This window comes from Panicum virgatum, chromosome 4K (genome assembly GCF_016808335.1).
Source record: "Panicum virgatum strain AP13 chromosome 4K, P.virgatum_v5, whole genome shotgun sequence".
NCBI classification, from domain to species: Eukaryota; Viridiplantae; Streptophyta; class Magnoliopsida; order Poales; family Poaceae; genus Panicum; species Panicum virgatum.
In genome coordinates, this window is record NC_053139.1 from 33,602,377 (window position 1) to 33,664,095 (window position 61,719).

Below are 61,719 nucleotides of genomic sequence, written 5' to 3' on the forward strand. Positions count from 1 at the left end.
ACACACCACACTTGAATCCATTCCTCTCCTTCTTCATTTGGAGCTTGAGAGCTCTCTTTTTAGGTGCTTTAGGCAGCCTAGGGGTGTAGGAAAATTGAGAGAGAGTGAGGAGGAGTCGGGGAAGTGCCGGGTTTGTCGGCACTCTTCTCCCGCTTGTACATCGATGGATACTTATCAATCAGAGTAAGTGTTCATGACTTCTTTTATGTTTTATAATTTAATTTAAGCTTAGTTCTAGTTCCTAGCTGTTATTGGATTGAGTGTTCATTAGTTTTAGTGGATGACCATAGCCTAAGACTCCTGATAGAGATGAATGTTCTTGGCCAAGGCTAGAGTTAGTGAAGTACAACGTAGATGTGGTGTCTAGGGTAGACCTTACCCTCATCCCACGGTTTGTAGAAGTAGCTTGCAGGTGGTGACAACCCTGTTTTGTGCTATCGAAATCCTTCACGTTTGGGTATATAGTAGTAGCCTTATTATTAGAGCTTGCTGGTTTATCCAGAGGGAAGCTCATAGCACGAAGTAAATACTTAAGCTAGATCTTTTTTAATCTTAAAGTCTAAACCTTAGGAAATCCTCTCTACCCCTTTAATCCTACCAGTGTGTGTCCTTGGATGAACCTGAACTGTAGCTAGTGTACTCACATTCCTCAGTAGATACGATACCCTGGAATACTCTTGGGTGAAAGCTACAGCGGTATCCGTGTGCTTGCTGATTTATTCATGACATTACAAAATACCAACAAGCTTTCTGGCGCCGTTGCCGATGAACGGAAGCTACATTATCTTCGGACTCATCTCGTCCTCGTATCTTTTTCATCCTCTTTGATTTTATCTTTATCCCCGCTATCCATGGAGCAGTTGTCCCTTCATTAGCTCTCTACACCTAAGAGCAAGTTTTATGAGCCACCATCACCCTCTGACCCAATTCTTTCAACTAGCTATGAACTCAGCTCTAGCTTTATTACTTTAGTTCAGGAAAATTCCTTTCGAGGAAGGGATTGTGAAAATCCCTAGCACCATCTACGCGAATTTGAGCAAGTGTGTTCGTGCCTGAAAATTTTGGGCATGACACATGAGGCTCTCAAATGGAAGTTGCTTCCTTTCTCTCTTACGAAGGAAGCAAAAACGATGGTACTCTCGCATTGCAGGATGCACGAATGGAAGTTGGATTGAACTTCAGGACAGATTTTGTTCTGCATTCTTCCCACTTTCTCATATTTGCGTTTTGTAAGGTAAGGTGACATGTCATCAATCCAAGATAATACTCTTGACAAATCAGGCATGAGCACGAGGATCTATGGCCCACTAGAGCAAAAAACCTACATAAGCAAGGGCCTATTCGTCCAGAACCAACATGTGAACCCACATGACAACCTTCTGGACAAAATTGGGGCCGGTTGGCCACCAAAACCTGTCGGCTGACCACCCAGGTCGCCCGATCGGGTTTTTGCGCCATCGTCTTACCTTTTCCACGTGTCATCTCCTAATTTGTTGCCAATGGCAGTTCTAGGTGATTGGAGGCTGAACTCGCAGCAGAAGGCCTCTGGTTCCCATCTATAAATAGTACAAGGAGGGATCCAAATGAGACACACATCTCACTAAGGATGGCAGCGGGTCGGGTTCGGGGCGGATACCCGCGGATTTCAGTTTTACAGGTTTTGGATTCGAATTCTGATTTTCGCTCGCGGATTTGCGGGTTCGGATATCCGAAATATTTTGGGTTTGGGGCAGATTCGCAATTGTACCGGTGGGGCTCCATCGGGGCTCGAAACAAATCATCCCAACAGAAGCCCACTAACAACCCTAGGTATATAACCCATCCCTCCTCTCCCTTAGACCCTCACCCTCATGCCTCACCCCTGACCCCTCACACCCTTCCCTCCCGGTGGCCATCCAGTCACACACCTGGCCACCCGCCCGCCCCGCCCCCGCACCCAGGCCCCAACGAGCGCTGGCACCGAGCACATGCCGCATGGAGGCTGCCCGTGCCCCACCTGCTGCCCGCCGGCCGCAGCACGAAGGCCGCATGGAGGAAGCCCGCCGGCCACCGCACGAAGGCCGCATGGAGGCTGCCCGCGCCCCACAGGCCGTGGGCTGCACGGAGGCCGCGCCTCGCATGCCGCACGCCGAACTGAGGTTGTGCTGCTGCTGCCCGCACCCAGCGCAACGGCCTCCGACGAGCTACCTCACCGACCGCGCCGGCCACGCTAGTCCACGAATCAAGCAGGCCAGGAGGTACGATGGCATCTCCCTTTCCTGGATCTCAAATTTCATGCATCATCCCCCAAACCCATGTATGTGTTTGCCTTTTTGCATTTGATAGAAAGTGAGCAATGTCAGCTGCTAGTGCTTCAAGCGGATCTCAACCTGCTGGAACATCTCAATATGTGGGTTGAACTTGGAGTTCTCCCTGTGTGGTGTTGTTCTATATGTAAAAATCTCAACCGTTTGTAATAATCTCAACTATACTCTGTCCTTAACTTCTTTGGTTGCTGGAATGTTCTCCTTTGGTTGCTGGAATGTTGTTGCTGTCCTTGGTTACTGGAATGTTAACTATTGTTGCTGCTCGCTGGATTGTAAAATAATTCGGCTTTCGGATTAACCGTTGGGTTTCGAGTATCCGCGGGTTTCGGTTTTGGGCATGAATTCTCACCTGAATCGGAGTTCGGATCGGGTTCGGGTTTCGCTTTTGGGTGCCCAGACACTAACCCGACCTGTTGCCATCCATACATCTCACACTTCTCCTCTTGAAACTTCACTTTCACATTTCAGCTCAAGGCTTGCCTTAGAGGCTTTAGTGCTTGCTAGGTAGTGCTAGAGAAATAGGGAGAGAGTGAGGAGGAGTCGGGGAGGTGCCAAGTTTGCGCTACTGGCACGCTTCTCCAACTTGTACCTCAATAGATGCTTATCAATCATAGCAAGTGTTTGTGATATTCTTTGTGATTTAGTTTCTTAGTTAAGTAGTGCTACTTCCCTAGTTGTTTACCTGATCAATAGTTCACTAGTTTAGTGGATGTTTTAGTTCCTTAGAATAGGAAAGAGATGGTTAAAACTCTCCGACCATAAGTGAGGATCATACACCTTGAGTGACTCGAGAGTACCATTGGGGAACCTACACCACTTTTTGAAAAACTTGCGAATTCCGAGTTAGGAACCTGAATAGGTAGCAGGAAACATTCCGGCAAAGGTTGTTCAGTCTCTCAATCGTTCAAGATGAGGGATGAAATGCAAACAAGCCCCATCTTCCAGCACCATAGGTATGAGCCAACTTATTCACAATACATAAAGGAAGAGTATATGTTGTGCACAAGGTACCTACAGATTGTGAGCATTGGTACAACTCCTGATCCACCGATCCTCAGCTTTAGCTTTTCTCAAGGATGAACAAAACTTTAAGTGTGTGTGTGTGGGGGGGGGAGGGGGTTATTGACAGCCATTATTTCACATTTTGACCATCAACTTCTCGGGAATAAAATTAGCTTTACACTATTTCCATATATACTTTTTCTTAATTCTAATGAGTTCCACAACCTTTGGATAAATTTTTATTTCAGGAGCAAGTGTACCAAAAATGGACAAAATATCCAGACCACCCGACCTCTACTAGGCCAGCCGGCCTGGTGCCTCCAAAGACCCCACCACGTCTTCGATCCAGGAGCAAAGTAACACACTTGCAATGCTCCTGAGCCTTGGATTGCACGTCGGTTCAATCAAATGACCTGAAAGGCTTGGCCATGGATCAAAGGACCCACAAGTCTGTGAAGGTTCAAGCAAATCTCAGTGATCCACCACCCTGGATAAATCTCGAAGCTTCTATTTGCTACGTCGGTGAGATGAACGGCAAAACAACACTAAAATCAGGCCAACAGGCCTTGACTAGGCCGACCGGCCTATCAATCACGTGTTTCAGACCCAAGCAACAGTCAACAGTCTCCAGAAGCCAATCCAAGACGACCACAAGAAGGGCGGTGACAAGTGGCTAGTTTTATCAGGATCTTTCCTTGTGGGTTTTCTTGCCCAGACTAGGGAGCTCATGTTAGTTCTGTTGGTTGAGGGGGATTTCTCTAGAAGGCTTCAAGAGAAATCCTAACACCGAGTACGGATGTGGTGTCTGAGCTCAGTGTTAGCTAGAAAGTGTGTTCCACCCTCATGGTACCGCAGTGGTAGGCGGCAGGTGGTGACAGCCTTGTCCATTCTTTGAAGTCCACCACATTCGAGTTCTTTCATAGCAGCAGTTGCCGACTACCATTGGACTCCCATCTCACCCCTTTCCGAGTCCTTACCTGAGGCTGCTGAAGCAAGTTCTGAGTTCCCGGTATCTAGTTAGAAGCTAAGTCTGATCTAGAGAGGCTACCTTCGTAGTTCAGAAGTGTTTCAAGTTTCTTTTCTCACTCGTTGTCCTCCTAGATACTACCTCTCTAAGGCATAGACTCTCCTATGTGTCTGTCAGTTATTGCTTGGCAGTTATTTTATCTATCTGTCTTACCCCCGTTAAGTTAGTCGGTTGATTTAACCAGTAAAGATTGTCATTAGATTCACGATACTCTTTGACCATAGTGCTTCCCTGAGGAAAATTATGATACTTTGGAATACTCCAAGGTGAAGTCCTACAATGGTGATTTTGTGCGCTTGCGAAATTCATATTCTTTTGGGCATAAGAAACGCCAACACCTGTCTAGGGTCGGGTGACCCTCGGGGTCAGTCCACCCCCATGTGGGCCCTCCAACCATCGTCTTTGTTCTCAAGGCTGACAAGTGGGTCCTAGTCTTATCCCTTGGGCATTGCCACCTTGAAATGTCGGTTTGGCCTGCCATGTGGGCCCTCCTTGTAAGTGTATTGCAGGGGTATTGATCATCTGCACATTCTTTAGCATTTTGGGGTTCTTTCTCACAGTGGCCTGCATGACATGGTTCTCCAAAACTATTGGAAATAGTTAGAGTTAATGATCCTATCTCTATATTTTGGTTTTTGATTCAGTGTTAGGTGATGCAGACCATGGCGGTTGAATTTGGACTTAAGGACTGCCAACAATTCCCCCACACTTGGCCCTTTGCTCATCCTCACTGATTTTTTTTTTGCAGAAATCACTGGATTGCTCTCCTACTATAGGCAAAGCGTGGAAGAGTCCTCATATTGGATTCCTTGGATTGGAGAAAGAGTGGATACAAAGAATTCACATTCATCCTAGTATTGTGAGCGAATTTCTTATCTTCGATATGTACATCATGCTAATTTCTCCCAAAAAGTATACATATATAAACTAATTTCCCAGTACTATATTTCCATAGGAGTATCTCATCCCACCGACACACCAAAAGAAATGACTATGCACACAAATTTCTCAAGCCACGAGCAACCTTCAGGTTCCCTACCGTGGGTACTTACACGTGCGAGCATATGAGGGTGCAAGAGAGATATACTACTGATCTCGAATGTGTAGGGGGCTAGTCTTTATTAGGAATAGATGCAAATGTGTATATTGTTTTTTACTCTACTAATACATACTTAATTTTCTATGAATTCATTAATTACAGATTCAGACGGAAAAACACCAAATGAAACTCCATGAGCAACAACTTTTAAATGTAGTCGCCGATTTGTGCCATTTCATTATGCATGAAGTGGCCAATGTAAGGAGCAAATATTTTCACAATGCACAGGAATTAGCAATGGACCTTAAATATATTGGTCATCGTGAGTGGGAGAAGAAAGAGCACCGTACTATCTAGAGTTAGGGAATAGAGAAAAACAAGTATTCAAGTGCACTTTAATGATGTACTCTAATGATGCTCTATAATGATACATATATATATATATATATTATTTTCATATAATTTAATTTTGTATGGTAAGTATTTGTATTTATCAAACATATTCCATTTTGATATTCAATCGCAAACTAGCTTTGATAGATGAAAATTGGCGGGAATCAATTTTTTAAAAATAGCGGGAAACAGAATTTAAAATTTAAATTTAAATAGGTGAATTTTTTTGGTGGGCTAGGAACCCATTTCTAGGGGTAGGTCACTTCCTCACCTGCTCTTGAAAATGAATTTTTAGGGACGGGTGAGGTGGTGACTTGCCCTTGTAAATGAATTTCCAGGGGTGGATGAGAGACGTGGAGCTAGAGGAATGGCTCAACTTTCTTCCAACTGCTTGGACTATCCAATAGGCACAAAAAACTACTTAATGTTATAGGTAATGTACAGCTGCAGTTGATCAAAAAAAAAAATGTACAGCTGCAGTTTCAGATCTAGCCTGCACTGGCGTCATTAGTTTATCTAGTCAAAATCATACGGACTACGCGATAAATAAAGAGATTTATATGGAGTACGTGATGAAGGGTTTTTTTTGTAATAGGACGAAGATATTGATATCTTTGACCGTTATCTCTCCATATTATATGTTTTAGACTATTCCAACCCATTTAGTAGAATGGTGTCCATAGCCTAATGAGATTGCCACGTAAATAATTTGATGACATGACAAAAGAGTTAATGAAAGAGAAAATAGACATAGTTTTTCATGCAAGACACCATGTCTACACAAGAACCAAGAAAGGGGGAATAGTGATAGGGTGAGGAAATGAGCGAGTAGAGAGAGGATTGGATGAGATTTATTTTCTTCATTCATCATAGAAACTATGCATTGTGGAGGTAGTGTCTATAAATAGTTTCTTACTCTCTTTTTTCTTTAGACATCCACTATGGGTTGGGGATGGCCTACAGGAAATTTATTGCAGTTTCCGTGCATTATATCAGCCATTCATTGCTCCCTCCATCCAGTTTTGATAGATATATTTCAAAAACTCAAATATTATAAAATGATAGATATATTTGCTATTGGCATGTGATGTGGTAATAAATAGCACTAGTAACGAGGAGTTTCCAGTTAAAACATTGGAGGACCAACAAAAAGCCTGTGTTGCATTTATTAGATTGATAAGCACACTTGATGTCATTGGTCATTGTGCTATATGGAAATATATCTATCAAAATTGGATGGAGCAAGTCTATCGTCCAGTTTCCGGCTGTTTGAATTGTGCTCTCAAAGAGCGAGGCCAAAAATAAATAAGCTTATATATTTAAACTCTAACTCTAGATGACAACCATCTATGCTTAGGCCAATCTCAATGAGAGTGTCATGAGCATTAAATTTGTTGACACAAAAGAAGAGAGAGAAAGGGGAATGTCATAGGATGTGAGAGGAGTGTGATTGTTGACACCGTTTTTTGACACGTGTCAAGGAAGGTAATTTCGGTGAAGGAAAGGTGGCTGATTAGGAAGAAACCAAAAGATGCACAGTGTTGGAATCGGCCGATCGAGTCTGTCCGATGGACCAGAGGAGTATGCCGCGAAGATGCTGATTTGTCCGTTCTGGTGCTTGGCCGATGGAGAGTTGCCGACGAAGTCAAGGAAGGAGAAGAGGATCCGGACTCTACGAAAATCTTGATGATTCGGTTGTAATATTTTAAGTAGTTTATCTTTTAGATAGTCCTTTCTTTAGGGTCAAGTAATGTTTGCCATAATCGGCTAGGACTTGATAGCGCTAGGCTATATATATCAGTTGTAAGGGACTGGAAAAACTGGATACACATCCAATACAACAAAAATTTACAATTCCTTTCCACTTTTTAGGCGACTTCGTCTTTTCTTTTCTTTTTTTGACGAGTTCTTTCAAGTTGATCAAGGACGCCTCACATTCGAGCGACTTGATTTGCTGGTGAGTTTCCGTTTTACCGAGTATATTTGAGCTTTAGCTACCGGGCGCATCGCTGTGGCTTCGTTTAAATCTATTCAAAAGTTATCGAGTTTATCTAGGCTTTGACTTCCGAGCACATCGCTGTCGTCTTGTCTAGATTTATTCACCAATTATCGATATCGGCTAGATTTGTAGGTTTTCCTATGCTTTTTGGCCATTATCACATCTAAAAATATACTAGATCGGCTTTAGGTTTTGGAGTAACACTTTTGTTATCTCAAGAGCTGGTTTAGATTTGTTTTTAGCTTCACATCATCTGAGTTACACATTCGTAACCTAGATCTTGTCATACATACACGATCGGCTGTTCAAAACCGGTTTTGTCGTTTAGTGTATCGGCTGATCCTGCCGATACGCTCGTTTACTACGCGCTTGCATTTAATATCTTTTTATCGTCCATAGTATCGGCAAAGCTTGCCGATACGCTCACCTGAGAGATATTCGAAATCCCAGCCGATACGCTCTCGAATTTGACTTTGTTTTCTCCCTTGTCAATTTTAGGTCAAATTGACTGGCACGCTTGGTTGACTTTTCTGTGCTTGGCGAACACTTGCCCTCGGATTCCAGTGTGTTGATTTTTGCGTAAACACATCTTTTGGCACGCCTGGTGGGACACGAAAAGCTTCAACATGATGGAACTCACAGATAAATCTGCAGTTAGTGAAAAAACCAGATTCCTGTTCCTGAAGACAAGCTCAAAGAAGAACAAAAGAAGGAATATGAAGAGCTGGTGGAGAAATTCAAGCGTGAATGCCTCAAATCGTACAGCGTCAACAGATCTAGTGAGGTGATCAAGAAGTTTAATCTTCCATCTTTCCATCCATTGAAAGAGGCTCAACGTGAAAGCAAGATGATAGACGCAGTTGGCCAAGCTGTGGCGCAAGCTTGCATCAAAAGTGCAACAATCATGGGCAACACGGTGCACAATGCAGTAGTCAAGACTTTTGCTGAAGGCATGTTACCAGGGTGCATGGGTCCTTGCTATATACAACCAGATCAAATGCAATATATTCCCTTGGAGGTGTCTATGGCAGCAGCCCTGTCGGCTCAAGATAGCCAGGCAGGAACAAGCAACAGTAAAACTCCATCCCAGATGACTACTGCGGCATCGGCGGATACATCAGATCCTATCTACTCAACCATGCCGCCGATTGTTACAACTGTGCAAGATGGATCTGCGTCTGTATTTCCTAAAGGGTGGAATCCTACTACTGGGTATGGTATGCATCCGGATTTCTTTTCTACGCCACCCAAGATGCAGTTTAATGCATCGGCTTCTCAGCCGATAGCCTCTCAGCCTGATCCATCGGTCGTTCAGTCGATGGGTACATAGCAGGATGCATCGGCAATACAGCTGAGTGCACAAGGCACATGGAGTCCACAACAGATGGCACAAGCTAATGTATCGGCGCCACCGCCGATGACCCCACAGCAGCGTCTTACTATTCTGCTCCAATCCCAGTCTCCTTCAGAAGTATTGTTATCGTAATCTCCGCATCAGAAGGGAATCAACTGGGTATTCCACAATCAAGCAACTGGACAAATACGGTATGTCAATGTGCCGTACACGGATATTACTGGTCAACAATCGGCTCCACAGCCGACGATGATTCAGCAGACACCCAATCGAATAGCACGGCAGACACATCAGATGCAATCGGCTGGACAACTGACAGACCATGTAGCTTAGCAACTCGCAATGATGACCAACGCGGCGAGTGCGGTTTCCCCTCAGCAAATGCCAATAGTTGAGCCGCAACTTGATTGGAGCACAAAGATAGCTAAAGTGATGAGGGAGCAGTTTGGCTTAAGGCCAAAGCAACAATCTGTTATGTACAAGGCTCCCTATCCTCCGGCTTACAATCAGATTCCTCTCCCACACAAGTACAAGATGCCTGACTTCACAAAGTTCTCAGGGCAGGGAGAAGTCTCTACGATGGAACATGTTAATAGGTTTCTTCTACAGTTGGGAGAAGCGGGCAACAATGATGCACTCAGAGTCCGTTTGTTCTCCTTGTCTTTGTCTGGATCGGCCTTTGCTTGGTTCACTACTGTGCCAGCAAATTTCATATTACATTGGGCTGATCTAGAAAGACAATTTCATCAATTCTTCTACTCTGGGGTTACTGAATTGAAGTTGACCGATTTGACTGGTTTAAGACAAAGAAACGATGAATCAGTTGCATCTTTTATCCAAAGGTTTAGAGATGTCAAGAATCGATGTTACAGTTTGGTTCTGTCCGATCAGTAGTTGGCCGATGCAGCATTTAATGGGCTCTTGCCGCATATTAAAGATAAATATGCATCACAGGAGTTTGAAAGCATTAGCCAGATCGCCAGTTGGATGACAGGAGAGACTCAATCCTACGAGTCTAAGAAGCCTTTTCAGAAGAAGATCAACTATGTGGAGTATTCTACCAATGATGAGTCTGAAGAGGAGCAAGAAATAGTTGCATCGGCTAAGTGGATATAGAACAGTAAAAAGTCGGTGACGTGTCCGTTTGGGAAGAAAGAGCCTGAGTCATATGGGTTTGACATCACCAAAGCCGACAAAATCTTTGACTTGTTATTGTCGGAAGGGTTGATTAAGTTGAAGCCATATCACAAGATTCCATCGGAGGACGAGCTCAAAAATATAAAGTACTGCAAGTGGCACAATGCCACGTCGCATGACACAAATGAGTGCAAGGTCTTCCGACAGCAGATTCAGATGGCTTTTGAACAAGGGAGGTTGAAATTTGAGGCTCCCAAGAAGACGATGAATATTGACGGACATCCTTTCGCCACAAACATGGTTGATGTGGCCAGAGATGAAGGTTCTCCTCGAGCCAAGATTCTGACGTCATCATCGGTCAAGAAATCTAGAACTGTTGATCCTAAAGCACAGATAGCGGCTGATGATGTCAAAGGAAAGGGTCTGATGAAGGATGCTGAACGTTCATCGGCACCATGTAGACGTGTAACATCTCAAATGCTGTTGAACAAGTTTCAGTGTGATCGTGAAAGGCGGCAGCGTAGAGAAGAAGAGGAACGACACGAGCAAGATCATTGGAGGTGTCCTTTCTTTGTCTACTGCTGGGAAGAAGGGTTGACGTTGCCATCGGCATATGATTGTCTAGAATGCAAAGGTCAAGGCAGCCGATCATAGGAAAGGTCACGTCATGAGCCCTATCAGCGTGAGTGCACTCCTGTGCATGATCGGCTAGGAAAAAGGGCATCCGTGCATGATCAACTGGGGGGCAGGACAATGCTACGTGATCCTGCTGGGAGAAGAGTGCCTGTACATGTTCGGCTAGAATAGGTGGCCGATGACAGAGTGCAAGATGACCAGCCGATGCGAAGAGATCCAGAGCGTGAACCTGATCGCACGGATCAATCTCAATGGTGTCCAGGGGGTTTGACCAGGTCTCAGAAGCGACGTGTTCAGAGGTTACGCCAGCTGGAGATCTTTGAAGAAGAGCGAGAATAGACTCTGAACAAGAAAGGAGTCAAATCACAGGTCTGGCGTGTCAAGGCTAAGGCCGGTGGTGAATCGGCCAGTAACAGTTCCACACCGATCCAAGCAGTCGGTTCTTCAGAAAGTTCCTAATGGATGTGTTCCTAGAAGAAGAAGAAGAAGGGAAATTGGGACAGGGATTTACGTCGGCCGATTTGTTAGAAGAAATTGATATTGGGGATGGTGACAGACCAAGGCCGACGTTTATTAGTGCCAATTTGGATCCCAAATAAAAACAGGAATTGAAGAGTTTATTAAAAGAATACAAATATTGCTTTGCTTGGGAATACTATGAGATGTCTGGCTTGGATAGGTCTATTGTGGAACATCGTTTGCCTATAAAACCAGGATATCGGCCACACCAACAAGGAGCAAGACGGTGCAATCCTAAGATTTTGCCAGATTTAAAGGCTGAGATCACACGATTAATTAAGGCTAATTTTATTTGGCAGTGTCGTTATGCCGAATGGATTTCTAATGTGGTTCCTGTTTATAAGAAGAATGGCAAACTATGAGTGTGCATTGATTTCAGGGATCTCAACAAAGCTACGCCGATGGATGGTTACCCTATGCCGATAGCTGATATATTGGTAGATGCTGCTGCTGGGCATAAAGTGATCAGTTTTATGGATGGTAATGCTGGATACAATCAGATCTTTATGGCAGAGGAAGACATCCACAAGACTACGTTCAGATGTCCAGGGCATCTCGGTTTATTCTAGTGGGTAGTTATGACCTTCGGATTAAAAAATGCCAGTGCCACGTACCAAAGGGCCATGAATTATATCTTTCATGAACTCACCGGCAAAATTGTGGAGATATACATTGATGACGTGGTTGTGAAGTCAAAGGGGCACCAAGAACATTTGGCCGATCTGCGTAAAGCTTTGGAATGTACCAGAAGACATGGTTTAAAGATGAATCCAAACAAATGCGCTTTTGGTGTATCAGCTGGCCAATTTTTGGGTTTTATGGTACATGAACGAGGCATTGAAATTAGTCAGAAGACTATATCAGCTATCGACAAAGTTGAAGCCCCTACGACGAAGGTTGAACTTCAATCATTGATCGGTAAGATTAATTTTATTTGAAGATTTATATCTAATCTGTCGGGAAAAATTCAGCCGTTCAGTTCTTTACTGAAGTTGAAGGCCGATCAGGAATTTGTATGGAGAGAGGAATATCAGAAGGCATTGGATGAAATCAAACATTATCTGGTAAAGCCTCCGGTATTGGTTCCTCCCCAAAAGCACAAACTGTTTAAATTGTATTTATCGGCTAATGAGCGTGCTATCGGATCGGCCCTTATTTAAGAATTTGAAGAAAAAAAAGAGCTATTTATTTTGTGAGTAGAAGGTTGCTGGATGCTGAAACCAGGTATTCTCCTGTCGAGAGATTATGTCTTTGCTTATACTTCTCCTGTACCAAGCTTAGACATTATTTATTATCGGCTGAATGTGTTGTTGTGAGCAAAGATGATGTTATTAGATATATGCTCTCATTGCCGATTTTAAAAGGGAGAATAGGGAAATGGATTTTGGCATTATCAGAATTTGATTTGAGATATGAATCGGCTAAAGCAGTTAAGGGTCAAGCCATAGCCGATTTTGTTGTGCAACACTATGGACCAGAGCTAAGCATGGTAGATCTTGTTCCTTGGACTTTATTCTTTGATGGATCTTCGTGTGGGAACGGATCTGGAATTGGTGTGGTGCTGATTTCCCCTCGTGCTATTCTCAAGGGAATTCAATTACTTCGAGAGATCAAAGCCGATGCTGTTGAGATTTTTGGAGATCATAGTTTATCTTGGTGGCCACTGATTATTTCACCAAGTGGGTTGAAGCAATTCCTCTGAAAAATGTTACATCAAAAGAGATGATTGAATTCGTCAAAGAATATATTATCTATCGGTTTGGTATTCCTCAGACCATTACGACCGATCAGGATACTATGTTCACGTCAGATGAATTTAGGGAATTTGCTACTAGAATGGGGATTAAATTGCTGAATTTTTCTCCATATTATGCCCAAGCTAACGGTCAGGCAGAAGAATCTAATAAAGGGGTCATCAAATTGATCAAGAGAAAGATTGATGAATATCCTAGAAAGTGGCATACTGTACTTCATGAAGCTTTATGGGCATACAGAATGGCTTGTCATGGTACTACAAAGGTGTCTCCATATCATTTGGTATACAGACATGAAGTTGTTCTCCCATGGGAGTTAAAACTTGATTCACGGCGTGTCACGTTTCAGAATCAATTAACGGCCGATGAATATTCTGCTCTGATGAAAAATGAATTAGAGGATTTGGCTGGCCGATGAATATTCTGCTCTGATGAAAAATGAATTAGAGGATTTGGCTGGCCATCGGCTGAAGGCTCTCATAAATATTGAGGCAAATAAAGCCAGAGTTAGCCGATGGTACGATAAAAAAGTAAAAGCCAAAACCTTTGAGCAAGGGGAATTGGTTTGGAAGTTGATACTGCCGATAGGAACAAAGAGTTCAAAATTTGGCAAATAGTTGCCGATGTGGGAAGGACCATTCAGAGTAAACATATGTGTTCCTGGCAATGCCTATATTTTAGAGACACTCGAAGGGGAAGAGTATTCTAGAACTCTTAATGGGAAGTATCTGAAGAAATATTACCCAAGCATTTGGGTAGATGCATAGCCGATTAAGTAAAAAGATTGGTTGAATTCAAGATAGCCAATGCAGAGAGTGTATTGCCTTTAGCACGAAAAATAAGAAAAGGCTTGATCATATCGTAATGCGTTCAAGTGTTTTCGTGGCCGATATGACATGTATCGCCCTTAGATCAAAAAAATCTAATCCAGAGATGCATGATTTAGGTTTGACTTGGTTTTTTGGTTCGATTGTGATCGCAAGAAGGCATTGGTATATTTGGAGCGATTGTGAGATAGAAATTAATGCAAAATACAGTAAAGATAGAAGACAAGAGCCAACGAGGGAAGCCATTCATTGATTATATTTACAAAAGCCAGAATAGGCTGTTACATGCTACAACCTAGTCTGACTCTTCCCCGAAGAGGTTGCTAATGACCCCCTCCGAGCTAACGTCACGGGCGACGGCATCAGCAGGGTAGTAGAGGTCCTCAATAAGCTCCTCGAAGGCATCGCGCCGCGCCCTCGTGACATGGTGGAGATGACGGCGATGGCTCTGGCGGCGCCCTCGTGAGCCCCGTACTCGGTGACCTCGGTGACGCGGGCTGGAATGTTTTGGAGGCACGCGGCGACGGTGTCCCCCCTTGCATTCACCGAGTCAATGGTAACTCAAGCGGCGTCCAGTAGATACTGGACTTGTGCCTCTAGCTCTAAGAAAGAGGAAGGGATTAGAGTGGAAGATCTAAAGGTCATTAAAGAAGACATGGTTCCAAAACTTACTTGCGGCCTTGGTGTCGGCGCTGGTGAGTTGGCCACGGATGATAACCTGGTCCGTCCATGCCCGGTCGAGGTCGCTACGGGCCTCGTTGAGCTGGCGGAGGAGGCCGCGGATGTACTCCTGGGTGCCTGCGTCCAGGATCCGGAAGTTTGGGGGGAGTTCCATGGCAGCGTATCTACAGAGAAGAGCAGATGGTCAAAAGCAGATCAGAGATGCAGCATTTACAGAGAAGAAAACAATGACTTACCCTAGATGGGGGCGGAGTGGCGGAGGAGCATCAGAGGAGCCCTCACCGATGCGCTTGTCGTTGGCCATCTGTCTTGAAGAAGGAGAGGAGGCTAGGGTTTTTTGGGCTGGAAGAAGAAGAAGGCAAAGAAAGCTTTGGCCGATGAAGAGAATACAGTGTCGATGGGGTGATTTATAGCCCAAGGCAGGGAAGGTGAATCGGTTACGTGCCCCAGCATATCCCTTACTCTTGGGTCTAATCGAGGGACGTGGGGGTAAAAAGACGGAAGGTGAATCAGCAGATTCTCATTGTGCGGACGAGAAGATGAAGGGTTGAGGGCAAAGAAGAGATTTTCACTCGCCACCCGCACGGGAAGCGAAGCTGCAGTAAGTGAAAAGACCGTTCGGCAGCATAATCATGACAAAGGTTTAATTTCAAAGTAAAAAGGACATTTTTACTCCGAAATTGGGGGGGCATGTGTTGACACCATTTTTTAACACGTGTCAACGAAGGTGATTTCGGTGAAGGAAAGGTTGCCGATTTGAAAGAAACCAAAAGATGCACAGTGTTGGAATCGGCCGATCGAGTCCGTCTGATGGACCTGAGGAGTATGCCGCGAAGATGCTGATTTGTCCGTTCTGGTGCTCGGCCGATGGAGAGTTACCGATGAAGTCCAGGAAGGAGAAGAGGATACGGACTCTACGAAAATCTTGATGATTCGGTTGTAACATTTTAAGTAGTTTATCTTTTAGATAGTCCTTTCTTTAGAGTCAAGTAATGTTTGCCGTAATCAGCTAGGACTTGATAGCGCTAGGCTATATATATCAGTTATAAGGGACCGAAAAAACTGGATACACATCCAATACAAAAAAATTTACAATTCCTTTGTACTTTTTCGGCGACTTCGCTTTTTCTTTTCTTTTTTCGACGAGTTCTTTCAAGTTGATCAAGGACGCCTCACATTCGAGCGACTAGATTTGCTGGTGAGTTTTTGTTTTATCGAGTATATTTGAGCTTTAGCTACCGGGCGTATTGATGTGGCTTCGTTCAAATCTATTCAAAAGTTATCGAGTTTATCTAGGCTTTGACTTCCGGGCACATCGCTGTCGTCTCGTCTAGATTTATTCACCAATTATCGATATCGGCTAGATTTGTAGGTTTTCCTATGCTTTTTGGCCATTATCACATCTAAAAACATACTAGATCGGCTTTAGGTTTTGGAGTAACACTTTTGTTATATGAAGAGCCGGTTTAGATTTGTTTTTAGTTTCATATCATCTGAGTTACACATTCGTAACCTAGATCTTTTCATACATACACGACTGGCTGTTTAAAGCCGGTTTTGTCGTTTAGTGTATCGGCTGATCCTGCCGATACGCTCGTTTACTACGTGCTTGCATTTAATATCTTTTTGTCGTCCATAATATCGGCAAAGCTTGCCGTTACGCCCACCTGAGAGATATTCGGAATCCCAGCCGATACGCTCTCGAATTTGACTTTGTTTTCTCCCTTGTCAATTTCAGGTCAAATTAACTGGCACGCTTGGTTGACTTTTTCGTGCATGGCGAACACTTGCCCTTGGATTCCAGTGTGTTGATTTTTGTGTCAACAGTGATCACCATGATACTCTTCCAACTCGGTTATCTAGTTTACGGTCTTAATAATTGTGGGATGAGACTTTCCACTAAGACTGACCTTATTATGATACTATAGTAGTATTGTTTAAAAAAATTGAGAAATATGGTTTTTACTATGCTTCGAAAAGAACATTTTTACATTAAGACTTTAAACTTGACACGCAACTTCTCTAAAAATAGAGTATTTATGAGTGGATGAGCTTATCCTTCCAAAGATCCGTATGTAAGGAGTACGCAACAATAACCTATCTCGAAAGTCAGCGTGTGCATGTGACAACTTCCTTGTCGGCCTGTAGCCTCCTACTCCCTCCTTCCCTGTTTATAAGGCATACACGTATATCAAGATTCAAACCTTGTCATCTTTGACCAATAATTTGACTATTAAATTTTTATTTTTATAATGCAAATTTCATATGATTGGATTCATAATCAAATATATTTTACAATGATTATAAGTTTATAATCAAAAGTGATATAATATATGATAAATAAATGGTCAAAGTGTTGTTTAGAAGACCGTGTCATGTTCCACCATGCCTTATAAACGGGGAAGGAGGGAGTATTATTTGTTCCTGCGAAAACCGCGTAGCCGCCTTAAAATGATATTCAAATTCCATGTATCCACCATATAATTAACTTGTAGTACAGGTCAACTTACAATTGTCATAAACTTACTAAGTTGGCCAAACATCTATCCTTAAAGTGCAAGGTTTTTGCAGAAATAAATTTGTAGATTAGGAAGCAACTCTTCCTGTTCTGTTCGGTTGGTCCAGAAGCCGGCTGATTCCGATTGATTCAATAGTTTTTGTGTGAGAAGAAATAAGCCGAAAGAAGACAGCTGGTGGTGCTGCTATTGGCTAGCAGAACAGAGTGGAGCATAGTGACATAATAACGTTTCAGAGTGCCGATCTTTGTCAAACATATATGAATGTTGAGTACTGATGAATTAATGTGAGATCCGGCCCAATTTGATGTGGCCCAGTTGTGTCCCATGAGTGTTGTATGCACATGTTTAGTACCATCTTACTAGTTGAGCAAGGGTGAAGTCAACTTATAAGTCTTTGTCCTCCAGCTATAGCACCTCCAGATAAACCCTTTTACCTGAAGCGAGGACGAAAGCGTAAAGTAAGTTGCTATGTGTAAGCAGACTCGCCCCTCGGAAGGGCTGGATTGTGCGCGGGGTGTTACAATTAATGACACAAATCATGGATTAGTACAATGAGCAAATAAAATTAAAAACTTTTCTCAAGTGGACGCGTCTGCATTGCATGTTAGGCATGTGTTAAAGCCTTAATTACTTAGGGGGTGTGTTTGGATCCAACAAGTAATAAAAGTACTAAAGTTTAGCACTAGCCCATCCAAACAAAAGTGCCAATGGGTGGATTACAATTTTAGCCAAGACTTGAAAACTTTAGCAAGAGTAGGAGTTCTAATAGGTGCCCTTAGAATTATCAATTAGCATATTTTAAGTAAGCTTCACTGTATAGTATATATATATTAAACGCATTGATACCGTTTTTTCAACTTCCACACGGGTTGAGTACTCCATCTCGTGCACATTAGAGTATTATAAACAGCTGGTCAGTGCTTCCGGCCTCCGATCCGATCCATTGCTGCATCCAGTTCGTGTATAAAAACGCATGTACAACTATACAACATCGCGCTAATTAACTCTCGCTTACAGTTCTCGGCAATACCAAACAGTCTCTGGAGATCGTTCCAAAGGACGACATGAGGCCTTCAGAGCTTCAAAAGCCGGCGTTGGACATGTCCGTCGCTTGCCCTCGGCTAACACCGGCAGCATTAGCCTTTCCAGCAGCAGGTGCGTCAACTGCACACACCCACAAACTTAACTACTCAGCGCTAATAAGTTTTTATGGACATTTGGTGGGAATGATTAGACGCTTTTAATAAAAGAAAAGCCTCTAATCAACGTTTTTGTGGACATTTGGTGGGAACGATTATACGCTTTGGTGTAGGAAACTGAAACCACTTAGTTTTCCTGCTTTTTTTGCTTCAATAAATTCCATAAGATTGGACCAATCGAAATAGTTTGAGGGAGTAAGTCGAACCTAAATTTTATTTGAGGTGGGGGTGGGGGTGGGGGTGAGGCGTGTTTGTGCGGGGAAGGTGGGGGAGACAGACCAGATAGTAAAATGAACTCTTTCCCTGAACATATAATCATCTATAAGTGACACATGTTTGTTTGGTTTCTAGTATCCGACTACTATCAACTTGATGAATTGCTGACGCCAGAGGAGAAAAGTTTACGAATCAAGATCCGGAGGTTTATGGAGAATGAAGTTGCCCCAATAATACCCAAGGTCTGCATGTACCTAGCTGCTAGGTTTATATGTACTTATTTTGTTTTCTCCTTCTATCTATTATTACATTGGCGCTTCCTGATGCTTAATTTACTTTTTGATTCTTCTGTGGGTTCCTTTGATAGTATTGGGAGAGAGCAGAATTTCCATTCCACCTTATTCCAAAGCTGGGCTCTCTCGGTTTCCTTGGAGGCATCATCAAGGTCCGTATGCTGCAGAGAACTTAAGTAACATAGTTTGAAAAATAGTAGAATACAGAAATCCTCCTAGATCACTTATATACATGAAAATGGAAAATGTATCAGCTTAACTCAAGGGTTAAGCCATCATGATGATGAAAAGTTTTTGTCCATAGTGCAACCCAACTCTTAGTGGAGAAGTGTGGTGAAGGCGAAAGTTGGTAGCCATGAAGAGGTCGAAGGATGGTGAAAGGGTCTGGATTTCCCTGTTTTTGTATTGTTTGTCAAAATCCAGATGAAAATTAAATGATTATCTATTGTTCACTGAGGATCTTTGATATCTTTATATTTAAGTCGTCGCATTTAGGATTCCACAGAATGTGCTTGCTAATAGCTGTCTTAAGTACGTAGTTTGTGGGGTTTTAGTGTTTACTGCGGGCAAGTATATATGTTGTTGTAACAGTATGTATATGGATAACTGGTTTTTTATATAATTTGCTTAACCATGTCAGAGAGAACGTTAAGCTTCGGATCACACATTTTACCCTTGGTTTCAGGGCCATGAATGTCCTGGGTTATCAGCGACCGCTTATGGTATTTGCATATCAGAGGTTGCTCGTGTGGATGCAAGCATAGCCTCATTCTGCCTGGTTCAATCGTGTCTTGCCATGCTTTGCATTGGTAAGTACTAACATAGTCTCTGTGGGATGAGCCACAATGTATGATGTTTATGATATGGACACGCTCTATATGGTAGCACTATGCTTTGGAGTTTCTAGAAAAAAAGATACCATAAAGAAGATTAATTTGTGAAATTATTTTATTCAATGATGAAAGTAACATCTATTTTACATTGTCAATCCATGTAAATCTCTATATTACTGGTAGGGGTGGTAATTATCATGGCCCTTATGCCTCCTTCACAATCCAACTTATCTCTTACTCATTTTTGTTCAAAAATACATAAGGTTTTTGCCCGATCCCTATATTTGTTAGGCTAATTTTTTTATCCCTTTACAATGGTTATGGTTAATAATGTTTTAGGTCCCAACTCTGACCTTTCTAAAAACATAGACCAGAGAAAATGTTGACTTTGAAGGAATAAATCGAGCGACAGATCATATGTGTTCCAGTATCAAAATTACACATATATGATGACGAAAGTAGTAAGTATCATTTCATAACCCACCCATAACCATTATTTAGCAACAAAGCAAGCTACCCAAATACTTTAATAAATGACCTGGTTTTCAAGGACAAGGATAAATAATATGGATATAATAGGAACCCATTCAATCAATGCATGCAAGCGTATAATAAATAAAGGTTACTAGGACAAAATTATGACCAAGGAATATGCTTGCCTCCCTTAGTCACTTGCTGCTGCTCAGACTCTTCAAATTCTTGCTCTTAGAAATTCTTGAATGGTACTACTCATTACGAACAAGCCAAGTAAACACAAGGACATAATAGAAAGTAAAGGATATAAATTAAAATAATACATGGAAAATAGAGACAAAGGTTCAAACTAGTTCTATGCGTTATAGCGATCGATATGATACTAAGAACGCTGAAAACGGACTTGAAACACTAAGGATACGCTAAAAACAACTATGCAATGGCTTATTTGCAAGAAAACTCTCAAAAAGGGCTAAATAGAATGAAACTAAGGGCTAAAACATAATTTTATATAAAACCCCAATGTCTAATGTGCTAAAACACTAAAACAGGAATGCGGGTTCAAAATGTAGAAAGCCTAGGGGGTTTTCTGAAAAAGAAAGGGCTGAAACAAAATTTTTTTGAACATATGTGGATGGCGGGTTGATTTTTGGAAAAATAAGGGGCTTTTCTGCAAAATTGCCAAGGCTGACCGGGACCGGAGGAAATCCGATCTACAGCCGTCGGCTGCCGATCGGACACCACGCGAGTCCCGAGGGCCTTGACCGACGTGCTGGCGCCGCTCAGCCGGCAGCGGGGGCTCGTCGGCGCCATGCCTCCTGGTGCTATGATGTGCCAAAAATTGGGCGAAAGGGCGCAGGAGAGAGAGAGAAAGGGCGCAGGATAGAGAGAGAGAAGTAGCTAAACTAATTACTGTGTTTTGGGGCTCGGGGATGTTCAGTAGTGGTCCTCAGTGTGAGGAAGTGGTGGCAGCGCTCAGGTCAGGCCGTGAAGGAGCTTCGGCGCGCAGGAAGATGCCGAGAAAGAGGTGAAATGGAAAGGGAGCTCACCGTGAAGCTAGTGGAGCGAGCTTGAGTGGGCGAGATGCGGCATGCATGGCGGAGCTCGGTAAGCGATGGCTAGGACATGTGTGCGAGCGAGGAAAAGTTGGTGTGGGGGCGAGGGTGTGGCACGGCTGCGAGAAGAAAAGGAGCATGGATTGCAGTCAAGCCGCCTTTGACATCCGTGCCGGGGGGGGGGGGCAACTTTGTTGGAACTGAATTCGAGCTTTGCTTATTAGGGAAGAAGGTGCTAGCTTTGCTTATTAGGGAAGAAGGTGCTGATGGGTGGGGCCACTCGTTACAGAGGGAATGATGGGAGGCGCGGGACGGGTGAGAATCGGCGTAGGAAAGGGAAGGAGAGCTCGGCCTGAGCTGGAAAAGATAGGAGGAAAAGAGAAACGGGCCGGTGAGAGAGAAAGTGGTCGCCGGTCCACATAAAGAAAGAAAAAAGGAAAAGGAACAGAAAAGAGAAAGAAAAGGAGCAAAAATGATTTTCCTATGTTGAGAAAATAAATAAACTCATAAATAATAGAATTAAACTCGAAAAAATTCGAAAAAAATAATTCTGGAAATAACTAGAGCTCAAGGACAATCAAATGAAAATAAACTATACGCCGTCATGAATGCAACATTTCAAATTTGGACATGTGATGAGTTTTAAATATTCCAAACTTAATCTTCTTGAAGCCTCAAAATTATATAACAAATCTAGACACTTCTAGATGTGAAATTTAGGGTGTTACAAACAAGCACAAATTCTAAAGCATATATTTGAATAATTAGTTTAATTTTATTTTGTGGTGCTTCTTGGCCTGGCGTGGGCCACCGCAGCCCGTGCCAGCCCAATTCATCATGACCAGGATAGAGGCCGTCGTAGCATGCATATGTGAGGAGCTCGTCATTCACTGCTGGGCCACACGTTCGCCGGGCCACATTAACTGCTGCAGAGACCGCATGGCTGCTGCCTGCTGGTTGTTCAAATGAACAAAAATAAAGCACGCAACTGTCTTGCAGTAGTCTTGATTTGCTCCGTGCAGTCCGAGAGCTCAGCCTTGCCGACATACCCACTCGATGCTGTTAGTTCCGACCATGCTGGTGTGCTCTCTTATTAGTGAGATCCAATTGCAGGATTATGATCTCACTTTCATGGAATTGTATCGAGTATGAACTTTTAGTTTATATAGAATCAGTCTAGCAAACATCGCTGATCGTATGAGCAATCATAGTGACTAGGTGGGCCGCGCACCTCGCTGCGCCTAGTAGTGACGATGGGCCTTGGGCTAGATTTATGGGTCGGAAAGTTTGGTAAGGAGTGGCTGGGTTGCGTAGGGAGATTCTGGCACCACGGCCCAGCGGCAAGCAAGGAGCGAGGTGGGCCGAAATTCAGGTCCAGCAGCGGGCTGTGTCTAATCCACACCGTCACGGTGCCACGCGTCACGCCAGGGGCGCTGGAGCAACCGGAGGGGCATTCGCTTCCTGATGTATAGGGATTAGACTATACGTGCACAACAACCTGATAGGTTTGGGGCTTTACTAGTAGACACTAGTAGGTGAGATTCAGTTTTGGATATGAAGAACTGGTTGTGGTTGAGCAGACGTGCCAGGAGATAGTGCTGGACGACAATGTGGCGGTTAAACACAGAAACTCCACACAGGCCATCACCCAAAGGAAACAGCCCTGTATCTCTGTCTCTAATCCTGATGAATAACTAGGGCACTGGGAAAGAATAGTTTAAGGGCAGCCAGGGCTAGGCCTGAGAGGGACCAACAAATAAAATCAACTAATTTGTTTAAATGTGCTTTAGGATTCATGCTAATTTTTAGGAGGGGAGTAAGAGCGATTCTTGATAGATACATACCGTAAGATGTAGCGCCACCTAGCCGCTCAACTGCAGTTAGACGGTGTTTATAGCTTGCAAACACTTACCTGTCTGTGTACGTGCATATGTCTGCATATGCGTGGTAATCGAGCAGCACAGTTGGGATCTGAAGCGCAGGACAAATATTTGCCATCATTGAGCAAACTGCACAAGGTTTGCGCTTATGTAAGTGAAAACAGTCAATTCCATGTCACTTTGCTTGGCCAATTCAATTCGATGCCTAAGCGCCTATAGCATGTGTTAACTTATAATTAACTTGCACATTTCCAGGCCATGACAGAGCCAGAGTATGGTAGTGATGCAAGCTCTCTGAACACTGTAGCTCGAAAGGTAGTTATTTGACATGTCTGTTGCACCAAATCATTGATAATGGCCTTACGCATTGGATGATGCAAAAGGTCGGATCTTTATCCGTTTTCTAAAAATATATATTCAGATCCATAGTTTCTGGAGGACCTCATTTCTACAATAATTCTATGTCTTCAGCCAAGCTCAAATTATTAATTTTGTTAGTGTTCAAATTTACTCGTTTTGTTGATACACAGATTTTGGACTGATTGTCTACTATAATTTGATCGATCTTGTGGTATAATCTGAACTTCTTGAATAGGTTCCTGGAGGGTGGGTGCTAAATGGCAGGAAACGGTGGCCTGGGAACAGCAGTTTTGCAGATGTGTTGGTTGTTCTTGCTCGGAATACCAGCACCAATCAGGTCAATGGGTAAGGTAGACTATATATTCATGCATTGGTATTGTTCACATTAACTTTGTATGTTAATGTTATTTTTTTTGTGTCGAACCATAATATATATCAGGTTCATTGTGGATGGAGGAAGCCCTGGTCTGAAGATCAGCAAGATCGAGAACAAGGTTTCAATGAGAATTGTCCAGAACTGCGACATCGAGCTGGAGAATGTGTTCGTGTCTGATGATGATCGGTTACCTGGTGCCAATTCTTTTCAGGATCTTGTTAATGTAATAGACATGTCTTTCACACACATGCCCAAACATATGTTAAAAACAGCTTGGTAGTCCACAACAGGTAGAGACTAAACAACGTTGTTGTCCTTGAGTGCAGTCGCTTGCTTTCAGTCGTGTCATGGCTGCCTGGGTCAGCATCGGCATCGCAGTAGGGGTGTACGACGCATGCCAGAGGTTCATCATTACAGCTAATAATTAAGCTTCTGTTGACAATGTTTTCATGCACTCATTCTTGCTGCGCTGCCCGAACTGTACTGTATTTGATCAGGTACCTGGGAGAGAGGAAACAGTTCGGCGTACCACTAGCGGCGTTCCAGCTGAACCAAGAGAAGCTCGTCAGGATGCTTGGCAACATCCAGGCCATGTGGCTCCTCGGCTGGCGCCTTTCCAAGCTGCACAGCTCCAGCAAGATGACCATCGGCCAGGCCAGCCTGGGCAAGGTCAGTTGGCGGCTTTCATTTTGTGGGTGCAGAACTCATTTGAAAATTGACTGCCAAGAACTTATACCGTAACATATGGACATCGCTATAACAATCAATCTTGCAGGCATGGATCACGAAGCAGGCTAGGGAGACGGTGGCGCTCGGCAGGGAGCTCCTTGGTGGCAATGGCATTGTCACCGATTTCCACGTTGGCAAGGTAGGCTGTTGTGACAGTTTGTAATTTTTAGTTTGCTGTTTTTTCTGGTCATTGGAAAGTCTGGTCCTCTATTTGTTCACTATCTAATTAGTGCCGCATTTGTATATGTGATGCACAAATGCATGCAGGCATTCTGCGACTTGGAGACTGTGTACACGTACGAGGGTAGCTACGAAGTTAACGCCCTAATAGTCGCACGGGAGATCACTGGCATCTCCAGCATTAGGCCGACGACAAGCCGGCTCTAGTGTTGCAAAACTGTGAACATATTATGGGTAATCTACAAAGGGGACTGTACAAGGCAAAAAAGATTAATCAAATCAGAGATACTTGCTCTTCAATCCCCACAAGACTATGCATTGTTGAGTAATTAGGCAATTGTATGATTAAATTCTGAAATAAATAAATATTGAACATAAATAGATCTAGCATGAACAGTTCTATCATACTAGTAGCAAGACACAACATGATCATGATATCAGAAAACATGATTAAGAAACGGATCAAATAACAATACACTTACAGAGTCTTGGCCTTCGGGAAGACGAATGTCGCTGATGGGATGAAGACGGTCTTACGGACAGAGTGCAGCAGATGACAATACGCTGCAGCACCAGCTTGGACGGAGAACGAGTTGTGACGAAGATCTTTGAGCAGTCGCGCAAGGTGCTTCTCGAAAACCTTATTCGCCTTCTCCCGGCGCAGAATCCCAAAGGCGAGCAGAATCCCAAAGGCGAGAGGTTCCGAAGACTTGCTCTCCTTCGGGAAGACGAACGTCGCTGATGGGACGAAGACGGTCTTACGAACAAAGTGCAGCAGACGACCATACGCTGCAGCACTAGACTTGGACGGAGGACGAGTTGTGACGAAGATCTTTGAGCAGTCGCACAAGGCGCTTCCCAAAAACCTTATTCGCCTTCTCCCAGTGCAGAATCCCAAAGGCGGAGACCTGCTCTCCCGTTCGCTAGTGCATGCCGACGCTCGGAATGGAGAAGATTACGATGGAAACGCAACAACCTCGAGTCGTGATCGGATCCGTAATCAGATTAGAAAACCGATTAACCATCCATAGATTTCGGCGGACCATTCACACACATATCCAGCGCCGGCGAGGCGAGCAAGTGCGCGCGTGTGGAGCTTATTTTGTCTCCCACACACATAGCTTGGAGAGGCGAGAATAGCTTCACTATTTAAGTTAGCTATTCTCACATTCCACAAGTAAGGTGGGACTAAAGGCTTGCACCACTCTTTCACTTCCTCATGCTCACAAGGGCCTTTGAGATTTACCATGTAATTGTGAAATATTTATATGGGCCTAGCCCAAATTCCAACATGCATATTGTACTATAGAGATAGGTGATGTGTCGTAGACATGGTAAGCTTCATTACGATATGAGATATAATTGCCTTGATGGAGCAAAAATCTGGAAGCTACCCAGCTATACTTGTATATATGTCAGACATAAAACCCAAGCAAACCCTTCTCTGGATGTTTGACTTCCAGCCTGAATTGATAATTATTTCACTGTCGAACACTTTCAGATATTTGTGCCATGATGTGTTATCTAGATGTGGTTTGCTCTAAGAAAAATGACTCTGTTGAAAACAAAGTTTAATATCAGATTGAGACTAACATGTATGTCAAGAATGAACACTTCTAATGAACACTTGCAGAGAGGAATAAACAGAGAAATGAATTGGAGTTATCCCATGAATAAAATATTTTAATTAATTCAATCTGATAGTTTTATGGAAACTCTTGTAGAGCATTTGTAACATCCCGATAACTCACTAAATTAAATCGTGCGCTAAAACTGTTTCTTGTCGTTGAGCTCGACCTCTCCTTAAAAACCCTAACCCCAACTTTCCGGGAACCTCCCCGTCCCGATCTTCCGATCCCCGAAGGACCTGACCCGACACCCGTATCCAGCACCCTGTTTCTCCCTCGACCCGCGCGTCGCGCTCACGCGCGCCCAGGCGCCGCGCGTGGCCGACCGAGCGCCGGTGGCGCCGCGAATCCCGCTCTCTCTCTCTCTCCTTTCCTCCCTTTTCTTTTTTTTTCTCTTTTCCATTTCTTCCTCCCTTTTTCTTTTTTTCTCCCTTTCTTTCTCCCCTTCCTTCCTCCTCCTCCCTCTCTGCTCCCGAGCGCCGCCCGCTCGGCCCTCCCTTCCCTTCCTCCTCCCCGAGCACGCCCGGCCCAGCTTCCCTTCTCCTCCGCGTGCACGCCCCGGGCCCAGCGCACCAAGCGCCCCGCGGCCCCCTCGCCCACCCGCGCAGCTGCAGTAGCTTGCCGCCACCGTGCGCACGCGCCGCACCCCACGCACGCGCGCGCTAGCCGCACTGCGGCGCGCCGAGCCGTGCACGCCGCGACGCCAGCCGTGCAGCCGTGCCACGCCGCCGCCTGCGCACACACCCCACACCCCGGCCTACCCCTGCTCCGCACGACTGCCCCGCTCGTGCACCGCCGCGACGTCGCGCGCGAACGCTCAAGCTCGCCACGACGCCGGCCCCGTGCGCCACCACCACCGCGCGCGCTCCCTGCTCCGCCCACACGCCCACGCCACGCCACGCCGCCGGTCCCGCTCGCCCTGCACCCCCGTACCCCGCTCCGCGAGCGCACCCCGCCCACTACCACCGTTGACGGCTGGACAGCACCGCCTGCACCGGGTCGCCGCCTGCCCGAAGCGTCCCATCCCGCCTCGCCGCACGCGCCGTCGCCCTGTGCACGTACGACGCTGGCGACCCTAGCACAGCGCCGCCGTTGACGCCCGCCACTGCCCTACTCCCACCTCCATCGCCATACTCCCACTATAAAAGGGGCTCGGCGTCACCCCTGAGCCCCGCATCCCCGGCCGCCACCGCCCACTGCCTCCCAGCACCACCACCCGCCATTGCTGCCGTCACCCCTCTCCCGTCGCCCCACCTCTGCGCGTCCCCCCTGCCCAAGGTGAGCGGAGTAATCGACTCCCCGGAGCTCCCCACCTCCATGACCGCCGCCCGCTGCCGCCGGCCGTCGTGGCTAGGCCACCTCGGACCGCCTCTGGCCGAGCCACGGCTAGGAGTCGACCCACCTCCCTCCCCTCTCTCGTTTCCCCCACCCCGGAGCCACCCCGAGCCCCTGAGCCGCCGGATTTGGCGCCGCTGGCGACGCGCCGTCCCCTCCCCTGTTTCCCAGCGCGGGGGAGGAAGAGGACAGGGCCTTATGCCCAAAGGCCCCTCCCCTTTTCTATATTTAGTAAAAGAACCTCCCACCTCTTGACCTTTTTGCAAAAGAAACCCCTCCTTTTATTATATTTCAAAACAGACCCTCCCACCTTATAAACATAATTACGAATAAACCCCTGACCCTTTTAGAATAACCCAAATGATTTCTAAAATACGAACCAAGCCCCTGCCTTCTTAAATTTAATTACAAATAGGCCCCTGGACCCTGATTTAACCCCTTAACCTTTGTTTAACCTATCATTTCACGCACCAAATAAACTCTGATCAACTCAAAACTCCACCACGCCTCTCATAACATAGTTTTGACCATGCCATTAGGAATCCACCCAAAAATATTACTCCGTACCCCTTATCTTATGTGTTTCCGATTCGAGCTCAACGATTGATCTTTATTTTCTGAGTGTTGATTGTGTGCTTGTTTGTGTACGTTGTAGACCACGGAGTGAACGAAGGAGAGCACGTCAACGAGCAGTACTGTGAGCAGGTGAACGAGGACCCGTTCCGCGACCCCGAGCCCGAAGGACAGGACCTCCCCGAAGGCTACGAAGACGGCAAGTTCAATCCCATCCTTTGATGCATGTTTCTGTCCTAGTTTTATAAACACAACCCAATGGCCTATTTTATAAAATTGCATATGTTTTGCTTGCATGAAAACACGGTTGGATAGCCACCCCTTGATTTGTGATGACCATTCCTTGACCACCTAGATTAATGTCTGATTTTGCTTGGACGTTAATCGATATTATAATGCTTAGGACTTTACTCATAATACGATTTATTTTATAAAGAAAATGTGTGCGTGTGGGATGGGATAAATGTGGTGTTTTTGTAAAGAAAGTTTAGACGGGATGGATGGCATTTCTACGGATTTGCCATTTGGTGTGCTCGTGCCAATGTGGCAGGGCAAAGAAGGGAGATATCCATCTTGACGTGTCTAAGGACCGAGTTGGTGTGTCATCTCACCTAACTCCTCTATCGTGCAAACCACTCGACCGTTGAATGGGCAACGACGTAGCATGAATCCCACTAGTTGGTGTGATAGCCATCAGGAGGGCTGAGAGCAACGGGAGACCAAGGAGAAGGGATATGCTCAGTGTGACTTATACCCCGGTTATACCTCAGAGTTAGGTCGATGACCCCTTGGTGAATCCCGTGATGGCTAGTCAGGCTTAGCTAAGGTGGGTAATGGCTATGTTGGGATCTACACCGACACGACGGTGTTCGAGATGTGGTATCCTACTTGTGGGTAAAGTTGCACACCTCTGCAGAGTTAAAAGCTATTCGAATAGCCGTGCCCACGGTATTGGGCGAGTTACGGTGTGGTCACATAACTAGTGTTTCTTGGGATGGGCTGGTGTGAGTTGTTTTGGAATTGTGTCCGGCAGTTGTGCCGTGTGCTACGACGGACGGGGAGTCCGGTAGCAGTTTAAAACTTAAACTCCGTGTTACTCAAAACAAAAACTGGTTTCTGAAATGTTTACTGCTAAATAAACCCCTGCATAAAATTTAGCTTTCTGCAAATTAAACCGTAACATTATCCTTGATATACCTATGCATATTATTTTGATATAACCCCCTCCGTGGGTGTGGTTGGACTTGCTGAGTATGTTTGTACTCACCCCATTCTTACTTTTTATAGAAGAAGATCCAGACTTCGTACCAGACGACACTGAGTAGGGTTATCGTTCTACACCCAACCTTGCCTGTGGAACCGGCCCTGTCCGAGATGTTTTCGCTGACGCAGTACTCTGAGCCCGAGTTAGACCCCATGTGGGTTGCAGTCTGGTGTTATGTCGTAGCTTGGCTACTTATTATCATTATCTGTATTGAGTGTCCTCCAAGGTTTGTATGGTTATGAACCATCTGATGTAATAAATGTGGCATCAGCCTCCTGGGACTGATGTTTGTATCATATTTAAGTTCTCTCTTGTGAGGGGACGCTTCAGCATTTCACAAGTTTTCTATAGAGTTCAGGACCATCAAAATTGGAGTCTTTATGATCAAAATACGAAGCGAAGGCAAGGAGTGACCAGAAAGTCCAACAATGGCGTGGGAGTTTGAGTATGTTTGCCTACCCAAATGTGATCATTAGATTGTGCTCAATCACTGCACTTTGAGTTGCCATCGGAGAAATGACTTCTTAAGGCCTGGTTCGTAAGGCCCGGAATAGCCTCCGTTCCGATTTTTTTTATTTTTTCCGATTTATCAAATATATATGCCGATTTTTTTTTGCAAAAATGTCACCCAGCCGTTCATCTGGCGGAAGGTAGGTACCACCGGATGAACCGGCGGTAAGTTCGTTGGCCCACGGCCCATGTAACATACCGCCGGTTCATCCGGCGGTACCTACCTACCGCTGAATGAACTGGCGGTAGGCGCTACCGCCGCGCTACAGCCGGCTATAGCCGCGCTGTAGCCGGACTGTAGACCGATACTGACTATCGCCGTTTCAAACGGCGGTAGGTCCTCCCATTTTTTTTAATTATTTTGTATGCTTTCTGGGCTGTAATTATTTGTTTAATTATTTTATAGGATCTCTGTGTTGTAATTATTTTCTTTACGCTTAGAGATATTTCAAAAAACAATAGAGATAGCAGAGGTTATGGAAATACTTTTTTAAAATCTAATACAAATTAGATTTAACTCTAGGAGAATGTGAAAATATATTTTCATAAGATATTATCATGAGCTCCAATTATAATTTCGATGTCCTGTCACCTTGCATCGGATTCTTCTGCACCCCCACTCGTTCACTGTGTGTGGATGTGATGGTACGTCAATTGACAGCTTTGAGCTTTTCAGGTTGCGTGAACCATGCCTATAGACCAAATACCTCCATCTATAAATAGGGACATCACCCCATCTCATACGAAATCACTAGACATCCCCGTACTACCACCATGTCTTCCTCTGGTTCTACCTACATTCCGTGGAATAAGATTAGAGAACCTGTGCCTCAAGGAGTGCAGGTTCCAATGTGCTTCTGCGGTTCGTTGTGCAAGCTGATGGAGTCCAAAGTTTTGGGTGATGACTTCGGCAAGAGGTTCTTCATGTGTGACAACTACGAGTATGATCCGCCAAAGCGCTACGGCAAGGACAAACCGAAGGTATCACCTTGCACTATCTAGTTTGCGCCTTCGGAGTACAGTAAGTTAAATCTAACTCGGCTTGGAAATAGAGTCCACCACCTCTTTGTGATTTCATACAGTGGCGGGATACGGAGCAATCGACCGAAGCTAAGGAACACGTTGAACGCGAAACAAGGTGGGCTGCGGAAAGGTGGCAGCGAATGCTAGAAGAGGAAAAAATGGAGGAGAAGCGCAAGAAAGATAAACAAGAGATCCAAAAGAGGTTCGCAGATGTGTAACGTCGGTAGGCGGAGGAGCGTGAAGTTGATAGGGAGAGGAAGTGAGAGAGGGCCCGCCGTGCGAAGGAGGCGGGGCCCAAGTCTATTAGGAAGGAAAAGTATCATCGGTGCACTCAGTAGATCACTATCATTTAATGTCCGAATTTCATATTCCATAAGGCATGTTAGGTCTAGATGGAACACGACGTTAGCGTGTTCCATGTACATGCCAGTGCAATTGTATATGTAATTTCAATGTTTAATTAATCTACATTGTGTACTTTCTACTATAAGTACCCGTTTCATAAAACATGAGCTACAACTAGACTTTTCAGAAGTATTGGTGTACAAGTAAACTTTTCATACCGACGTGATGACAACTCCATGAGGTTATGTCGGCCACTACACACAATAAAAACAAACAAAACAATCACCCTACATACATTAAACATAAATAAAGTAGTGGTCCACATAATTGAACGCACACAACACATGACATGGCATGTCAGGACCTGTTGCAAGCTAGGGTAACGAGGTCCTAGCATAAAATTAACATGCCTTAGGTAATTCCAACAAACAACACTATATAGACAGGTGGAAGAGGCTGCCGAAAATAAACACGCAACATATTGACCGGGCAGCTACATTATTTATTCAGACGGAGCAGTACAACATCAATCATTCATAGGCAGTACCCTTATCATGTCCCGCCCTGTCTGCTTTCGCACGCTCGCATTTGCGTACATCTTCATCCCCCTTCTTCAACCACTCTATATATTGCTGATCACGACGAGTGATCCACGTGTCAATCCACTCATGAAAATGACACCAATGAGTATGCGTGTCATCACCAGCGTACTGTCGCAAACAAGAAATGATTCAAAATTATAAAAAATAACAAAATATATTTACAAATTAATCTATACTTGTGATGTTGCACCTCTTTTTTGGAATTCCTCGATATTCTTGCAACACCAATACCTCTGGCCAAAAGTCTCGTAATCACGAGATATGTTCGGAACACAACACATCTAGCAATAGCAATCGGGTGGCTCTACACCTTTAGGCCATACCTTGCAATCTATAATACATCTATTGGGATCGTTAGGAGAGGGTCCAAAATTAGCCTCCATTTCCCGACGAAAAGCTGCCCGGGAGAATGAGGAGCTCATAGCTATTTGTTTGGACTAACTAAAAATATATGGAACCTGAATTGCATGTCTGTGCTCTCGGCAACCACATGGTCACCTTTTATACACGCAGGGCTGCCTACATCGTCCAAGCACTTTAAACACAGATACGACCTCTCACTGATCCTGACTTCTGCTCTCGCACGCTCCGCACCGCTCACTCCTCCTACTTTAAACAACGAGACGATGTCTCACTGGTCATGACTTCAGCACTTGCATAGTCCACAGCGCTCACTGGTACTACTTTAAACACCGACACGACCTCTCACTGCTATACCCCAGGACAGTAAAAGCTGTGTCCGTTCACTGCGGCACAGTACTGCACTCGCACGCTAGGACAGGCAAAGCAATCAATGAGCATCCTTTGAATGTGACCTTATGTCACTTCACTTCATAGTCGAATCCAATGCACGAATAAATGAGCCCGACACAACTGTGCAGCGGGAAATGACAACTATATGCATCCTATGTCGGCCGCAATGTTCAACACATTCATATTCGAATCCAATGCACGGCACCGGCCTAATCGTCATAATCTCACTGCACGGACACATCCCATCGCCCATCATAGTCTACACATGCCTACATAACATAGTCTGACGGAACAAAGTAATTAACAAGCTACAACATGTACACTAAATGCGTCCGCGCTTGCCCCCTCTCCTCCTGCCACGTCGCTCTGCAGCCTGGGCCGCCCTAGTGTGGTGCTGCGAGTACGTCAGTGGTTCCAGCGGGATGGTCTCGCGAGTGGACCGACGACCCTGCTCAGGAACAGGCGTCTGCTCCACCTGAGTGTAGTCCTGCGTCGCGGGTGGGGCGCCCCCCAGCTGTGAAGTGCCGACGACCTCCTGTGTCGGTGCAGCAGAGAAGAACGTGTTCACCCACTCCATCTGCGCGAGGTCGTCCACGTCCTGAATCTCCTCATCGTCGTCTGTCCCTCCCACCTGCTGGTACTCTGATTCATAAACCTCCATCCATTAATGTTCAATTAAGTATGTACTTGTTATCGCAAATTAACAACTCGTTTTAGACGTACCTAAATCGTGTATTGGACGACGAAGGGAGGACGATCCGGCGCCGTACGGATCTATCGGCGGAAACGACGACGAGCCGGGCACTACATGAATAAGAAGTACAAGTTGATGAATAAAGTTTTGCATAATGCGGTATTGTAAGTGACACGAGGATAGAGTATGATTTACCTGCCGAGTACAAATGTGCCGGCCGCGGCACGTACGTGGGCCGAGCTGCAGAAGCTGAAGGTGTCGCCATCGTGACGGGTGGCGGTGGTGGTGGACCTGACTGTGCCGCGGGTGCAGACCGTCGTGACGATGGACCGGCCCCAGGCACCGGCCCACAACTGCGAGGTGGGAGCAAGGTGTCGTCCTCACGACAAGTCACGGCTCGCCGAAACCGCTTGCACATGTCGACGATCTTCTGTAGCGTGCTCTGGTGCTGCGCGGGCGTCATGTCATGGTACTGGCCCATGCTCGATGAAGCCTAGGACTCAATCGCTCGTATGACATCGCACTGAACCGAGAAAGTTGTAACATCATATGCAATCAGTTTTGTAGAATGCAAAATCAATCAGAGAAACGTACCGCTGTGGTGAAGTTCTGGTCTCGAACTACGGGGTACGTCTCAGACACCCTTGCGGCCTCGATCTGAGCATCTGGTGGAACGTGCACGACACGTGTGCGCGTCCTCAGCAGGTACCACCGTAGGTAGTCCACGAATGCCTCGTCGCTATGCGGCCGATCCTCGAAAATGATGTCGTCAAGGGCCGCGGCCCAGGAGTCGACGTAAGGATGGATCTTGCCGGCCTACCGCAAGCCTGGTGGCTGGCCCTGACGTGTCCACCTATAATACAAAGATTGAGCGAATCAATGCTAAGTGGTAGGTTACAAAAAAATAAATTGTTAACATAACTATATATTCGATACCTGTGGATGTGAGCCTCCACTGAGTGCACAATCGGGACCGGGGTCTGCTGGTAGAGACCGAACTGCCTCATGACCTGGTTCACGTGGTACTCCTCGATGTGGATGTCGTAAAGGATCGGCTTCCTCATCATCCAGTACTCGTGGTCTCGCAGGCATAAGGAAGAAAGACCGCTCGGTGCCCAGGCGTAAATGTCGGCTGCAGTGTACGGAGTCCACCTCACGTCCGTGTCCACAAGAGCGTCAAACTGTCCCACGAAGTCGTGGTATAACTTCCTCGTCTGCACGCCAACCCAAGAAGGCTGCATAACAAAAAAATGTTAACCACTAAATCATACATTCCTGAAGGCATGTAACAATATGTAAAACAAATGATATAACGTACCCGTCTGAGGCACCACAACGAACCCATCGTAGGTCTATCGATGTCGTCGTGGTCATGGGACAGCTGGACGTATGGTTCGAAGTCTATCTCTGGCCTACCGACAGGGAAGCGCTCGTACGACCAGAGCTGTAACAGTAGAGGACACCCAAAAAAGATGGGCTCCTTTGCTGAGACCTTCGTCACGCCCGTGCAAAGGCCCCTGTAAGTCGCAGCCAAAACGGCTGAAACCCAGCTGAACTGTGGGACCTTGTGAAGTGGAGTATCAGCTATCGACCTCGCCAAAGGAATGAGCTGTTTGGGGCACGAGTCACCCTGGGAGCTGCAGAACATGACCCAGACGAACAGCCACTGTAAGTAGGCCTCCAAGTGTCTGGCAACTGTAAAGTCGTCTGCGTCTGCCCTCATGTAGTCCGCATTGAAAATGGTACGAGTCGTCAATGCAAATACGTAGGAACGTAAGTACGAAAATATTCAACATTTAAGTACTCACACTGAACTGTAGGAGCCACCTCTTTGTAGGTCAGTGTCCGTGGTTCGCAGGGAAGGGCCGGTATGGCAACGCTAGCTCGTTGCGCTGAACCCCGTCGAACCGAGCCAAAAGGTCGTCGCACCACGAGAGTCCCACATCCTCTGCACCCACGGCTCGTCCAGCACATGGCAAGCCTAGAAGCATCGCCACGTCCTGAAGAGTAGGAGTCAACTCACCGACCGGGAGGCGAAACATGTGCGTCTCCGGACGCCAACGGTCGAGAAGTGCCGCGAGGAGGGACATGTCGAACTGAAACCGTGGAGCCCTGTCCCTAGGTCGACATGCAGGGTCGGCCATATCTAGGCACATGGATACGTTTTCAAGTCGTAGTAGCTATCAGAATTTCTAAGGCATATCGTGTGCAGCAGTGCCGGGATATTGTGATTCGAAGCTTCATACGTCCCCCACCTCATCTCCAGCGCTTTCTGCTTCGCTCTGTAAGTTTTGTTGTAGCTAATTTTATATTTAAACTCCTCCTCAACAGCACAAATAATTGACTTAGGTTCATAACTAGGATTGTCCATGATCAAAGGGTACATGTAGTTAGCTATAAAACCTGCACTGAGGTTCCGGTGCTGTGGTTCTAGTTACTCAAGTAGACATGTGTACTCCACAACTTTTCTGACCTCCCAAAAATCCTGCCACTTGCCCATAGAAGCGTACACCCTGAAAGGGCATTCGCTTCTCACACAACACACGTCATATGTTCTCGGACTGCTCTTGACAAATTTGAACTATCTTTGCAAAGAGAGAGTGGACCAACGTTTTATATCTTCATATTGTCACTATTGGCATACACCGAACCGATGCATACCTCATTTTGCCTGTACTCCCAAGGGACCGCTTCACCTTTATTTACACTTAATTTTGAAAAATCATACCCGGACCAGTTGTGTGGGACATGATAATCATCATCATCATCCGAGGAATCATCATTCATTGCATTGTGCTGTTATTCACCCTCTCTCTGAAACTCTTCAACTATTTCTGGAATATTTTAACCTTCATCAGCCTGACCAGTTACTTGACGAGGTTCGTGTGCAGCATGTCTATCATCTTCTACAATCTCAAGTTCACCACCTTCTTCATGAGGTTCATGCATCATCTCGGTATCTTCCGATATTATATCTCCCTGCCTTTCATGATCCCCACCCGCTTTAGTACTAAAACTAATCTTCTCGAATGCTTGAACAAATAACACAAGCGGTAAGCCTCTGCTACTACTTATATTGACATAATTCCTCCAGTTTTGCGTCCCTTCAAGCGGCAATAGCTCCCAAAACACTGGTTCCCTTCGACTGACCACTGCCATGACAGAGATCTCATGTCCATCTCGATTAAGGCCGAAAGCCTTAAATAGCCAATTGGATATTGAAATCCAAGTCCTCTCTCTACCTCGGGGTATTTTTTTGTGATCGAGCTAAACTCTGACAAATCTACCCCTTCAGGACCATATCTAACTTCTCCTGACCCATAGAACACTTGAAAATACAAATCATCTGACATGCCTGCCAACATTTACGACAATAATTACTCGTCCTTACAATTTAATCAACGCCAATAAATATTTCTATTATTTTGTAATGTCTAATTCAGACCACAATTTAAATATTAATAATATTTTCTACACAGATGTCAACATACGTCGATCCTACCAATTTTTCATATTTGAATTAAACAAGCACGGTATATGACTCAGTTATATTGTATTGATGACCATTCCAATATTGATAGCATTTTTTATCATAAATTATAATTGTAAATCGAGTAATGGGACGTAATTAATTTTTAGGTCTATCTTAATTTGTTCTCTACAATTTCTATAACCGACTTATATTTCTAGGTTTTGTATCTAACATAATATAAATTAATAATATTTCTATGCGACTAATATGTCTATTTCAAGTCATTAATATATATATATAAACTAATATTCATATTTAAACTAATATTTTTAATTTCATGTACTACAATTTATATCTAAAATAATTATATCCAAACTAATAATATTCATTAAAACTATTTCTACACCCAATACTCTACACATGAATATATTTCCTAGTACTAGGCTACCTACTATTATTCATAAAAATAGATTTTAATGTGTACCTGAGACAAAACACGCTGGCCCTCGCTTCTTTCTCGCGCAGGGGCGGGCGGGCGACCGAGGCGCGCCCCGGCGTCCGGCCGAGCGCCGGCGCGCAGCAGCGGGCAGGGGACCGCCGGCGCACAGGGGAGCGGGCGACGCGGGCGAGCGGAGGAGCGTGGCGGCGCTGGAAGTGCGAGCGGAGGCGCTGGATGGAGCGCGGCAGCTTTAAGAGGGGGTCCTTTCGCCGGTTGGTTCGGCGGTAGCAGCCTACTGCCAGATGATCCGGCGGTAAGGCTCAAAAATCGCCGTTTCAACCGGCGGTAGGTTCCCGGCCCACCGACCCGGCCACCTACCGCCGATTGAAATGGCGGTATGAACCTACCGCCGGTCCATCCGGCGGTACCTACCTTCCGCCGGATGAACCGGCGGCTGGGTGAAATTTTTGCAAAAATAATTCTCCGTATATTTTTGATAAATCGAAAAAATAATATAAAAATAAAAAAAATTCCCAGATCGAATTTGCCCAGTTTGAAACCAGGCCTGGCCCGGAAGCGCGGTTCGTTTTGGAGGGCCCGAATCGAAAACAGGCCCGGTTCGGCCTACTTCCCTCTTCTTCTAGCCCAATTTCATTCCCCACCTCGCACCCTCCGGATCCAATCCGGATCGGTGTGGAGAGGGGAGGGCGCGACTAGTGGGCGACGGCGTGCGAGGCTGACGGCGCACCGGCGACGAGCTTGTGCGCCGCTGCCTTCTCACCCGTAAGCCCGGCCGCCGCCAATAGGGACGTCAAGAAGTTGGTGCTCCACAAGATCCCCACCGTGCCATACGCCGTCCGCCGAGGCAGCGGCGACGAGGAGTCCAGGGAAGCGGCGGCGGAGTGCGCCATCTGCATGGTTGAGTTCGAGGAGGGCGAGGCTGTGCGCGTGCTACCCCCCTGCGGCCACGGTTTCCACGCCGCCTGCATCGACAAGTGGCTGCACGGGCACTCCACCTGTCCCTCCTGCCGCCGAATTCTATCGCTCCGGCTGCCGCCCGACGAGCGGTGCAGCCGCTGCGGTGCGCGGCCCCACGCCGGGGACGCCGGCTGGAAGCCCACCTCCTACAGCGGCGTGCCGCCGTTCCTGCCGTAGGCAGCTACGCCCAAAAGGCAAACGATCTGGTTGAAATCTTCTCGTTCACGGCTAGCAGTAGATTTTTTTTTTTGATAGTGGCTAGCAGTAGATTTTACTAGTGCCTGGTTGCTAATGCGTAGTAATCCGGAACTGGAAACGGGGAAGCTGTTTAGGGCCTGATTGGTAGGGTGCACTAGAGCTTATCCGGCTCCCATAGTGCAGGCTTCGTTGTTTTGTTGGTTGGATTGGGCCTTAAGCCAGGCTCCAGCAATGCAAAATGGGCAGTACGGCCTGCATAGCTGAAAACGCGAGTCCTCCCCGTTTCCAGCAATGCAGGCTCCACTAAGCCAGCGCCGGCCTTTTTTTGTGGGGCCTCTTTGGTCCGTTGCGGCCCTGCCGAGGCCACAAGCAAAACTGGGGCGGGCACTAGGGTTACCGCCGGTACTGTTCCCATTTGAGCCTCACAGGCTCTCCTTGCTCTCTCGTGCCGCCAGCTCTCGTCTCTTGCGCTCCGTCGAGCGCCGTTTCGCCGACCGCCGCCGTCCCTTGGAGCACCAGACCGGAGGTTGGTACATCCGCGTGCGAGGGTAAGCTGGAAGATTTCCCTCTTTTCTCCGCCCCCCTCCCCCCTCGATTTGGTTTTTTATCCTTTGATGCATTTCTGTGTTGCTTTGAACGGCCCCATGTTTCGTTTCTGGTGTGATGCGATAGATCAATGTGCATAGTCAGGCTGATTAAATAGATATGAGGACCCATCGCGCGGCCTTCCCGACATGCAGACGAAGGGGGAGTAGTCGATGAGAATGTCCTGAGGAGAGTTCACATCGACCGACCTTGATGGAGCAGAGGGCGGCGCCGCTGTACGCTTCGCAGCACCGCCCTTGGAACCAGATCTGCCACCACTCATGGCCCTCCGGCGGACTAGGCGACGGGAACAGGGAGGAGATCTCGAAGCGGGGAAAAATGGGAGAAAGGGAAGAGACAATGGGAGGTGAGCGGTAAGATGAGCAGGTAGGGTTTGCGAGAGAGGGGCCGCTCCATTTAATACGGCAAAATGGGCAAGCACACCGGAATTGGGTCACAGTGCTGGCACCACGCCCAAATTAACCAACCAATCAAGCCCATGTTGCATTACCGGGTGCAGGCCACCTCATAGTGCAGGCATCCAAACACAATCTTACCCAGGCCAAAAGGGACAATGCACCCAACCAAACACAGGGATAAAAGCTTGCAAAAGCCTGCCTTGGGCTGGCCATGCATACATCTAGGCCAGGCTAGGACTTGTATAAGTAGCCAATCAGGCCCTTACTGCCTTCTTTTTATTCTGATGATGGAAGGAGGGTGAACCTGTTTTCTTTCTTTTTTTTTCTTTCTCATTTTCTCCCTTCCTGTGTTTGATTGGGAGTTGGAAGTCACCATTGTTGTGCTCTGCTGTTGCTATTGAATGCTCCACCCAGCAGTCGAACTGAACGGCACCAGCAAGGTTGGTTCAGGGGCAGGATCGGTCCAGACCAGGAATGAGTGGATCCACTCGGTTCACTGGATCCTGGTCTGGATCGGATCAGGGAGCAGGAAGCGATCCAGAGCTCCCGAACGAGGCCTAAATTATTTGGGCTATATATACCCTTGAAGTGTGTTGAAGTCCATTGGAGCACAAGACACATCAAGAACATATCCAAGATACAAAAGTGCTAAAGCGATCATATCTAAGATGATTACGACATGCTTGGAGAGTGAGTAGTGCTACTAGGCATATAGTAAGTGAAAGTACTTGCACCTTCCTCGTGCTTGATTTTTGGAGTAAACCGATTTGTATGCTTGGTGCACTGGCCCTTGGGGTCTTGGTGTTTGAGGAGACATATTTCTTGGTAGAAAACCCCCATAGTGAAGATGACTCCAAGGTTACATGTAAGGCTGGCTATCGAGTTGGCTCGGCTTAGCTCAAGCTGGATCGGCTCGGTTCGGCTCGTTACCAAGCCGAGCTAAAAGGCTGACTCACCTCGGCTCGTTTTCCAGCTCGAGTTGGCTCATTTGGCTCGCGAGCTGGCTCGAAAAAATAACAGACAGCTGCCACAGCGAGCCACCAGCTAGCAAAGTGTATGTATGAATATATGCAGCAATATAAATTTTAAGTATGCAATAGTCACTAAGCAAATCAACAAAATATTAAGTTCCCAACATACATACATGATACATCACATGCATTATGCATAGCCAATACATATGAGTATAAAAGATTAACACTTCAAGTCCAAATGAGCGACTCATTTTGGCTCGCGAGCAGCTCACGAGCTGGCTTGGTAACACATGAAGCTAAAACCTTGGCTTGGCTCGTTAATATTTTTCAACGAGCCGAGTGCTGACGCTCACTAACGATCATTTCCAGGCGTCAACTTGATCAGAAAATCATGAGAGTTTGCATTTCTTACACGCATCTTTATCCAATAAAATCTCTAAACCACACTTTACCTTTTAGAAAATACAAGTTGTATTTTAGAGCTAATATACAGGTTACAAGCACACTTTGGCCCGACATAAAATCACAGAAAATATCAGAGCGTCGATTCATGCTCAGATGGACCAAAAGTGATGCAAGAACCCAATTCAGACAAGCTAAGATAGGGCAAACCCAACATGGACCAGACAAGGAGGCCCAGGACAACCTGCCAGAAGAAGCTGGGGGCGGTTGGCGGCCCGGGTAGGCCAACTGACCTACCAGGTTGGCCGACCTAGCCCGTGGGCCTCACCGCCTCATCCAGGCCACGTGATGCCTCCTCATAGGTCCCCTAGGTCGGTTGCAAGGGTCTCACCCCGTGGCTCCCTGCTATAAATACAAGGGGGTGGGGTAGAGATTATGACACACACACACCACACTTCCTCTCCTCTCTTGCTCATCTTGCATAGTCTTTAGGCTTAGTGAAGTTTAGAAGTCTTCGAGTCACCAGATCTGCTCGGTATGGGTTCATCTCTAGCTCTCTCTTGTAATATTCGATTGTTTGTAATAAAATTAGACTATGGTTACCGATATCTGCTCGAAGTATGTTCTGAGTTATCGGATATATGCTTCTTGATATGGTTGCGTTATTATTCAATGCTTGCATTGCATGATCGTCCTGTGCTTGAGATGGTTAGTATTTCGTGCTTAGAACTCAATCAACTGCTCCAGTATTCGTATGTTTGCTCTAGTGTGATGTCTGTCCATCCGGAGGGTGGGGGCTCCGCGCGGGACACTAGAGTGTCCCTTACTAGTGTAGACATGGTGTCTAGATTAGCTAAGAGTTGCTGGATGTCAACTATACCCACGGTTTGCAGAGGTAGCCGGCAGGTGGTGACAGCCCTGTCCGAGCCCGAGTAATCCTCCACGTTCGGTATGGGGGGTAGGAGGTACATAAAGTCGCCGGGGTGTACGGGCTCTTCCCGTTGCTTCGATAGCAGTCTCCCTATTGTGTAGTTTAATCTCTGACGATCTAACCAATGAGATAGTATAGATATAGCTAGCCTAGTACAGTTGACTCGAGCTCTAACTTATGCCTTGCTCCCGGCCTAGAGCATCTTTTATCTTTTCTTTTATTTATCCAAGAGGATAGTTTGTGTGTGTGTCACACTACCTCCTACCATGTTATATATCTTACCCCTATTTATGATTGAGAGTATCCAATCTAGATAAAGTTCATCAACTGGTCTATATATCTCTTCACTCACCACCTTCCCTACAGAAATATAAATGACACCCCGGTATATTCTCGGGTAAAATGCTACAGCAGTATTCCGTGCGCTTGCGGATTCATTCGTGGTTCATGAAATATCTGCCACCCCAATTGGCATCTGCGGGCGTCATCGCTGTTTCCCGGTGGTGACGTTGGTAGGCGCCAACACCGAGCCGAGCCGAGTCACTAATGAGCCGAGTCGAGCGAGCTACCGAGCTACGAGTTTTTCGTCCAGCCTTAGTTACATGAAGAGAGGGAGTAGTAAGGCTTGTGTTCTCTATCTCTACCCTATAAATTCACTCAACTTTTTTTAATGCCCATTATGTTCCGAGTAGAAATGTATTTTCCTCCAGCTACACCCATCAGTGCTCAAGAAATCTAACTCCATTTGATTCAACAATCCAGATCTCCACTCTGATAGTTTCATTTGGACCACTAGGTGTAGATCGAGTGGGTAAATACCTTAACCAAGGGGAAAGCTTTAGTAGTAGCTGCTGCCACCTGCCATGGCGACGCCGTTGGGGGTTGGAAACGGAGGGGAAGATGTCGCAGAGGCAGCGAAGTTGATGGCGATGGTGTTGTGGCTGGTCGGAGTAGAGGCGCAGGGGCGACCAGGATGAGGGTGGCGCTGCGGGCGGGTTCCCCTCGCTTCAGTGCCTTCCCTGATCGATGGATCTAGGCTCCTCCCACTCTCCTCTGTTTGCTTTGTGACCCTGTATCCAAAACATCCACTAGTGCTAGGGTTTGGGGCGGCCGGTGTCGTCGTGCTGGGGGCGGCTGGCGGGCAGACCCTAGCGCCCGACGAGCATAGCGGCGGGAGGCGTGGCAGAGGGGGTAGGGATCGAAGCGGCGGAGACGGGCGGGGACCAGCGCGGCGGCAGGTGGGCGGCCGACATAGCGGCTCGGGCTGCTCGGCGCGGCGGAGGGCGACGGTAGAGGCAAAGGAAGAGGTGCTTCAAGGCTTGCTGCTTTGCTCAATGTGTAGAAATGACCACTACTTGGGATATGTAATAACTAGTGACTGATTTGTTGTGCATGTATGACCTGGACATAATCTTGGCATGTGGTGCCTTTATTTTGGTGTGCTTAGTTGTGATCGAGACATGAAAAACTTAAGGTGGTTACTGTCAACTCTTGCATTATAATGCAAATATTATGCTTATATATTATCTAGATCTTTCTTCACATATTGTCATTAAATATTGTGCCTACATATTGTCTACAAATATTATGCTTATATATTATATGCAAAATTAAAAAATAGGGGCAAATGTGCAGTTACAACTCAAAACAAGGGCAGTTATGCAATTGACATGTCGAGGGCATTTCTGTCTTTTCAGCTTGTACTAACACCGTTAACTCTCCTTCACAAAACGGGGGCAAGTGGAACCTTCATATTCAAAAAACAGGCACAAACATGCAAAGTTAAAAAATGGAGGCAAACGTGCAATTAGAGCTCAAAACAAGGGCAGTTTTGCAATAGACCCTTTTATTTTCTAGTGTAGAGGTCAACATCTGAAAAATTCGAATTGCTTCCTAGTCTTGTTTGAGAATTTATCTGGGATGAGAATCAATTACCACAAAAGTGAGTTAATTCCCATCAACCTAGAGGCTTCTGACACACATAGAATATCTCATTCTTTCTGCTTCCCAGTAGGGGCCTTCCCTATCAAGTATCTTGGTGTCCCTCTCCACTTTGATAAACTGAAAAGAGAGGACATCCAACCCCTGCTAGACAAAATTGTTAGGAAAATTGCTAGGTGGAAAGGGAAGTTACTTTCTCATGCAGCAAGACTCACTTTGATTAAAACTTGCTTGGCAAGCATTCCTGTGTATCTTCTTTCTTTTACTACATTCCCTAAGTGGGCCATCAAGGCTTTGAACACTCACTTAGCTAATGAGAATTTAATCATTAGCTTCAGAGGTGGTCCCTGTTTACATTCCTAGAATTTGGGACCTGAAAATATCCCCCAGAGTTTATTTCTTCTTGGGGCTGTTATCTCAAAATAAAGTCTTAACTAGAGATAACTTGGCCAAAAGGTAGAAGGTAGAGGGGGATTCCTGCCTCTTTTGTGATGAAAAGGAAACGAAACAACCCAACACTTGTTCTTTGATTACACGGTAGCTAAACAGATGTGGACCTTAATCTCGCAAACAAGTAATGTTCATATCAACTATTATGATAGTGGTCGTGCTAAATAGTTATCTGATAAAAAGTTTGCTGTTAACATCATTAGTTCTTCTGCTCTATGGGAGCTGTGGAAACTGAGAAACAAACTTTGTTTTTGGAATGTATGGTGGAGTATGAATCTGTTAATCTAGAAAATAGTGAAGTTGGCTCAGAATTGGTCAATTCTGTGTCCGCTGAACAAAAAGACCGAGCTGATGCAGCACATCACCATCCTGAAGGATCTCTTAAGAAGACCCATCATGCTAACAAGACCTACATGAAGAAGAACCAACCTGCGTCTTCCTCGGAGGACCTAGGAGAGAAGCCGTCGATGACATGTCTTGGAGCTCACAACTGAAGGAGCTGGAATCGGCCTTAACAGCTTAACCTGTCGTTTTTTCTTTAGCTCAAAGTTCTCCCTGCTTGTCTCCTTGTAGGAGAGTTGCTTAGTTGGTGTTTCCTAATAGCTAATGTTATCCTTCTGCTTTTTGTTCCTTGTTTCCTGGGTGTAGGTTACCCCAGTGCTACTTGCATTAACTGAAATGTTCTCTGTCTTTTAGGTAAGGCTGGGGCCTCTGGCTCTAAAACTCTAAAATAAAGATAGGTATAAAAAAAATTAGTGCAAACAAGATACTGAGCGCACTATCAATCTGTAAAATCGGCACTGTAACACTCTCCAGGCCCAACGCAAAAAATCAGCAAGAAAACATGAAGAAAAGGGTGCAGGAAGGGGATTCAAACCCTGCACTGCAGGCTAAATCCAACTTCCGCAGGCCATTTCGCTCACAGCTCATGAGTGAACAAAGGAAATAATACACAAGGTATATGACTATTATTGAACCATGGTTCAATTGGTTGACCCACTAGTTGGATCACTGAACCAGTGAACCGGCACCGACAGCCTCACCGGTTCAATGTCTGTTGCAGTTTTGTTTCTATGGTCCGATCCTGACCTGCTGCTGTCCCCCTTGGCACTCCTCCACTTGAGCAGCGAACAAACCTCAAGTTCACACCTCTATGATTTTTTTTTATTTCTCCAATTGATGAAACTAATCACCACAAGGCTGCGAACCTTGATGGCGCATATCACCTTTATGATCTCCTTACTTCAGGATCCACCACTAGTCGCCGCCGGTGGATGTTGAAGATCAACAACGGTCACCGTATCCTTTAAAACCGGCTCTGATACTATGTAAACTTCTAATAGAAACTTTTAGGGACCACTGTTCTCATCCCTACCATATTTCATTCCGGATCTCCTCCACTAGACCACTACTAACCTAATAATCTACAATTCTACATACATGCTAAACCCATATACAGTCAAACAATAACGAACCCACAATGCACTGCACCCGTTTGCATTTGAGAATCCTGAACTCGATTGCTGGCACTGGCCAAAAGCTTGATTGCTACTTCTGTCTACACGCAAATGGGACAGGGAGCCTGGTTTTGTAACCATCCTTGATATCGCCCCTTGTTGGCACTACCTGTACACACTGGCTCGTGGGAGTTCCCGGTTCATTTTTGTCCAGTTCATCCAGCACCTTGTTGCCAACTACGTCTACTACTCATTGCAAGAATCTTGTATCAAGTTGTTGTTTCACACCAGACTGCCAGTGATTAGTTAAATAGCAGCCAAGCAGGGCCGCACTCTCGGAGAATCCGAAGGCCGGAAGGAAGCGACAGGGGTATGGTGAGGAAAAACGAGCTCATGAAGGCTGCTGATGCACGCCGACGACAAGAGTCTGCTCGTCACGTCCTGCGGAACAGCGACGACCTGCATTTTTCATATATATACAAGTGTTTCTCTCGAGCGATTCTCTGCTTCATTCTTGTAACAATCCTAAAATTAAAATTCAAATAAACAAATTTTCTTACACGTGGCCCCACATGTCAGTCTCTCCCTCCCCTCTCCCATACTTCTTCCTGTGCGGCACAGTGCGCAGTAATGGCGTCGGAGGTCTCCCGAAGCCGCTGTGCGTGCCGTCGTGGAGAGCGATCCCGGTTTTCCGGCCGTCAAGCGTCGCCAAGTCGACCACGCCCCTCTCCCGAGCTCGCCACCTGCCTCGCTCCCTCCTGCGCCTCGCCTTCGTCTCCTTCTCCTCCCTGAGTCGCCATGAACGGCGAGTGAGCAAGCTCACTGTCTCCAGCCGATTCCGCGAGCTTCTCCCCGTGGAATTCAAATCCCTCGCAACCGAAGTTCCTCCACATCTCTAGCATCCTCCTCGACCTCTCCTTCACGAGCCCCCTCGACCAGAGCACCGGGAATCCGTGATTCTTTGGCCGCCGGTCACCAGTGAGCTCGAGCTCCGCCTCAACGCCGACAACCCACCTCCGACCACCGTTCTCTTCGCCCAACAGCTCAAATCGACCCTAGGTGATGCACTGAAGCTCATGCTCCCCTTACTTTTCCACGTTCACCAAGTTTCCGCGCTCGTTCCGCGCCATGCCGCCGCCGGCCACCATGCTTGCCGCCGCCGCACGCTGAGCGCCACACTCGAGCCGCCCCCCTCCACGTTGGCGCGAGCACCAGGGCCGCCCTACACCACTGGTGCTCGAGCCGCCTCACACCGCCGCCGCCCGACCTCGCCGCCGCCGGCGCAAGCGCGCCGCCGCCTCCCCTGCCCTAGCGCCGCCGCTGGCACGACTGCGTGCCGCCGCCACCGCCTCTGCGCCGCCCCCGCGCCGCACCGCCACCGCGGGACTGGGCGCGCGAGCCAAGGGCCCCGCCGCCGCCCTGCTCGCCGTCGGCTGGCGCCGCCGCCGCGGCCTCGCCCCAGCGCCGCCGCGAGCCGCGCGCCTGGTCGCGTTGCGCCCCCCCTCTCTGTTTTGGGTCACTGGCCAAAGGGGCCCACGGGTCAGGGGTTAAAGGGGTTTATTTATTTTGTGTTTTATTTCGGCTGTAATTGGTAAAGTCCATATAAATTCAAGGAAAAATGCGAAAAATATGAAATAAATTTTGTTGGATTTGTTAAAGTAAGATCTATAGAGGAAAAATATCCACAGTGGCAAAATGACCTTTTTACCCCTGCAAGAATTTAGGTTGTGTTTAGTCTTGCTTAATTAGTTTCTATAGATTTGTTAATCTAAAAATTATGAAATTTTTGCAGTAGCTTACTTTAAACATGAGTGATCCACCATAAAATTTTCATACACATAGGACCTAGTTTAGTATATGAATATAATATGTAACCAAACTTAATTATGTGTATAGGTATAATAATATTTATTTTACATGTAGATTTTTATGCAAATTATAAGAGGCAAATAATAATGTCTTTGCTAGTCATATTTTGTTTATAATAAATCATGTTCTAATTGATAATTTAGCTTCTAATTGTTCCTAGCACTTAGTGTTAAAGTTATTTATCACTATATTTGCATTCTTTTATGTAAATTGTTAATTTGTTAATGTTTATCTTCTAATGGCAAATTCATGATTGCATTTACTCATTGTCTCATATGATGGCATTTACTCATTGTCTCATATGCATGCATATAGAATCCGCGACCGAGGAAGTCGTATACGAGGTGATCGCGGAGCCGCAGGAGCAGACGGAGCCAGCCCCGCAGGCGTTTCGTGACGACCCGGCCCAAGGCCCAGTTGACACCAGCACTGAGCAGCAGCCCGCAGGCAAGCCCCGGAGCATAACCTACTATTTTAACTTATGAAATGTTATAGATATTACTTGATTATGCATTAAGTTTCTAGGCGTTGGATGAAACCTTAGTTGCATGATTCCTAGATTCCATTGGTCGGAGTACTAGTATGTGTATATCGTTATCCTTGCCATGCTAAAAATAGGATTCGGTAGAAGACGAGTAATTTCCTGTTACTCGCGAGATATAGGATGTCTTTATGTTTTGATTATGGAATGTTGGGTTATGGAGGAAAGGAAAAGAATTGGAGACCGGACGGGAACTGTCTAGCCCCGTCTGTGTCGGTTAAGGACCGTACCGTTGTCGGCCCTGCTGATCAGGTTTGATTTGTACTAGCTGCATGCCGGGAGTAGGAGGTAGTCGAAACCGGTAAGCCGAGTACTGCCTTGTTTCGAAAGTACAGAACTTCTACCCACCCCTTAGGGCAGTTGAGTGGCCGCGGAGAATTGGGATGCATATGTTTACTTTTGGTGGTCTCTCGTAGGGCTCGGTTGACTATATGCAGGTGGGGCGGTTCTGTAGTTCGAAGCGGGGAGGGGAAATGGTTGGTCCATATGGTCCGACGGGGCTAATACGTGCCGTGTTGGTTAGGTCCACCTTGCAAGGTTAAATCGGATCGATTCGCCGTCAGTCGCTCGCGGACATGAGCACCTTGATCTCCGAGTCACATCGTAGTAAGAATATGGAAGGGAATGAGATGATCAGTATAGTTGAACCTAATCAATTGTTTTTCCACACTGATTGGTATAGAATTGAAAACCATAGAAAATAGATATCATTCCTAATCTTGAGCTAAAATATTGAAAGTAAGGACTCACTCTTATCTGCTTTTCCGCAAAACAACCCACAGCCAGAAGGCCGTGCATGTCTAGATAATGGGCTATGTATACCCATAGCCGGGTAAGTCTTGCGGAGTATTAGTATACTCAGGGTTGTGGCTTAAACCGTTTCAGGTCAGGATGGGATCGACTTCTGCCCTTGTTGTGCTAAGTTTATACAGCTTGGCGCGGATGGTTGGGAGGTGGCCGGACCAGATGTTTAGTCCTTGCTAATTACAAAATCACACACCCGTGGGCTGGGTGTGTGATTCGATACTGCGCTTTATGTAGTATAGTCGTCATGTTCCGATATCGGACCTTGTTTTAAAATAAAGTTACTCTTGTATATTGTTATGTAACTAAACCAGGTTTGTAGAACTTAATGTACTATACTCGGTATTGTAATCGTATTTTTATGTTCTCGTCATGTTTGTACTGCCTGCGCTCACCTTCGCGTGGGACTACTGGTGTTTGTTTCGATCGGAATGTCGGTTTCGAAAGGACTGTCAAATTAAACCATTAAGACAAATGTGCCTGATGTGTTCAAATGATGGCCATTTAGCTTAATTTGAGTTTTAATTTGGCGGTTCTGTCACAACTGGTATCAGAGCCGAAATACACCAGGGGTGGTATGGATGTGACTACTTTCTAGACTTTCAAAAGTAAAAACGAATTTCTAGGTTATAAAGAAAATCTTTTCAGTCGCGCTTTACGATTAAATCCGTATTAAGCCCTACATAGTACTTGGTTATTTATGAATTGGTGGCAGTATTTATATTCACTGACTTCCAGCACATTTCTTTCGGTTAAACCTTAATTTCTTGCATAACCCTTACTTAATGTTGTAACGACGCACCTACGCTGAGGCAAGCAAGGTGAGCATTCTTGGTAGTCCTTGGAATAGCCCACGTGTTTCATACGTGCGCGGGTCCCGTATGATGAGCATACGAGGAGGTGATAAGGCTCCATTCAAATGAGCCTGTCGCTATCTGCCGCCTGATATGGAGCGCGGACTTCCCACCGTGTGATTGTGAGCACGGCCATTTCGTAAGGCAATGTTACGAGATGTAAATCTGTCATGCGATTAGTTATGACCGTGTACCTTGGGACACGTTTACCCTTGGGCGTCCCGTAAGGCGATTTGTACGGGAAGTGAATACGTTGCCTCGGTAACGTATGCAGCGCTGTCCATGCAGCGTTAAACGCATGGGCGCCATCTCTATAAGTGGATGGTGATGTATGTGTGAATATGTGGGCAACTGCATATGCGTTACCCATGTGGCGTAGGACACATGGGGGCCGTTCGTGTGTGCTGGCACGAAGGGTCCAGTCGTGGATATATGCATATATCTGTATATCATGTGTTTTCTGCAGGTACACTAACAAACGAACGCGTAAGTTAAGGCGTGTAGTAATCGATTATATAATTGAGAGCGTATGTTGCCACCGAAAGACCACGTATATTGCCCTATTATTGTCGGCGATTTTTGTTGGAAGAGTGACGTAGGACGATCATGCATAATACCATTCATTGCATTATAAGAGTGGATTAGCGAGTGATTTGTGCTGTGAGTTTTTGTTGGAAGTTTGAAATTAAAAGAATTGTTGTTTCTCTAGAGTGCTGTAAATGTTTACAGTTTTATGAGTTATGAGTTCGTATTTTCTGTTGGGAATGTTCCTTACCGCTGTCGGCGTTTTTCGCAGATGGCAGCCTTGTCGGACTTCCACTTTGACGAGGACGGGTGGGTGCGTTCCACTTGTCTTCACCGTGAGGGCCTTCCCGTGCTGCTATGGGAGGTGCTCCAGGAGTTTGGCCATACTGAGTCTCCCCAGTACTACGGTCGCGTGTCCTCCGAGGGGGGCATCTCTGGTTGGGAGGCTCGCCTGCGAGTTCCGGCACGCCTTGGTCTCTTTCCGTCAGACTCTTGGGAGGTGCACACTGAGGGTGCTGAGATTTTGAGCGTCTGGGATCGTGCAGCTGCGATGGCTATTACCCAGTTTTGTGAGCAGGAGCCCATCTTTGCGAGTTACTCTGCTTCGACGGTTGGTTTTCCTGTCAGAGTGACTTCTGAGTACTCGAGGCAGCGGTTTTCTCTTCTGTTGGACTCTACTCTTCCAGGCCACGTCCCAGCTTTGGCCAGGATCGCCCGCTACGCCGCCGGTATGTTGGGTGTGTGCGACCAGTTTAGGAGTGAGAACACACTCTACCGGCAGGGACTTCGGACAGCTCACGCCACAGCACAGGAGCAGACTCAGCAGATCTTAGCACAGAGCCAGCAGCTCGCAGAGCAGAGTCAGCAGGTAGTGGGGTTGGCACAGCAGTTCTGGGAGCAGGAGCAGAGGATAGTTGAGCAGGCTCAGCAGATTTTGGAGCAGTCACAGCAGCTAGAGGAGCAGTCACAGCAGCTAGCGGAGCAGACAGAGCAGCTAGCGGAGCAGGCTCAGCAGATTGAGGAGTTGACTGAGCAGGTGGACGACCAGGAGGCTCTAGCTGACCACTTACAGGACGCGCTTCAGGTTGCACTAGGGAACGTGCACCAGTTGCAGCTTCAGCAGCAGCAGGCCGCAGCCCCTCCTGAGCCACCACCTCAGGTGTCAGGTGTTGAGTCAGGAGTTGGGCCTCAGGAGATGTCTGATGCAGCCAGTTCCGTCGGTCAGAACGACGTTCCACCTCAGGCAGGGTCCACAGCCATTTTAGTGAACGAGCAGAACGTGGGACGCCTGTAGGAGGAGCTACGCGCGCGTGGGATCGAGGTTGAGCGTGTCTTCGAGTACCAGCCGCCGCGTTGAGTAGTGGACTTGGGATGTAGTTAGGGTTAACATAGTATTGTAGTTTGGTAAATGTATGAGAGACAACTAGATCTGGTAGTAAGACTAGAATAACTCTGATGTAAGATAAGGACTGTGGTTTGTATATGTTGGACTGAGTTTGTAGGTGTGTAATCCCATTGTAAAATATCATCTTAGCGTTCGACTTATGGTAATTCTGAGGTTTAGTACGTAAAAATTCGTGAAGTATGATCTATGCGGTAAAAGTTTTCGTAGCATCGAAGTTTAGTACGTAAAAATTCGTGAAGACAGTCCATGCGGTAAACGCGCGTTATACAAAAGTTGTAGAGTATTCTGATAGCCATTCGTTTGCAAAAGTTATGAATTTTTGGACGTATAGTTTGGGAGATACTGTCAAATTTATACCGCGAAGATTTGCGATATTGAGAGTTAGTTGGGGCCTAATTTGTATTCACTAGTTGAGGCAAAAATGGTTTTACCTCCCTCATGCATGATCCAGTTATTCTTATTCCCATTTTGGGGCATAAAAGTGGTGATACAATTGTTGAGTTATTTAATCGGTGTTCTAAATTCAGCATTTTTCATGAATTGAATATTAGTTGCTATCATGATTATTTAATTTAATCAAGGTATTGGGACTAATCAATTCATGATTAATTGCAGAATGCCGAACACCGATAATGACTCCTCTGCGCCCAATGGTGCTAATGCGCTGCCACCGCCTCCCAATTTGGTTGAGGCAATCGCGGCCATGTTGACTGGGCGCGATGAACAGACGGAACTGCTCCGTCAGCTCGTTCATCAAGGTGCTGCACCGCGGCATGGAAATCATAATCATCACCAGCCGCCTGTCCCTGGGTATCAGGAGTTCTTGGGTACTCAGCCACCGCTTTTCCATAAGGCGGATGAGCCACTGGAAGCTGACAGTTGGCTCCGGACCATTGAGTCCAAGTTCACTCTATATCAGTATGATGACATTGACAAGGCATCATTTGCAGCACAGCAGCTCAGAGGTCCTGCACGTACGTGGTGGGATAATCACGTAGCTATGTTCCCTGCTGGCACTCGGTTTTCTTGGGATGAGTTCAAGGAAGCTTTCAGGGCACATCATATCCCTGCAGGGGTGATTCGCAGGAAGCTCAATGAGTTCTTGGCTCTGAAACAGGGCAATAATACTGTGACGCAATACGCTCAATCTTTCAACACCTTGTCTCAATATGCTGGATATCATGTGGAAACAGATGAAAAGAAACAAGCATGCTTCAGGCAGGGGCTTAGCAGCAAGCTCCAGGAACGCTTGATTATGTTCAAATTCAACACCTTTAGTGAGCTGGTCAATGGGGCTATCACTCAAGAGGACGCCCGTATAGCTCACCAGGCAGAGAAAAAGAGGAAGGCACCAATGGGTGGGTCTTCTAGTCAGGCTAATCAGAGGTTTCGTCTGATTCAGGCCGGACCCCCTCGTGCACCTTATCAGCATCGGCCGGTGTACCGACCAATACAGTATCAGACTACATATCGGCCTCCACAACAGCAATCCGGTTATAGGCCAACACAGTACCAGTCAGGATATAGACCACCTCAGTACCCACAACCTCAAGGGGTAGCCAGATCTCCGGTGCCTCAGCAGAATGTGCAGAAGACGGGGTTACAGCCACAGGGTGTACGCCCTAATTTCCCTCCCTGTTACAACTGTGGTCAAGTTGGTCATTTTGCACGTGAATGCCCTATGCCACCTAAACAAGTTCAGGGTTCTAATCAGCACAATCAGAAGCCGAGAATGGCTCATTTCAAGCCAGGACGCGTGCATTATACCACTCAAGAGGATGTTCCTGAGGGAGCTCAAGTGATGGCGGGTATGTTTTCAGTTAACAATCTCCCTGTTACTGTATTATTTGATTCTGGTGCATCTCACACTTTCATTAGCAATGAATGTGCTAGTAGACTTGGGTTGGAAGTGGAAAATATATCAAGGCCGTACAATATTCATTCACCCGGGGGGCATTTAATTACCAATCAAATTGTTAGGCAAGTGCCCTTGCTGTTTCAGGGAAAGATTTTTGCCACACAGCTTGTAGTGTTACCAACTCAGAAAATGGATATTATTCTGGGCATGAATTGGATGGGGGTTCATGGAGTCATTTTGGACACTAATTCTCAGTCTGTGCACATTAATTCTCCTCTGCATGGTTCTATGATTTTGAATCTGATGGACCATATGCCTTCGACACCCACAGTGAATCAGGTTGAGGCCAAAAGTCTGGCTGAAATACCAGTGGTGTGTGAATATCCGGATGTTTTTCCGGATGACTTACCAGGCATGCCACCTGACCGTAAGATAGAGTTTGCTATTGAATTGCAACCGGGAACGGCACCAATTGCTAGAAGACCTTATCGTATGCCACCCAATGAGTTAGCAGAACTAAAGAAACAATTGCAGGAGTTGCTTGATAAGGGTTATATCCGTCCTAGCACTTCACCTTGGGGCTGTCCAGCGCTCTTTGTTAAGAAGAAAGATCAAAGCCTCAGGTTGTGCGTGGACTATCGGCCTTTGAATGCTGTCACTATCAAAAACAAATATCCACTTCCCCGAATTGATATTTTGTTTGATCAGTTAGTCGGGGCCAAGGTATTCTCCAAAATTGATCTTCGATCGGGCTATCATCAAATAAAAATTAGGCTCGAAGATATCCCAAAGACAGCTTTCTCCACACGATATGGGCTTTATGAATATCTCGTTATGTCATTTGGATTGACGAATGCCCCGGCTCATTTCATGTATCTCATGAACTCGGTGTTTATGCCCGAGTTAGATAAGTTTGTCGTGGTTTTCATTGACGACATTCTTATATATTCCAAGAATGAAGAAGAACATGCTGAGCATCTTCGCATTGTTCTCCAGCGTCTACAGGAACACAAGTTGTATGCCAAATTCACCAAGTGTGAGTTTTGGCTAAAGAAGGTTCCATTCCTGGGTCATGTTATATCAGAAGATGGAATCTCTGTTGACCCTAGTAAAATCCAAGATGTTTTGAATTGGGAAGCACCTACATCTGTTCCGGAGATTCGGAGTTTTCTTGGGCTAGCAGGATATTACCGGCGGTTTGTTCCGGATTTTTCAAAAATTGCTAAGCCCATGACTGAGTTGCTCAAGAAAGGGGTGAAATTTAATTGGAACGATAAATGTGATCAGGCTTTTCTGACCTTGAGGAAACTATTGACATCTGCCCCTGTTTTAGCCCAACCTGATATTACTCGACCCTTTGATGTATATTGTGATGCATCAGGTACGGGTTTAGGTTGTGTCCTCATGCAAGACCGTCGAGTAATTGCTTATGCTTCACGAGCACTCCGACGACATGAGGAAAATTATGCCACTCATGATTTAGAACTAGCAGCAGTGGTTCATGCTTTGAAGATCTGGCGTCATTATCTTCTGGGCAATCCTGTTCACATATATACAGATCATAAAAGTCTCAAGTATATCTTCACCCAGAATGAACTAAATCTACGCCAAAGGCGATGGTTGGAATTGATTAAGGATTATGATTTGGAGATTCACTATCACCCAGGTAAGGCCAATGTGGTTGCAGATGCTTTAAGCCGCAAGGCTCAGTGCAACTGCCTGTCTATTGTGCCTTTTAATGAGACCCTTTGTTATGAACTGGAAAAATTAAACTTGGGGATCATCACGCAAGGCAGTCTTGGTAATTTGGTCCTTTCACCTACTCTTCGAGATCGGATTATTTCTGCTCAAAAACATAATGTCGGGATGAAAAGGATTCGCCAAAGACTTGCGGAAAATGATCCGGGGGTGAAGTGTTTTCATTTAGATGAGGATGGAATTCTATGGTTCAAGAATCGTTTGGTGGTACCTAAAGATTTAGAGCTCCGAAAACAAATCTTTGATGAAGCTCATCTCTCTAGGTATTCTATCCACCCGGGCAGCAATAAAATGTATCAAGATTTGAAGCAACGATTCTGGTGGACCAGAATGAAGCGGGAGATTGCTAAATATGTGTCTGAATGTGACACCTGTAGAAGGGTCAAAGCAAGCCATTTGAAAGCAGCAGGTCCTCTTCAGCCTTTGAATATTCCATCTTGGAAGTGGGAGGACATCAGTATGGATTTCATTGTCGGCTTACCCAAAACTTCAAAAGGATACGACTCCATTTGGGTTATTGTTGACCGTCTTACCAAATCTGCACATTTTCATCCTGTGAAAACTATTTATACGGCCAAGCAATATGCTCAACTATATATGGACCGTATTGTGAGCCTTCATGGGATTCCAAAAACTATCATTTCAGATCGTGGCACACAATTTATTGCTCGGTTTTGGGAGCATTTCCACGCCGCTCTTGGTACACAACTGATCCGCAGTTCAGCTTATCACCCCCAGACCGATGGTCAAACCGAGAGAGTTAATCAAATTTTGGAAGATATGCTGCGGGCTTGTGTACTCTCGTATAGTAAAAAGTGGGATGAGTGCCTACCCTTAGCTGAATTCTCCTATAACAACAGCTATCAGGAAAGTATCAAAATGGCTCCTTTTGAGGCATTATATGGACGTAGGTGTAGAACTCCATTGAATTGGTCAGAAGCTGGTGAAAGAAATGTATTCGGCCCTGATATGGTCAGTGAGGCGGAAGAACAAGTCCGGGTTATACAAGAGAACTTGAAAATAGCCCAATCCCGGCAGAAAAGCTATGCGGACAAGAAACGTCAATCGATCTCGTTCCAAGTGGGAGATCATGTTTATTTGCGGGTATCTCCAATGAGAGGAGTTCAACGGTTCGGTGTGAAGGGAAAGCTCGCCCCTCGCTATGTTGGGCCTTTTCCGATCATCGAGCGATGTGGGCCGGTAGCGTATCGACTGGAACTTCCTGCCCAATTATCCGCAGTTCATAATATATTCCATATCTCCCAGCTCAGGAAATGCCTCCGTGTTCCAGACAAGATAATGGACATAGAAAAGTTACAAGTGGAGCCCGATCTTGTCTATCCAGAGCATCCAGTGAAAATTGTTGATCACAAGACTCGGGTCACTCGAAATCAAACCAGTAATTTCTATAAGGTACAATGGAGTAATCACTCAGAGCGAGAAGCTACCTGGGAAATGGAGGAATTTGTTCAATCCAAATGTCCTGAGTTGCTCCAATTATACCAAGGTATATGATTTTCCGACTTCCTTTCGATTCGGCACTTGTCGTGGTGCTGCAAACCACGGCCGGGTGGCGGAAGGCACCCGCCCTAGCCCAGAGGGTGTGTACTCAGGGGGTAGCTAGTCTTAGATCGATCTCCCTTCAGAACACAAGAAACACAGCAGGATTTAGAGTGGTTCGGGCCGCCGGAGCGTAATACCCTACATCCACTGTGTGTTGTATTGCCTTCCCACAAGCGTGAGGAGGTGCGAGAGCTTGAGTCTGTCTGAGAGATCCCCCCCTAGAAGGAGGGCGTGCTCTCCCTTTTATATGTCCAAGGGGAGCACGTACACTGAGCGGGGCCCCGACATGTGGACCCGGCGATGTATTATAAACTACACTTTGGCCTTCAATGCCTCAGATCCGGAGATCTTGTCATCGGCTTCTGTGTGTAGCTTCTGACCAGGGATGGTCTTGAGCTGTACTGTCAGAGTAGAGTCTAGCCTCTACAGCCGCGCGTCGAGGTCATGATGAAGCGCCGAACTACTGACTCAGTCCACTGTAGCAGCGTGCACTGTTGCTCCAGTCAGTAGCTGGTCATCATGACTCGTCGCCCATGCGCACGGCGCTGAGTCTTTAATGCTTGTCTTGGTAAATGACGAGCCGCGTCGGTAATTGGCGATCCATAGTGTGGACTGACAAAAGCTGCCCCGTGCCCAGAGGCAGCAGAGCCCACCTCAACCACTCGCACTTAATGCGGGTGGGTGAGGGAGCTTCCAGCGGAAGGCTTGCGCCCGCGCCCGCGTGACACGTGGCGGCTCCGGACCCCTCCCGAGCAGCTAGCTGAGCCGAGAGCTCACGGGGGTCCGAATAGGCACGTGGAGGTCCAGGACCCATCTGCGGGAGTCCGGATGGCACGTGGAGGTCCCGGACCCACCTGCGGGGGTCCGGATGGCACGTGGAGGTCCCAGACCCACCTGCGGGGGTCCGGGTCCGCGGCCACAGGTACTGAGCATTTCCACCTCTAGGACACGTGGTGACACCGGACCCGTCCCCGAGCGGGAAGCGGGTCCGGGACCGTTGGTCCGGTGAGATGGAGTCGGACCCCAGGGGTCCGGCTGCTCAGCTCCTTAGGGCGTAGTTACGGATAACTACACGAGTCTTGGCACAGTAGGAGTGGGTACCCCAGTTGCAGGGTACCGACAGAGGCCCCCGGGCCCGCCTCGGGAGAGGCAACGAACCCGCAGGTGGGGCCACTACTGTGAGCAACTTGGCTGCTTCTGGCGCCCAGCGGTGCGCGCCGCAAGGGTCTTGCCCCACGTCGTCCATCCTTTGGGTCACCTGCTGCATCATCACGTTTGGACCTGCACATGACTCAAGGTAGATGCTTAGTAGCGTGCCCACGGGTCCCAAATCCTGTTGGCTGTAATCCTTTGAGATAGACAGCTAGGTTTAGTGAACGGAGCTCAAGGGGCCGGCCTTTAGGTTAAGAGAAAGTCCGGACCTCCAGGTTCCCAGTCCTAGGTACTACGGCACTCATTCACAGGAGGTGGTGCGTGCAGGCTTAGGGTACGGAACCAGGCTAAGCGGCTACACGGCTCCGGACCTCCCCGGAGAATGAGTGCGCTTCCCTGAACCTGCAGGTTCCCAGGGGTCCGAACCCCTCTCTTCCATGAGGGGTCTCGAGCTAAGTCACTAACTAGCCAACTCAATTCGGACCACAATCACCGCACAAGAGTAAGAAGCCACGTGGGGGTTAGCGCAAACAGAATGCGTAGATTGAAATTGGAATGTAACATCCTTAGAGGCGAACTGAGAATAAACTTTTCCTTTATAACTAGATGTACATGAGATGTGCGATGTAAGCCAGAACACGGGTTTATGAGGCCGGAGCTGTCCGGACCTCCGGGCCCCCAGTCTTAGGTACTACGGTACTCGCCCTAGGGAGGTAGAGCATGCAGGCTTAGGGTACGGAACCAGGCTAAGCGGCTACACGGCTCCGGACCTCCCCGGAGGGTGAATACGCTTCCCTGAACCTGGTTCGCAGAGGTCCGGACCCCTCCACGGGGGAGGCTCACCGGACTGGACCACACGGAAGTACTACCTAGTTACAAAGGAAAATGCTTTATTCCCTGCTGGGCCTCTAAGGGTAGGACTTACAGAGATGTAGAGTCGGGGGCGCGACCGGAGTCGTCTTTCCGCCGGAGCGGGCTTGGTGCGACCGGAGCCGGCTTTCCGCCGGAGCGGGCTTGGTGCGACCGGAGTCGGCTTTCCGCCGGAGCGGGCTTGGTGCGACCGGAGTCGGCTTTCCGCCGGAGCGGGCTTCCTCACGCAGCTTGTGAGGTATGCTGTGAGCTGGGATTTGTCGCTCCGCCGCTCGCAGCTTGTGAGGGGGCCCTTGACGGGTGCCCTGACTCTTGCCGGCGGGCGGCGCGCGCCGCCGCCAACGGTGGCTGCTCCACAGGCACAGTTGCCCCTGGAGCAGGAACGCGAGAGGCATGTGGCGTGGAGGACGCCACCCCCTCCGTCATCTCCACGTCGTCCACGCGAACCATGGGGACGAAGAAGATGATGAAATGCGACCAGCTAGCGCCCCTACCTGGCGCGCCAAATGTCGTGGTGCTGCAAACCACGGCCGGGTGGCGGAAGGCACCCGCCCTAGCCCAGAGGGTGTGTACTCAGGGGGTAGCTAGTCTTAGATCGATCTCCCTTCAGAACACAAGAAACACAGCAGGATTTAGAGTGGTTCGGGCCGCCGGAGCGTAATACCCTACATCCACTGTGTGTTGTATTGCCTTCCCACAAGCGTGAGGAGGTGCGAGAGCTTGAGTCTGTCTGAGAGATCCCCCCCTAGAAGGAGGGCGTGCTCTCCCTTTTATATGTCCAAGGGGAGCACGTACACTGAGCGGGGCCCCGACATGTGGACCCGGCGATGTATTATAAACTACACTTTGGCCTTCAATGCCTCAGATCCGGAGATCTTGTCATCGGCTTCTGTGTGTAGCTTCTGACCAGGGATGGTCTTGAGCTGTACTGTCAGAGTAGAGTCTAGCCTCTACAGCCGCGCGTCGAGGTCATGATGAAGCGCCGAACTACTGACTCAGTCCACTGTAGCAGCGTGCACTGTTGCTCCAGTCAGTAGCTGGTCATCATGACTCGTCGCCCATGCGCACGGCGCTGAGTCTTTAATGCTTGTCTTGGTAAATGACGAGCCGCGTCGGTAATTGGCGATCCATAGTGTGGACTGACAAAAGCTGCCCCGTGCCCAGAGGCAGCAGAGCCCACCTCAACCACTCGCACTTAATGCGGGTGGGTGAGGGAGCTTCCAGCGGAAGGCTTGCGCCCGCGCCCGCGTGACACGTGGCGGCTCCGGACCCCTCCCGAGCAGCTAGCTGAGCCGAGAGCTCACGGGGGTCCGAATAGGCACGTGGAGGTCCAGGACCCATCTGCGGGAGTCCGGATGGCACGTGGAGGTCCCGGACCCACCTGCGGGGGTCCGGATGGCACGTGGAGGTCCCAGACCCACCTGCGGGGGTCCGGGTCCGCGGCCACAGGTACTGAGCATTTCCACCTCTAGGACACGTGGTGACACCGGACCCGTCCCCGAGCGGGAAGCGGGTCCGGGACCGTTGGTCCGGTGAGATGGAGTCGGACCCCAGGGGTCCGGCTGCTCAGCTCCTTAGGGCGTAGTTACGGATAACTACACGAGTCTTGGCACAGTAGGAGTGGGTACCCCAGTTGCAGGGTACCGACAGCACTTTTCTCCTAAATCTCGGGACGAGATTTCTTTTAGGGGGAAGGATTGTAACAATCCTAAAATTAAAATTCAAATAAACAAATTTTCTTACACGTGGCCCCACATGTCAGTCTCTCCCTCCCCTCTCCCATACTTCTTCCTGTGCGGCACAGTGCGCAGTAATGGCGTCGGAGGTCTCCCGAAGCCGCTGTGCGTGCCGTCGTGGAGAGCGATCCCGGTTTTCCGGCCGTCAAGCGTCGCCAAGTCGACCACGCCCCTCTCCCGAGCTCGCCACCTGCCTCGCTCCCTCCTGCGCCTCGCCTTCGTCTCCTTCTCCTCCCTGAGTCGCCATGAACGGCGAGTGAGCAAGCTCACTGTCTCCAGCCGATTCCGCGAGCTTCTCCCCGTGGAATTCAAATCCCTCGCAACCGAAGTTCCTCCACATCTCTAGCATCCTCCTCGACCTCTCCTTCACGAGCCCCCTCGACCAGAGCACCGGGAATCCGTGATTCTTTGGCCGCCGGTCACCAGTGAGCTCGAGCTCCGCCTCAACGCCGACAACCCACCTCCGACCACCGTTCTCTTCGCCCAACAGCTCAAATCGACCCTAGGTGATGCACTGAAGCTCATGCTCCCCTTACTTTTCCACGTTCACCAAGTTTCCGCGCTCGTTCTGCGCCATGCCGCCGCCGGCCACCATGCTTGCCGCCGCCGCACGCTGAGCGCCACACTCGAGCCGCCCCCCTCCACGTTGGCGCGAGCACCAGGGCCGCCCTACACCACTGGTGCTCGAGCCGCCTCACACCGCCGCCGCCCGACCTCGCCGCCGCCGGCGCAAGCGCGCCGCCGCCTCCCCTGCCCTAGCGCCGCCGCTGGCACGACTGCGTGCCGCCGCCACCGCCTCTGCGCCGCCCCCGCGCCGCACCGCCACCGCGGGACTGGGCGCGCGAGCCAAGGGCCCCGCCGCCGCCCTGCTCGCCGTCGGCTGGCGCCGCCGCCGCGGCCTCGCCCCAGCGCCGCCGCGAGCCGCGCGCCTGGTCGCGTTGCGCCCCCCCCCTCTCTGTTTTGGGTCACTGGCCAAAGGGGCCCACGGGTCAGGGGTTAAAGGGGTTTATTTATTTTGTGTTT

General features: G+C 47.2%; 3 protein-coding genes across 6 annotated transcripts; 2 read left to right on the forward strand and 1 right to left on the reverse strand.

Annotated features, from left to right (window-relative positions):
* The first annotated feature begins 18,205 nt into the window (after positions 1–18,205).
* Positions 18,206–25,175, forward strand: LOC120704807 (acyl-coenzyme A oxidase 4, peroxisomal-like). 4 transcript variants are annotated; one of them, XR_005687689.1, is made up of 12 exons: positions 18,206–18,348; positions 18,744–18,850; positions 18,976–19,053; positions 19,587–19,710; positions 23,220–23,293; positions 23,399–23,458; positions 23,739–23,848; positions 23,943–24,073; positions 24,206–24,282; positions 24,377–24,548; positions 24,655–24,747; positions 24,876–25,056. XR_005687689.1 is itself a non-coding variant. In XM_039989332.1 (12 exons), the coding sequence occupies exons 1-12, from the start codon at positions 18,258–18,260 to the stop codon at positions 24,993–24,995; spliced, it is 1,266 nt and encodes a 421-aa protein (XP_039845266.1). In that variant the 5' UTR covers positions 18,206–18,257; the 3' UTR covers positions 24,996–25,175. The 4 variants fall into 4 exon arrangements, 3 of the variants coding, with proteins under 3 accessions (XP_039845266.1, XP_039845267.1, XP_039845268.1); XM_039989332.1 differs by having other exon boundaries at positions 23,943–24,102; positions 24,876–25,175; XM_039989333.1 differs by having other exon boundaries at positions 23,223–23,293; positions 23,943–24,102; positions 24,876–25,175.
* A 7,836-nt stretch (positions 25,176–33,011) lies between these two features.
* On the reverse strand, positions 33,012–34,011 carry LOC120704809. Its single transcript, XM_039989335.1, has 3 exons — positions 33,711–34,011; positions 33,545–33,625; positions 33,012–33,463 (listed from the first exon to the last, which is right to left on the reverse strand). The coding sequence occupies exons 1-3, from the start codon at positions 33,994–33,996 to the stop codon at positions 33,144–33,146; spliced, it is 687 nt and encodes a 228-aa protein (XP_039845269.1). The 5' UTR covers positions 33,997–34,011; the 3' UTR covers positions 33,012–33,143.
* A 3,804-nt stretch (positions 34,012–37,815) lies between these two features.
* Positions 37,816–38,906, forward strand: LOC120702152 (RING-H2 finger protein ATL8-like). Its single transcript, XM_039985905.1, has 2 exons — positions 37,816–37,821; positions 38,144–38,906. Exons 1-2 carry the CDS (start codon positions 37,816–37,818, stop codon positions 38,579–38,581), a joined length of 444 nt encoding a protein of 147 aa, XP_039841839.1. The 3' UTR covers positions 38,582–38,906.
* Positions 38,907–61,719: the final 22,813 nt, after the last annotated feature.

Coding starts and splice junctions, on each gene's coding strand:
- LOC120704807 (XM_039989332.1), top strand. CDS start 18,258: ATGAGGCCTTCAGAGCTTCAAAAGCCGGCGTTGGACATGTCCGTCGCT. Junction 18,851..18,975: donor TTGCCCCAATAATACCCAAG/GTCTGCATGTAC, acceptor TTCCTTTGATAG/TATTGGGAGAGAGCAGAATT. Junction 24,103..24,205: donor CTTTTCAGGATCTTGTTAAT/GTAATAGACATG, acceptor CCTTGAGTGCAG/TCGCTTGCTTTCAGTCGTGT.
- LOC120704809 (XM_039989335.1), bottom strand. CDS start 33,996: ATGGGCCAGTACCATGACATGACGCCCGCGCAGCACCAGAGCACGCTA. Junction 33,626..33,710: donor GGCACATTTGTACTCGGCAG/GTAAATCATACT, acceptor TTATTCATGTAG/TGCCCGGCTCGTCGTCGTTT. Junction 33,464..33,544: donor TCGTCCAATACACGATTTAG/GTACGTCTAAAA, acceptor TTTATGAATCAG/AGTACCAGCAGGTGGGAGGG.